The sequence below is a fragment of the Pelodiscus sinensis genome, chromosome 19 (genome assembly GCF_049634645.1).
Source record: "Pelodiscus sinensis isolate JC-2024 chromosome 19, ASM4963464v1, whole genome shotgun sequence".
Classification (NCBI taxonomy): domain Eukaryota; kingdom Metazoa; phylum Chordata; order Testudines; family Trionychidae; genus Pelodiscus; species Pelodiscus sinensis.
Genome location: NC_134729.1, coordinates 15,830,002 through 15,899,716, shown reverse-complemented (window position 1 = coordinate 15,899,716; position 69,715 = coordinate 15,830,002). Strand labels below are relative to the sequence as shown.

Genomic DNA, 69,715 nt, shown 5'->3' with positions numbered 1-69,715 from the left:
AGCTACAACGGGGCCTCGGCGCCTTGCAGCCAAACACCCCCCCCCCCCCCCCCGCCAAGGGCAGGTGCAAGGGTCCTTCGGGGCGGGGGGGGGGGGGGGGGGTTGTTCCGCAGCCGTCGCCTTCCTGGTAGCAGCCTCCCAGGCCCAGCGCTGCCCTTGGTGCGACCTTGCAGGGAGCCGCACGGCTCCTGCAGGGGCTGGAATGCGGGGGGGGGGGGGGGGGCCTGCTGGGAGATGTTGGGGGGGTGGGGGAGGAGCTTGCAGATGGAGAGGTGCGTGCAGGCGGAATGTGGGGGGGAGAGGCCTGTGCAGTTGGGGGGGGTATGTATGTGGGGGGGAGGCGTCTGCAGGCGGGGGGGGGGTATGTATGTGGGGGGGGAGGCGTCTGCAGGAGGGGGGTATGTATGTGGGGGGGGAGGCGTGTGCAGGAGGGGGGGTATGTATGTGGGGGGGAGGCCTGTGCAGGGGGGGGTATGTATGTGGGGGGGAGGCGTGTGCAGGAGGGGGGGTATGTATGTGGGGGGGAGGCGTGTGCAGGAGGGGGTTATTAAAGCAAAGCGGCATGGCCAGGCCTGCTGCAGCTGGGGGGGGGGAACCGCCCAAGTACGTGGGGGGTTAATCAGCCCAGACAGCCCTGCAGTGGCTGCGTTTCCCGGCCTGGGAGATGCATTGAAAGGGCTGGAGCGTCATACTCGTCCTGCGTCACGTAGGCCGGCCAGGGCTGGCTGGGGGGGGGGGGGGGGCACATTTGGCCTCGGAGGGTCCCGCCCAGCGGGAAGGCTCCGCTCCCCTCTGCTGGCCCTGCCAGAGAAGCGTCGGCTGCGCCCCACAGGACACAGGCCCCATGGCTGCCAGGCAGCGGCACAGACACTGGGGGGGGGGGGGGGGGGGGGGGGGGGGGGGGGGGGGACGGTTTCCCTTCTAGGCCCAGTTAATTTGGTTCACTAGCCCCCCCCCCCGCTTCCCCCCATAGGTCAGACCGGGCATCGGCGCTGGCCTCGGTGTCTGGGGGCTTGGGCCAGAGGAGGGGTGACACTGGCTCCCGTAGCCATGGACTGGTGGGGGGCTAGGGCCAGCAGGGACCAAGCCACACGCCGAGGGTGCAAAGGGCGAGGCAGCTCAGCCCAGCGCGCTGCCTCGGCCCCACGCGGCAGCTCGGGTTAGACACAGAACGCCGGGCCCGGGCGAGCCCCGCCTGGTGGCAGCGCAATGCAGCAGCCCAGCTGCCCTGGCTTCCAACCCCAGCCGGTCCTGGCCGAGAGGTCGGGACCGGAAGAGCTGGGGGGCAGCGGCCCTGCTCCTTCTAGCGTCTCCTCGGGGAAAGGCTGAGCTGGAAAAGCTCCATCCAGGGTGAGCCCGGCTGCCGCCGCAGGACGCTGTGATGGGAGAGCAGCCCCGGATTCCCCTTTGGGAGCCAGGCCCGGGGCTTTTCAGAGCCCGGGCTGGGAAGGGAACTTGCTTAATCCACAGCAAGGCCCGCGGGAGGAGGGGGGACAGAGCAGGGGAGCCGGCTGGAGCGGAGACATGGCGAGGCAGGCAGGAGGCCGGCGCGCAGTGAAGAGACGGACTCCTCCCTCGCTCTGCCAGTGCGCTCATGTTTATTGCACAGGATGGGCTGGGTGAAAAAAGGCGGGATTCTTCGCCAACAGCCAAGTCCCCACGGCGCCGGGGCGCTGCGAGCGGCTGTCGGCTCCACGCGTTCCAGGACCGGCTATACATTCAACACGAAAGGCGCAAGGACGCGAGGGATGCAGGCGTTAGCGTCCGCGGCTCACCCACCTCTGCCCGGGCACAGGGGCCGGCGACACGGTAGCACAGGGGAGGGAGTAGGGAGCAGGACTGGTAAGAGAAACCCGCCCGGCGCCCGGGCTCAGCCGTTGCCCCAGCCTGGGCAGGCTGGCCCATATGCTGCTCACCCGGCCTAGGGGGCGTCCCCCCTCCCCCTCCGCGCCTGGGGGCACCCACTTCCCAGCTCAGCAGGCTGCTCCCAACCCGCCCTTGGCAGGGCCCAGCAGGCTGCAGCCCCCTGGGAAGCGTTCGCTTAAAAAACCCCTTAGCAACGGACCGTCTGGTTAACGGCCTCAGTGCCACCTGCCCCCCCCCCCCCCCCCCAGCGCCCTCAGCACCCAAGGCAAGAGAAGCAGAAGGGGGGCTCAGACCCCCAACTGCTCACGTGCCCCGGACCCCGCTCCTCAGAGCCCCCCCGCCCCAGCTGAGCCAGCCTGCCCAGCAGGAGGAGGGGAACCACTCTGGCCCAAGGCAGGGGCGCTGGGGGCTCCGTTCGTCTCCCCGGGGCTTCAGGACTCTGTGGCTGCCCCCCCCCCCCCCGGGCAGGAGGAATCAAGGCCTGGGTGGCATGAGCCCTCCCTGCCCCAGGCAGAGCTGGCTCGGGCAGCCCAGCCCCCACCACAGCAGGAGGTGCCATTGGAACAGCCCCGGGGGGGCAGGTGGGTGCAGCAGGGCAGGGCCGTGGTCCAGCACAGGTGAAGGGCCGGTCCCTGGGTGGGGGAGATGGGCCCAAAGCAGCCCCACTGTGTGGGGGGGGAACGGGGGAGCCCCTGTGCAGCCCCTCCCCAAACCTGCAGACACACACGGGGCAGACGCACACAGCAGGCTGGAGGGTGACACACACACAGCACAAGGGGAGGGCACGACCCACGGCGGGGGCAGCGGGGAGGGCAGGGGCCGGAGCTCTGGCTCGTCCCCCCGCCTCCGCAAAGCAGCTGTGCCCTCCCCCCCCCCCCCCCCCCCCCCCCGCAGCCTGAGAGCGGCCGGGCACGCGCGTTGCAGCGATGAGGGTGGCAGGTCAACCCGGTGCCTCCCGTTCCAATGGTGCACGTGAGAACCAGGCAGCTGCCAAGCGCCGGGGGGCAGCCGCTCCCTGGAGCCAGCCTGCCCTCTCTGCCCCACCAGGAGCTCCCCAGAGCTCGCGCCCCCCTCGATTAGCCACCAGTGTGGGACTAGGCCACACAGGCAAGAGATCTAGCTGCAGATCCTGCCCGGTGCTGAGCCGGGGGGGGGGGGGGGGGGGAACGTTCTGGGGCAGGGATAGAGGGAGCCGGTTTCCCCAGGGGGCTGGCTCCAGATTCCCCTGTTCTCCACAGGCACCTGGCAGCCACAGCGACGCTACCACTAACCCAAACCCTCCGGGTGCTTTGCCCGTCTCCGGGCCAGGCTCACTAAGCCCCTCGCGCCAGCCCATTGTACAGCTGGGGAAACCGAGGCACAGAGAGGCGAGGGAACCTGCCGCAGTCACACAGCAAGTCAGGCCAGAGCCAGAGCGCCCGGTTCCACACGCTGCTCATCACACCAGGCGCAGGTGGAAGGGATGGGGGGGGGGGCAGCTAGATTTGGATTTTTCTATTTAAAACATAGAAAACGTTCAGCGCAAGATGTGTCTTGGGGCACCCAAGCCGGGCAGCAGGGGCTGGAGGCTGCACCCCAGAACAGCAAGGGGGGAGCCTGCAGGTGCGGGCTGCAGGAAATGAGGCTGGGAGCAAACCTAGGGGTTGCACTAGCCTCAGGGGAAGATCCCCCTCGCACTCACTTGGGGGGCAGGATGAGGTGACAGGAGCAGAGACGGGGGGACAGAGGAGCCATGGGGGTGGAGACGAGGTAGATGAATGTGGAGAGCAAAGGACACGGAGGATGGGGATGAGGGGAGCTGTGGGGGGAGCAGAGAGGGGGGTGGGGACAAGGGGACTCACTGGGGGAGCAGAACCACTCGGCCAAGGCGCCCACCCCCCTCCAGCCCTGCCCCCTTGGGCATCCCCGCGTGGGGCACAGAGGAGGGGCTGGCCTGGGGCGCACTCGGGGCACAGTCAGCAGAAGGCAGCGGGAAGGGAACATGGCCGGGCCCCCCGCTCCAGCCAGGCCCGCTCGCCGAGCACTGAGTGCAAGGGCCGGCCTACCCAGCTCAGGGCCAGCTAGGAGCCCGCCGGCCCCAGGGCGAGGGGCGCTAGTCCTGGCTTCTGCGGCGCTGACGGACGAGGCTCTGCCCGCAGACGGGGGCTGGCAGCAGTGACGGGTCTGGACTTTGGTCATCGAGGGTTCACTGGGCGTGTGGGAGGCTCGACCCGACCTCCCGGCCCAGGGACCAGCAGGGGATTCTCCGGCGTTGCCCTCCGGCCCTGCCCGGCCCACGCTGGACGTGCCGCCCGGCTGCTGGGCTCCGCCCGGAAGGGCTGGCGTCCGCTGGTCGGAGGCCCTGGCCGCAGGGTGAGTCAGGCCGCGGGCTCGGCTCTGGGCGTGTCGCCCTTTTATTTCCGCTCCCCTCCGGAGCGAGCCAGGGAGGAGCCTTCGCCGGCTGGACACAAGCGGGTGGGCGCGCGGACACGGCTGGAAATGGCTGTTGCGTGGCAGCCCCCTGTCCCTTCCCTGCCCGGCCGAGCGGGCACGGAGCCACGGTCACAAGTTGGAAGAGAGCCTGGATTTGGCTGGGTCCGTGTCGGGGGCACTGACCACCGAATCCTTCCGGGCGCCGCTCGAGTCCTGCTGGCTGCCACCCGTCCCCGTGTAGACGGAGCCCGCGGACATCTGGTGGGACAGGGCCACGTGGGGCGGCACCGCCCCCCGGAGCCCGGCCTGGGAGCCCGAGCCGGGGGACGCTGACGCCGGGCCCCCGGCGATGGAGGTGCTGGACTCGTGGGCCGAGGGCGGCGGGCTCTGGGTCATGGTCTGCGAGATCCCGTGGGGCAGGGAGGGCTGCGAAGCCGACAGGGGCCGGGACTCTTCGCTCAGGCTGCTCGTGGGCAGGGCCTGGGTGCTCTTGTGGACGGCCAGGCGCTGGGGCGAACCGGGAGCCGGCTGCTGAGTCAGGGACAGCTGGGAGCCCGACGGGCCCTGGGCGGCGTACGGGAACGTCCGACTGACCCGGGGGCTTTGGGTCGGGGGGCTGGACACCACCGAGACGGGCAGGGGCGGCGGCTGCTGCTGCATGTTCTGCTGCTGCTGGAACAGCACCGGGGAGACGGAGAAGGGGGTGGGGATGCCCTGGGCGTACTGCAGCCGCCGCATCATCCGGGGCGAGCCGAGGGCCACAGAGCTCACCAGGGGGCTGGCCATCTGGGGACAGAAGCTCATGGCCACGGCCTGCTGCAGGGTGGCGATGGCCGAGGTCACCTGGGGCTGGACGGGCGCGTAGAGGCCTGGGTGCTGCTGCAGCTCCGCCTGCTGCACCATCTCCCGGTCGTACTTCACGATCTCCTGGATGATCTCGTTCTCCTGGTTGTTGAAGACCCCAGAGTTCAGGTCGTGCTGGACTTTGTGCAGCAGGATCGAATTCTTCTTCCCTGGGGGGGCGTAAAGCAGGAGGTGAGTCACTCCCCAGGCAGGACAGCAAGGCCTGCCCCTGCCCCCCGCATCGCTGCCCCCGGCCACCCCGCCTCCCTCTCTAACTCCCGCAGGGGCCTGCTGCGTCCAGGGCAGCCAAACCTCTGCAGGGCTCTTCCAGCTCAGCTCCTCAGGCGGAGTCCTTGTACGTCCCTTGTGCGATCGCACGGGGCCTGTGCGTGCCCACGTGCAAGGGCAGCACGTCCCCGCTCGCCTCGCCGGCTCCCATACCTATGCGGTCCAGGCGGTCGATGGCCACGGTCTCGAAGGCCCGGCGCATCATGGGGTGCTCCTCCAGCACCTCGTTGAAGTTGTCCACGGAGAGCGAGTAGAGGCGGCAGTAGGTGTCGGCCCGGACGCTGGCCGTGCGGCGGCCCCTCGTCAACAAGCAGATTTCTGCCCCGGCGGGGAGAGAGGGACCCAGAGGTTACCATGAACCCAGGGCCCGGGCTCGTGCCGCCATCGGGGTCATGACACGCGAACGAGCCGCCTCCCAGCTCTCCCGGAGCCGTGGCCGCGGGGCAGAGAGCAGCCTGGCCCGGCCGCAGCTCTAACCACTAGGCCCCAGCCCACGCCGCCCGGGGCCACTCACCACCGAAGTAGGAGCCGTCGGACAGCTTCATCTCCTTGTTGCCCTTGGTGAGGACGCTGACCACGCCGTGCTGGATGAAGTACATCTTCTTGCCGACGGTGCCCTCCCGGATGATGTAGTCGCCCGGCTGGAAGACCTCGAACTTGAGCTTGGTGAGCATGGCCGTGACGAAGTTGGGGTCGGCGTTGGCGAAGAGCGGCATGGAGGCCACCAGCTTGCGGCAGTTGAAGTTCACAATCTCCTGGGGGGGGGGGGAACGAAGGGACAGAAAATAAAGGGGGACGGGGAACGTGCCCCAAAGGGTTTTAAGCCCACGTTTTCCTGACACGTCCCCTGGCTCCGGGGGGGAGGGGGCGGCGGGGGAACCCCCCCCGGCTCTGGGGGGAAGGGGGCGGCGGGGGAAACCCCCCCCGGCTCTGGGACGAGCCCTGTGCCCGGCGCTCACCTCCCGCAGGGGCTCGTTCAGCTCGCCCAGGATGCTGTCCTCGTCGAACATCTTGCCCTGGTACCGATGCTCGTAGTAGTCGTGGATCTTCTGGCGGAAGTCGGTGGGCAGCTTGTGGAAGGACATGTACTGCTCCACCTGCTTGTACTGCCGGGACAGAGCGACGCAGGCGTTGGGTGCAGCCCGGCCCAGGGACCAAGCGCCCAGGAGCCGGGCTGGGACGCCCCCAGGATCGGGGCCCCTCGGCCTGCCAGCCTGGTGGGTGATCTGCTTCCGGAGCCTTTCACCTGGAGACGGGAGCCGAATGGGGCAGCCGGGCTGGTCCCTCCCTCCCGGGGGCTCTGTGCTGCTGGGGGCCACAGGCCCGGTCCCCCTGCCAGCCCCACGGCTACGCCCAGAGCTGCTCTTTGCCTGGCCCCCCCAGGGGTTCCTGGGAGCCACTGGCAGGTCTCTGCTCGCCCGACACCCCCAGAGCGGTCTGCCCCCCCGGCCTGGCAAAGCCCCAGCACTGGAGCCCTCAGCCACGTTGCTGCTTTTCACCAGCTCATCCTCAGCAGAGGGAGGGATGTTGATGGGACCTTTCCACGGGTCGATCGTGCCACTCGGGCCCAGCATGGACCTTCAGGGCGGGCCCCTGAGCTCGGGAGCTGGCGGGATCGGGCACCTGCTCCGTGACGATCCCAGCGCCCCAGCCGCAGCACCCGAGGCTCCCTGCTGGGCTACCAGACGCCCCCCGCGGGAGGCACCGCTCTTCCCTACCTTCTCCTGGTACTGGCGCCGCGAGGAGTCCAGCGACTGGATGAGGGCCGTGGCGTGGCCGATGAACATGGCGTAGCAGGTGGCGCCCACGATCATGCTGAGCATGGTGAGCCAGATGTCCGTCATGCTCTCGGGGGCCTGCTTCCCATACCCGATGCACAGCATGTGGCTCATGGACATGAAAAGGGCGAAGGAGTACAGCTCGCTCCAGGAGTTGTTCTGCAACGACAACGGCCGCCGTGACCAGCAGCTCCCACCCACCACCGGCGCTACTTGGGGGCGGGCGCACACGGGGCTGCCTGGAGCCGACTTGCAGCTTCCTGGGGACTGGCCGATGAAAACCGTGAGTGTGAGAGTCTGCGTGTGAATGAGTGTGTGAGATGGAGTCTGTGTGAGCGTGAGTGTGTGTGAATGAGTGTGAGAGCGACTGTGCGCGAGTGAGTGTGCGTGAGTGAGTGTGTGCGCACGAGTGAGAGTCTGTTTATGAGTGTGAATGTGTGTGTGTGTGTGTGTGCGCGAGTGAACATGGTTGTTCAAATCCAGCTTGGATCTGCCGTGGACCGGCGGATCACACACCCCGGCAGATCTCTCTCTCTCTCTCTCTCTCTCACTCACTCACACACACACACACACACACACACACACACACACACACCTCGCCAGCTGACATGACTGACACAGCCCATGAAACAAAGGCCAGGGTGGATGGGTGTTCCCAGCCGCAGTGGGGCAAAGCGCACTCCCTCCAGCCGGCCCGGCTGGCGCCTTTGGTTGGTTTTGCTGGTTGATGAAACACCCGGATCCCCAGGCGCGTTTTACAAAAATTAAATTCTGATCCATAATTTATGACCCGCCGCCCAGAGCACTAAATGGCAAGCGCCAGCTCAGGGGAAATGACACCCCGGGCGGGAAGGGTCGGCCCCGCGGCCGGCCGAAGGCTGGACACTGGCCCTGGCCCGCTCTGGGGGAGGAGGAAGGGAAGCGAGAGGAGACGGGAGCTGGGCAGGGCGGGCGGCGCTCACAGCGAGATCCACACAAGCAGTTCGGCGCCTAATTCCACTGGCTGCCAGCAGAGCGAAGCCTCTAAGCACCTTTGGGCCCCCCAAAGCCCCATTTGCACCTCGCAGGGGGAGCAGCTTCCCTGCCGCACCACGGGCCCGACCCCCACGGCGCGACCCCTGGAGCCAGGCGCACGGGGAGCAGGGGAGGGGCAGGAGTCTCCTCCAAATGGGGGAGCCACTAAGCCTGGAGCCAAGAGCCTCAGGACTGCTCCTCGTGTTCCTGGGGTGACCCGCACACGGAGCCAGGCCCGGGAGGGGAGGGGAGGGGAGGTGCGGGCTGGTCGTGCACCTCAGTGCCTGGGAGAGCCACACGCACCCCTCCCCCCTCCACCGCCAAGCGCCGCGCCGAGGAACCCGCGTCCCCCCCGCCGCCAATCACAGCCCAGCACCAGAGAACCCGCCCCCCCGCCGCCAATCACAGCCCAGCACCAGAGAACCCGCACCCCCTCCGCCGCCAATCACAGCCCAGCACCAGAGAACCCGCACCCCCTCTGCCGCCAATCACAGCCCAGCACCAGAGAACCTGCCCCCCTGCCGCCAATCACAGCCCAGCACCAGAGAACCCGCACCCCCTCCGCCGCCAATCACAGCCCAGCACCAGAGAACCCGCACCCCCTCCGCCGCCAATCACAGCCCAGCACCAGAGAACCCGCACCCCCTCTGCCGCCAATCACAGCCCAGCACCAGAGAACCCGCCCCCCCGCCGCCAATCACAGCCCAGCACCAGAGAACCCGCACCCCCCCCGACGCCAATCACAGCCCAGCACCAGAGAACCCGCACCCCCTCCGCCGCCAATCACAGCCCAGCACCAGAGAACCCGCACCCCCTCCGCCGCCAATCACAGCCCAGCACCAGAGAACCCGCACCCCCTCCGCCGCCAATCACAGCCCAGCACCAGAGAACCCGCACCCCCCCGCTGCCAATCACAGCCCAGCACCAGAGAACCCGCACCCCCCCCGCCGCCAATCACAGCCCAGCACCAGAGAACCTGCCCCCCCGCCGCCAATCACAGCCCAGCACCAGAGAACCTGCCCCCCCGCCGCCAATCACAGCCCAGCACCAGAGAACCCGCACCCCCTCCGCCGCCAATCACAGCCCAGCACCAGAGAACCCGCACCCCCCCCGCCGCCAATCACAGCCCAGCACCAGAGAACCCGCACCCCCCCGCCGCCAATCACAGCCCAGCACCAGAGAACCCGCACCCCCCCCGCCGCCAATCACAGCCCAGCACCAGAGAACCCGCACCCCCCCCGCCGCCAATCACAGCCCAGCACCAGAGAACCCGCACCCCCCCGCCACCAATCACAGCCCAGCACCAGAGAACCCGCCCCCCCGCCGCCAATCACAGCCCAGCACCAGAGAACCCGCACCCCCTCCACCGCCAATCACAGCCCAGCACCAGAGAACCCGCACTCCCCCGCCTCCAATCACAGCCCAGCACCAGAGAACCTGCCCCCCCGCCGCCAATCACAGCCCAGCACCAGAGAACCCGCACCCCCTCCGCCGCCAATCACAGCCCAGCACCAGAGAACCCACCCCCCCCCGCCGCCAAGCGCCACGGAACCTGTGCGCCCCCCCCCCCCCCATTGCGGTTAGAGACGCCAGGTGCGAGCGGAACCAGCCAGTGTGGGGCAGTTAATGGACTAACACCTGGCTCCCTCCGGATCCCTGCGCACACGTACACGTGCGCACACACACAGCCATTCCACTGCTCTTACACACTTACCATCCACACGCACTTGGCAGTGCGAGTGCCACTGTGACTACTACTCCCCCGTGACACACTTGGCACTAGCCCGCACACGCATGCCCAGCCATACCACGCGCACATAGCCACAGCCACGTGCACACGCAGGCACAAGCCCGCGGGCTGAGATCGGCCATCAGGCAGCTGGGAGGGACCGAAGGAAGAGGTGCTGGCGGGGGGTGGGGAGGGCGAGCTCAGATAGTCGGGGAAGTACCCGAGCCGGGCTACTCCGCTTGCAGCAGGAAAGCAAGCAAGAATGCAAGGGAGGAAAAGCCACCAGGGAGTGGAGCAAGGGGGTGCCGAGAGGACCCCCCCCACATATGGGCTGCTCTGGGGATGGTGGCCTGAGCACAGTCCTGGGAGGCAGAACTCCAGACCCGGCCCTGTGCCTCAGTTTCCCTTTCTACACAACAGGGAGCGCCCCGCAGCGTGCGTGATGCTCACGGACACATTCCGCTGGGAGAGGCGTCTAAGGAGTGAAAGCTGCACCCAATTACCGGAGCCGGGAGCTGCGACCACAGCGGCGCGGAGAGACGGACCCTCGCCACGACAGCAAAGCAGCTCGGCCCCTCTCTCCAGGGCTGCTCGGTGCCCCAGGGAGTCCGGCCCCCAGCCCCCAGACTGCACGTGCATCATCCCAGACAGCGCCCCGCCCCGAGCAGCCTGGCCTCACCTTGCATCCCTCGCTGGAGCCCCCGCCGCACCCTGGCCAGCCCAGGTCCCCGGTTCTCTCCGGCCCGGGAGAGCGGCGCGCGCTGGCCCCCTCGCTCCGCACTGCCGTCCCTGGGGGCTCCGCACTGCCGTCCCTGGGGACTCCGCACTGGCGCTCGAGGAGGGGCGGGTTTGGGATGCTCTTCGTGTCCGGGGGAGCTCGTCCCTCCGTCTCCAGACGGCTCCGTCCTCTGCTCTCCCTTGGGGCAGGAGCCGCAGCCACAAGAGCCCGACTTCCTCCCACAGCAGGCTCCCCTACCGTGCTTGCGGCTGCTCCTGCCACCCGCAACAGCAAAACCGCCTGGAGCAGCCGGGAGTTCGTTAAACCACATGCCGGGGGGCGGGGAGCCTGGGCCAGCCAACAGGCCAGGCACACGACCATGCTCTGTCCTGAGCCCCCAGCCTGACCCACACCAGGCAGCCAGCACGGTGCAGAGCTCCTCGGGCCGTGGCCACCCTCCCTGCCCCGGGGCAAAATCCACAGGGGCCCTTGCAGGGAAGCTGCCGACACCCATTCCCGTGAGCGCCCGGGCGGCGCTGGAGAGAGCCGGACCTGCCGAGTCGCAGATGGAGCTCGTCCTTTGAGCCGAGCGTTTGTGTCCGGGCAGCGGGGGGAATTCTCAGTGCACCCGCAGTTGTGTGCGGAGAGACGTGCGCCTCGCAACCCTGCTGCAGCACACGCACACACACGCACGTGCACGCACAGACACCATGGACAGGACACACACACGATACTCCCCAAGACACGCACACACACGCACGTGCACGCACAGACACCATGGACAGGACACACACACGATACGCCCCAAGACACGCACACACGCACGTGCACGCACAGACACCATGGACAGGACACACACACGATACTCCCCAAGACACGCACACACACGCACGTGCACGCACAGACACCATGGACAGGACACACACACGATACGCCCCAAGACACGCACACACGCACGTGCACACACAGACACCATGGACGGGACACACACACGATACGCCCCAAGACACACACACACACGCACGTGCACGCACAGACACCATGGACAGGACACACACACGATACTCCCCAAGACACGCACACGCACGCACGTGCACGCACAGACACCATGGACAGGACACACACACGATACTCCCCAAGACACGCACACGCACGCACGTGCACGCACAGACACCATGGACAGGACACACACACGATACGCCCCAAGACACGCACACACGCACGTGCACGCACAGACACCATGGACAGGACACACACACGATACGCCCCAAGACACACACACACGCACGTGCACACACAGACACCATGGACAGGACACACACACGATACGCCCCAAGACACGCACACACGCATGTGCACACAGACACCATGGACGGGACACACACACGATACTCCCCAAGACACGCACACACACGTGCACGCACAGACACCATGGACAGGACACACACACGATACGCCCCAAGACACACACACACACGCACGTGCACGCACAGACACCATGGACAGGACACACACACGATACTCCCCAAGACACGCACACACACGCACGTGCACACACAGACACCATGGACAGGACACACACACGATACGCCCCAAGACACGCACACACACGCACGTGCACGCACATACACCATGGACAGGACACACACACACACACACGATACGCCCCAAGACACGCACACACACGCACGTGCACACACAGACACCATGGACAGGACACACACACACACGATACGCCCCAAGACACACACACACACGATACGCCCCAAGACACACACACACACATACGCACGTGCACGCACAGACACCATGGACAGGACATACACACATGATACGCCCCAAGACACGCACACACACGCACGTGCACGCACAGACACCATGGACAGGACACACACACACGATACGCCCCAAGACACGCACACACACGCACGTGCACGCACAGACACCATGGACAGGACACACACACACACGATGCGCCCCAGACACACACACACACACACACACACACACACGATACGCCCCAAGACACGCACACACACGCACGTGCACGCACAGACACCATGGACAGGACATACACACATGATACGCCCCAAGACACGCACACACACGCACGTGCACGCACAGACACCATGGACAGGACACACACACACGATGCGCCCCAAGACACACACAAACGATACGCCCCAAGACACGCACACACACGCACGTGCACGCACAGACACCATGTACAGGACACACACACACACGATGCGCCCCAGACACACACACACACGATACGCCCCAAGACACGCACAGCTCATGTTGTGAAAGGGGCTTGGGTTTCACTTTCAGGCCGATCCTCAAAGTCCTGGATCCGGCTAAGGAAACGCCGCCCCTCCTCCCTCCCCCCCCAAGAATTCCTGCAGGGGGTGGAAAAGCTTCCTGTGTCTGGGTGGGTCGTGGGGAGGAGAGCCCGCCGGGGAGGAAGGGGAGGCAGCGGAGCAAGGAGGGGAAGGGAGAGGAGAGTCAGGCTGGCGAAGGGAGGAGAGGAGCAGGAGGGGGGGCTGCTAACCAGGTCGCTGCGGAGCGCCAATGAAAAGCGTGTCCCATTATTTATTCATTGCAACTAAATGAGACATGGAGGCGAAAGCGCCGGTGGGGGCGGGGGGGAGCCGCATCTCTGCTCTGCCTGCCAGCGATTCGCTCCCCGGGGGGGCCGGGCACCTCTGAGCCATCGCTCTGCCAGCCGGTGCCTGGCTTCCAGCCCCTCGGCCCCCGGAGCCCATGGCCTCAGACGCAGCCTCCTGCCCCTCCAGCCGGGCCCTGGCTCTGCTCCCACCGCACCAGCTGGAGGTGGGGGGCTGCCTGCCCTGCAGACGGCAGCCAGGACTCCTGCGCTGCTGGCAGCTGCCCCCCGTGGGGGGGGGGAGCATCCGCAGGGAACTGCCGGGGGGGAGGGGACTTCAGCCGGGAGGACGGGGGCTCTGCGCCCCGTGGCCCCAAGAGCAAAGGCAGCTCCCCCGGGGTGGCCTCACCCGCCAGCATCCGGCTGCCTGTGCGCGGGGCCCCGGGGCTACGCCGAGGGGCCAGGACAGACCCACCCGCACGCGGGGGAGGGTCCCAGGAACCTCAGCCTGGAGCAGCCCACGCCCGGAGCCCTGGCCTGCGGGGGAGGGGTCCTTGGCAGCGCCCCCCACTCACCACCATGCCGTTGAGGGAGACCCAGCAGTTGCTGGGGAAGTCCTGCAGCATGGGCACCAGGAACTGCAGGCAGCCGTCCCAGTGGCACAGCAGCAGCATCATGCCGATGAGGTTAATGATCCGCATCACGGCGCTGGCCAGGTCGTAGGTCATGTGGAAGATCTGGGGGGGAAACGAGCGTCACTCCACAGAGCCCAGGACCAGCCCCCCCAGCCGGGCCCTCCCCAGGGGAGCTGCCCAGCCGTGCCCCGGGCTGGGCGGGAGGCAGGGTCTGACCGGAGATTTGCAGCCAGTCGCCCCCCCAGAGTGGAGATGCTGCGGGCGGGGGGGGGGGGGGGGGGGGGGCTTGAGTGAGGGCCTGATCCTGTAGGAAACGTCCCAGCGCTCAGGGTGGTTCAGCACCGGGGTAAATCGCCGGGCGGGGGGGGGGGTCTCCATCCCTGGAGAGAGTGAAGGGCTGGTCGGGCAGACGCTGCCAGGGCGGGTCCTGCGTGGGGGCCGGGGACCGGGCCCGAAGCCTCTCGAGGGCCCTGCCAGCTCCCCTGCTCTGGGAGTCCAGGATTCTCGGGGTGCTGAGCTGCCCCGCGGCAGGGGAGTGGCAGGTGCCCCGAAAACCAGCCCCCCCCCTCGAGCTGGGGGCCAAAACCAGACGCCACTTCCTGCCTCCACCCAGGGCCAGACCAAGACAGCCTTCCCCCCCACCGTGAGCAAGCCCAGCCCCATCCCAGCGCTGCAGATCCACTCCGGAGCCGGCGAGCCTCAGGCAGAACCGCAGGGCAGGGACCAGCTGGCTCGGCAGCCTCTTGGCAGCTGCTCCGCCCGGGCTTTCCACCGCCGCGCAGGGAACAGTCACAGCAGGAGACACCAGTCGCCCGGGCCCAGCGCTGGACGGACCGTCCGGAAACCGGGGCCAGCTGCGCCCCCCGGAGCAGTGGGGGGGGACGTTGTCCATCTCATACTGCAGCACATCACGGGGGGGGGGGGGGCTGAGCGCGCGCGCGCACACACACACACACACACACACACACCACTCACCCATGCACACCCACTCGCATGTGCACAAACACCCATTCACACACACATTTGCACAAACACAAACTCACAAACACACCCATTCGCACACGCGCACACACATTGCGCACGCACACTCGCCCATGCACACACACACTGGCGCGCACACCTGTTTGCAGGACTGCTGTGAGCAGGGGAACCCTGGGCCGCCCTGCGCGAGGAGACAAGCCAGCAGCTGGTCCCCGGCTGGGATGCCGTGATCTCTCAGCGTCCACGCAGGGCCCGGGGCCGGCGGGCGAGGACAAAGCTCTCAAGCGTTGGCCGCCAGCCAAGCGTTCAGCGAAAGGGCCTGCGTCTGGGCTGCAGCAAGCGGAGGCCTGGCCCCGTGGGACCAGCGCAGGCTCTGCCAGAGCCTGAATCGGTCGCTCTGAGGCGGGGCCTGTCCGAGGCGAGGCCCACATGCCAATGGCAGCCCGGCCTGACGAGCCGGCTCATCCCAGGGCTGGAAGGAGGCGCGCGAGCAGGGGGACCCCAGGAATGGAAGAGCGAGGCCTTCACCAGCCGGGGGCGGGGAGGGGGGAGAACTGCCGCGGGCTTTCATGCAGCGTAGCCCTCCCGCCTTTTCCGTGCAATGCCCGGGGCCATCCGAGTTCTCGGACGGGGGAGGGGAACCCGCCCGGCGGCAGCTGCACTTTGAGCCACCGCACTGTAGGCGGGAACGGGGCAGCTAGTGCCGCTACCTGAGACGGGTTTCCTGCCCTCAAGCCCCTGGCAGGCTCAGGAACCGGGATCCAGGAGATGGGGGGTTCAGATCCCACCGCTGACACCAGCTCCCTCGGGCCAGTCCCTTCCTCTCCCTCTGGGCCTCAGGGCCCCAGCGGCGGAACAGAGACAAGGGGCCTCCCTTTGTCCCCCGCTTCAGCTCATTGGGGGGGGACTGTCTCTCGCCAGGGACCCGCACAGCACCTGGCACAAAGGGGCTCTGCTTTCATCTGGAATACGGAGATCCAGTCTCTAGCTCTCGCGGCAGAGGGGATGGGAGGCCCTGGCTGCCCCTCGGGGTGCCCATTCCAAGCCAGCCCTGCTGAGTCCCCCGTCCACCCCCTCTGCTCCCTAAACCAGCCCCGCACAAGGCGCCGCTCTGCCGAGAGCAGCTGTGGGCGCCACCCAGCCTGTGTCCGGGAACCGGCCCCTCCCCGCCCTGGGACACGAAGCTGATTAGCCAGGATAATCCGCCGGGACGCGGAGAGGTTTAACTAATCCCCTGCGTCGCCGCGGCGCCCTGCTGGCCAAGGAAAAGAGCCGGGGGCGCCAGTGGGAAAGGGGGAGCCGCCCCCCAAAGGCGCCATTGGGGATGCTGGAGAAAGGGCTCGGAGACCGAACAGGGGCTCTTCTCGGAGCCGTGCGTGTCCTGACCGAGGCAAAGCCTGGGACAGACGGGATCCCCCAGAACGGCCCGGCCCCGGCAACAGCTGGAGGGTCATCACACACGGCCCCCACCCTGCCCAGCCAGTCTTGCTGTGTCTAGGGCTGGAGCAGCCCCCAAGCCCCGCCGCCCGGGCACGGAGCTCCCCCGCCCCGCCCCCGCCGCCCGGGCACGGAGCTCCCCCGCCCCGCCCCCGCCGCCCGGGCACGGAGCTCCCCCGCCCCGCCCCCGCCGCCCGGGCACGGAGCTCCCCCGCCCCGCCCCCGCCGCCCGGGCACGGAGCTCCCCCGCCCCGCCCCCGCCGCCCGGGCACGGAGCTACCCCGCCCCGCCCCCGCCGCCCGGGCACGGAGCTCCCCGCCCCGCCCCCGCCGCCCGGGCACGGAGCTACCCCGCCCCCGCGGCCATGCGGAGCGGTCATTGCAGGGAGCCGGGCGCCAGCTCCCCTCGCCCACCCTCGCCCCCGAGAGCAGCAGCCAGCGCGAGAGGCCAGGGAGCCGCGGCCACTCAGGTCTGGTGCCAGCTCTGGGAGCCGCCGCCGCCCTGGGGCCCGGCCCAGACACGCGCCCATTGCGCCACCAGAACCACCCGAGCATCAGGGGCTCACAGTGACACACAAAGGCAACTGGTGCGCACACACCCACGCACAGCCCAACACTACACACCCCACAGCCCAATACTACACACCCCGCAACTGGTACGTACACACACACACACACACACACACACCCCTACAGCCTAACACTACACACCCTGCAACTGGTACACACACACACACACCACAGCCTAACACTACACACCCTGCAACTGGTACACACACACACACCCCTACAGCCTAACACTACACACCCTGCAACTGGTACGTACACACACACACACACACACCCCTACAGCCTAACACTACACACCCTGCAACTGGTACAGCCCCCCCACATAGCCTAATGCTACATACCCCGCAACTGGTACACACACACACGCACACGCACGCACACACACACACACACACACACACACACACACACACACCCCCCACAGCCTAACACTACACACCCCACAACTGGTACACTCCCCCCGCGCACACATGTGCACACACAGAGCCTCCCACTACACACTCAAGGGCAACTGGTACATATGCCACTAACAGATACTACTCCCCCAAACACACACAGCCTCTCACTACACACATCAGCTACTAGGACATACACCACCAACCGACACACCTTCCCCCCACCACGTCCCATACACAGCCTATTGCTACACACACCGACAACTAACATTCCCCTGTCCTTACTGCTCACACAGCCGACTGCTACACACCGGCAACCACTATACACACACCACACCCTTCGTCAAATGATACCCCTGTGACATAGTGGGGGGTACCTTGCTGGTTTCTATGCTGGGGCTGTGGGTGACCCTCCCCCCCACTGTCTGTGGCAGGCCCAGCAGGGCAGGGGATGAGTCACTAGGCCAGGGTCTCTCAACCTGTCTGACCAGCTACCCCCCAGGGAGAGAAACAAAGGAAGGTGGAATGCATGCGCACACACACACACTACCACTATACACACCAGCAACAGTACACACACCAGCAACTGGAACACACTCCACACCGGCAGGCAGATGTCGTCCCAGCTCACCCACACAGCCTCATGCACACCACACACACACACACACCCTCAAAAGACCCACACACACACACACACACCCCTCAAAAGACCCGCACACACACACACACACCCACCCACCCACAAAAGACCCGAAGCCAGAACAAGAACGCACACTGTCGGTTGTGACATGTGCCTCCAGCAGCCTCCTGCTCTGGGCCCAGATACGGAGCCACATGGGCGGGCGCCAAAGGGCTTGGCTTGACGAGCTGCCTCCGTGATCCAAACACAGCAAAGGGTCTGCCAGCTGGGCAGCGCCGCTCCCCTCGCCCCCGTTCTCAAGCTGGGAGCAGCGAGCTGTTCACGGTGGCACCCGGGCAGGGGGCTGGCGCACGGGGAGCTAGATGCATTGGGGGAGGGGAGGTGAGGCCCCTGTTTGGTGGCCAAATGAACACAGCCAGGGGGCTGGCATCCTTCAGAGACCGGTGTCCCCAACCAGGCGACCCCTGGGACAGGGGTGCAGGAGGGGGCATGGAGGGGTGGGGGGTGTAGCACTAATCCAGGCTGGCCACAAGCGGAATGAAGCCAGGAGCGTGGGGAGGAGACTGGGACTCCTGAGTTCTATTCCCAGTTGGGACCTGGCCTCAAGCCAGCCATGTGCCTCGGTTTCCCCAGTGTTTGGGGGATGCCCCCAGCAGCCTGAGCTCTGGCTGGTGAAGCTCTGAGCCAATGAGGCAGCCGGCTAGAGCCACGCCCATTATTATTGGGATGACAAGAAAATCCAGGCCACGGCCGCTGTGCTAGGGCAGCCCGTCCTCACCGCCCAAGGGCACCTGGAGGAATGGAGCATGGCACGAGTTTGCCAGGTCTCAGCCCATTCCTCGAGGGCTGGGCTCGCGTCAGCAAACCTCACAGCCCGTCGGAGCCGCATGCGGCAGGGCAAAGCCCCTCAGGCTCAGCCCTTCTGCACCGCCTGCCCGGGAGCCGCGGGGCCGGATGCTCCTCGCTCAGCCCCCTGGGCTCGTGGCCAGTGGCAGGAGCAGCCGCCTGCGCCCTGAGAGGAAGGAAACGCAGCCCCAGTGGCCAGCCGCAGGCGGGGCAGGGCTCTCGGCCGCGTTCCTAGGCCTGGGCCCCCGGGGGGGCGACTACATTTCAGGGATGGGATTTTATAATCTGCAGCAACAGGCAAGTGAACTAGTTTACAGCACGTTTTAGCTGGAGCCCTGTGGACTCTCGGCTCAGAGGCGGATGGGGCTGCCCCACGCTGGCTCCCCCAGGTCCCGTGTCTGCAAATCGCTCTGGGCATTGTCACTGTTCAGGGAACTAGCCCCCCCCAGAGGACGCTGAGCCACAGAGCCGGGGGGGTGGACACTAGGACCCGGCGGCGCCCCGCCCAGCTGCGTATTCTGCGTGGGGGTGGGTGGCCGGTCAAGGCAGGGACCAGGGCCCTCGGCCGGGAGACCCTCTTACCTCCTCCCACTGGTGGATGTAGCGGATGAGGCGGGAGAGGCGCAGCAGCCGCAGCAGGCTGAGGATCTTGGTGAAGCGGACGATGCGCAGGGCCCGGGCCGTCTTGTACACCTCCGAATCGATGCCCTTCTCCACAATGAGGAAAATATAATCCACGGGGATGGAGGAGACAAAGTCCACCACGAACCAGGTCTTCAGGTACTTCTTCTTGATGCGCTCCGGGTCCAGGATGATGTCGGTGTTGTCCTCGATGACGATGCCGGTGCGGAAGTTCAGCACCAGGTCCATGAGGAAGAAGGTGTCAGAGACCACGTTGAAGACGATCCAGGGGGCCGTGGTCTCCTCCTTGAAGAAGGTGATGCCCACCGGGATGATGATGAGGTTGCCCACCATGAAGAGCAGCATGGTGAAGTCCCAGTAGAACCTGCAGAGGGACCGCAGAAGGAGACGTCACCGACCCGCCGGGCAACTCACCCCGGCCTGCGGGGAGGCCGCTCGAGGGCAGACGCCGCAGCTCTGCCCGTCACGTGTGACGTGTCCGAGCCCTGCATGAGTAAAGCTCCGCCCGGGGCCCCCAGCAGCACCCGTCAGACTGGTCAGCTCTGCCCCGCAGGGTGGCAGCTTGCAGCCACGAGACCGGCCACATGGCACCTGCCTGAGGCCAGACAAGCCCCCGGCTGCTTCTCTGAGTTCCTCCTGTGGCTTCCTCGTGCGTCCTGGCCCCCTCCCCACCCTGGCGTGGGCCTGTCTGGTGCAGGGCCTGACTGCACGCAGGCCAACAGGGACGTGCCGGGGGTGTCTCGGCCCCTGTACTCTGTGGGGCAGGAATTCTAACCCGAGCTCTGCATACATGCATGGGGCTGGGTCAGCATCGGGACTGGACCATAAACCTGGGGATGGGAGGGTCCGTCAGCCTGCAGCACCCTCCCCCAGTGGGGAGACCCACAGCCAGCAGGACAAGGGGCCCCGATGCCAATTCAGCAACACGAGCTCCACTGGCTCCTTCGTCCTTCCGGTCGGCTCAAGGTCATGCTGAGACGACAGCGCTGGAGCTGGGAACAGACCGCAGGAGTCCTGGCTCCCGGCCGTCTGCTTGAGACACCTTCCCCTGAGACCTCCCCCCTCCTCGCTCGGCTTGAGAACAAACAGCAGCTCCCTGCCAGTTCCACACCCCCTGTCCCGGAGACATGATGACAATGGTGGTGTGGGGAGGGGTGTGTGTGCGCACACACATGTATGTCCATGTGTGTGTGTCCGTGTGCACATGCATGTCTGTGCCTGCATGTCAATGTGCACGTGTGTGCATGTTTACATGTCAGTGCATGCATGGCGGTATGTGTGCACGGGTGTGCGTTCACATGTCCGTGTGTGCGTGTACATGTGTGCACATGTGCAGGGGAGAGGCTGGCATGTTGCATGGCAACTTATTCAGGTGCTGCTGCCTCCAGAGAGTGGATGCGTCGGAGCAGCAGCAGCCCCCTGAACCGCCAGCCACAGGCTGGTGTGAATCACGTACAACTGCAGCGTGAGCCGATGCCGCTGGCTGGAAGGGGGGGGTTGAGATTTGGGGTCCAGCCTGGCCTTCCGCCGGCGTTTCCCGGGGCCCTTCCCTGCACCTTCCGGGCCAGCAACAACCCTCCCCAAGTGCCTGCCAGGGGGAGCAGAGCCCTCCCCGGCCCCAGCCTGGCATCAGCCGCTGCCCCCGGCTGGCTGGGTGCCCCACTCTGGGGACACAGGCCTTGGCCGAACAGCCAGCTGTCTGCAGGGGGCGGGGGATGGCAGGTCCCTGGCCTGGCCTGCTTCCCGCCTGTCTAACCTCAGGGCTATCTGAGCCAGCGGCTGGGTGGCTAATTCCCAAGCCCAGCCCCCTGCTCGCTAGGGTCCCGACTCGGGGCTGTGGCTCCCAAGAGCCGCGTTCCCACCAGGGCCGGCGGGCGTTTCACTGCCCCGTGGGATTCCCGCCCTGTCTGCGCCGACCGGGGCAGGTGGCCACAGGGCGCGGGAACCAGAGGGGGGCGGATGGACACAAGGCGCTGCTGGCTGAGGAGCTGCGGTGTGTGGGGGGGCTGGTTCCTCCTCCTGGCACACGAGCAGAATTCAACTCGCATCCTTCCCCGTGCAGCCTCCTTGCCTTTCGGCAGACACAGCCGGCACCTGCCGCGTTCCCATGGCAACAGCGAGTGGCGTCACCACTGCACCCGCATGACTTCAGAGCCCAGCTGGGGGGCAGCAGGAGATGGGCCTGGTGCCGGGCCCAAGGCCCCCCTCAACTGTCTCCCGGGGGGTGCAGAGGGAACGTCTGCAGCGGAGATGAGAGAGGCAATGAGGCCCAGTGGTCACACGGGGGACCTAGGTTCTATGCCCAGGTCCGCCACTGCCTCCCTGAACGTTCCTGGGCAAGTCACTTAATCTCTCTCCGTCTCAGGACCCCCTCTGGCCAGCCACAAAAGCAGCAAGAGCTGCCAGAGTGAGTAGGGGCATCCCCTGCATTAGCGACAGCCCCGCGACCCAGGGACCCCAATTCTACCACCAGACACCTGAGGCACAGAGAGGGAACCAAACCCAGTTCTCCCAAGCTCCTGTGCAGCCCCTTGGGCACAGAAGCACCACCTGAAATCCTGGGGGGCCTTAGCGCAGCGAGTGCTGGGGTGGGGGGAGACTGACAGAGTGGAAGGCCCCAAAACCCCATTAACGCCTGCAGGTGCCATCTAGCCCCCTCCCCCAATTCTGAAAGCCACCCCCGGACACGAGGTCAGCGCTGCCAGTGCCAAGGGCCCCAGGGCGTAACGCTCCGTCCCCGGGACCCGCGTGTCTCTGGCTCACGACGTGGCACCTCCCAGGCCACGCTCAGCCCCGTTCACAACCCCCCCTCCCCCACGTTTGCTGCCACAGACCAACCCGGGCAGCAAGGGGCCTGGCTCGACACGAGGCCCGTGATGGAGGCAGAATCAGGGATTCTGCTCCTGCTTCCCCACTGTGCACAGCGACTCACGCCCCTGGCCTGGAAGCACGTGGGAAAAGAAGCGTCTGGCCGTGCACAGTCAGATCCCAGCCACAGCGCAGGGCTGTGCGTCACCGCCATGCTGTACAAACCACCAAGGGAGGAAAGGGAGCATGGGGCAAACCACACCCTGCGGGTCGGGATTTTCTCTTTCCCACCAACGGGAAACCCCCGGCACCAGGGAGGTGCCCATGGTCACGCAGTGAGTCAGTGGCGGAGCTGGCTTAGAACGCCAGGCTCCCTGCCTCCCAGCGCTGCAGCCGGACCATGATGCAAGCCGACTTCCTGCACGTGCTGCTTTGGTTTGCCCCAAAACCACTGGGGTGGGGACAGATATAACCTGCAAGGAGCTTGGGGGGGCAGCAGAGAGCCCTTCGCTCCTGGGCCTCCTGCAAACTGATCCCTATTTACATGGCATGAGCAGAGCTGTGAAGAAGGGTGAGAACAAATATAGACCCACAGGGCACAGTTCTCCTTTGACCCGAACCCCGCTGTGGCCCTACAGGACTCAGGGCCAACTCTGGGCCACGGAGGCCGACAAACCGGCCCCGTGTAATTGCTTAGCCGAGGCGAGTAAAGCCAAGAGCGTATCCCCTGGGGGAAGGTGAATGTGCGGAAGGGATCCATCCCACACTACTTACAATGGAGCTTTAAAAGCCATTCAGCTCGGGAGAGGGGGAGCGTGGATTCCTGGCAGCAGGCGGCCTGGCCTGCAAGCCCCGGTGAAGAGAAACTCTTGGAAATTCTGTGCACGGGGCCTGTGCTGGTTTCCTGCATTTGCAGAACACTGCAATGTGCTGGGACCCTGGCCTGAGACCCGGGCACTACCCCCTGCAAACCAGAGATAACAACAGCGCTGCCGAGTCCAGCATCACCCCCTCCCACCACCGCCTGAGAACCTGCCACAGGGGCGCAAGAGTTCTGCTGCGGAGGCTGCACCAACGCTTTTCAGGATCGCCCCTGGCACTTCCATGCCCCTCCCCCTCCCCCGACAAACACTTCTCGGGTGTGGGGACGGGCGCGCCGGGAGCAAGACACAAGGAGTCATTTTCCACTCTGCTCTGCCTGGTTAGGTCTCAGCTGAAGCACCGTGTCCAGTTCTGGGCTCCACGTCAGGACAGAGGAGGAGAAAGTGGAGACGGTCCAGAGAAGAGCAACAAAAACGATGAAAGGACGAGAGACCGTGGCCTATGAGGGAAGGCTGAAAAAAAAAAAGTGGGTTTGTTTTATCTGGAGAAGAGAAGACTGAGGTGGCAGAAACACTTCTCAGTACATCGAAGGGTGTTACAAGAAAGACGGAGACAAATGGTCCCCTGGGCCTCGGAGGACAGGACAAGGGGCAACGGGCTCAAATGCAGCCAGGGAGGTTTAGGATGGACGTTAGGAAAAGCTTCCTGCCTGTCGGGGGGTGAAACACTGCACTAAATCGCCCAGGGGTTGTGGAATCTCCACCACTGGACAGACACCGGCCAGGGATGGTCTAGATGGTGCTTGGCCCTCGAGGCCTCTCCCAGGCCCACAATTCTATGATTCCTTCTGGCAGAAATCTCGAGCCCGTTCGAGTTCAGCACCACGGAGAGCTCGCCATGGCCAGAGCGTCAGCGCGGGGAACACTTGTAAACTCAGCCCTGGAGCCGCTGCGACCCTCGGAAACGTTGCCAGCCTAGAACCCGCCTCATCGCCCGAGCGCAGAGCAGCAATTTCAGGGTGTCGCACGAGTAAACAAGCGCCCCCTGCTGGCTCACTCCCCTCTATTACACGAGCCCCCCCCCCGCCATTAACCAATTCAACACCCAATTAGCCAAGATGCTGCTTGAAAGTCAACAGCCAGCAGGACAGAGATTGGCAGCCACAACAAGCAGGATCCTACCCTCCACCCACCGGCTTTGGGGGGGCTCAGCAGCTTTTTGATTAGGCCCCAAGCGTCAGACCCAGTTGCCAAGGTCGGCTCTGAAATCCAAGCAGCCTGCATGTCCCACCCACGAATCCGACTGAAGTTAACAGGCACCTCCAGCCATCTCCGCGGTCGCACGATGACACCAGGCCCCGATTCAAGCGGCTTTAGGAGCCTGGCTGCAGGAAGCAGGTTTGCAAAGTCTGGCCCGAGTGTTTGAAGATGCCGTGAGACCCACCCAGTTAAACTCAATCTCCACACAGCCCGGGAGCAGCGTGTGACGTTTCATCCCAACTTCTAAGGCAGAAACCGATTTCCTTTACGGCACCTCTGGGGGGGGCTGCCTGGCAGCGCGCTCCGAAAAGATTCCCAACCCCTTCAAACGAGTCCCCAAAGCAGCTGCTGCTCCTGCTCCCGAAGACCCAACTATTGGCTCCCATCCAGCACCTGTGACCACTTTGCACTAAGCCCACAGCAAGCCCCTAAGAGCCAGTTTACGGGAGATATGGAAGAGCAGGTTAGACAGACATCTATCAGGGATGGCTTAGGCGGTCCTGGGTCCTGCCGTGGACTTGATGACCTCAAGGTCCCTTCCAGTTCTATGTTTCTATGATTCTAAAAAACCACCACCAGAAACAACAGCCCAGACATGCCGGGGAAGCGCCTGCATTGAGCAAGAACAAAAGACAGGACAATGCAGCACTTTAAAGACTAACAAGATGGTTTATTAGGTGATGAGCTTTCGTGGGCCGGACCCACTGCTCGCTCCATAGTCCTGTATTTTGTTTCAGCTACACCAGACTAACATGGCTACATTTCTATCACTATTCTGCATTGAGCAAGGCATTTGCATGCGGCCAGCAATGCAAGGTCTGGCAAAGCTACTGGACCGGCAGCTGCATGCACTGCAGCATCCAAAGCCACCTGGGCAACTTGCCATGAGTATTAAGGGCTTCTGCTAATTGGCAGAAAGTTGTTTATCTAAAACACACACCTGCCCTACCATTGGCTTTGGCACATCCCGGCCTGGTGGATCAACAGCTCTGGCGTCCCCAGCAGGACCCCACCAGAAATGAAAGCCTGCAGCCTGCCTCGGTTTCTTTCCACTCTGCAGTTGCAGGGAAATGGAGCCTTTGAGTCAGATTACAGGGCTCCAGGTCACTCCCTGGGCAATTTTTGATCCTCAGGGTGAACTCCGAGTGTCTCCAAGCCAGACAATCCCAAAGCAAATACACAGACACACACACGTTTGCTGCCGCAGCTTACTGACTCATCCACAACATATTGCTCGACTTGAACGTCCCCAGGTTGCATGCATGCTTCAGGACTTAAACCACACTCGAGCAACTAGAAATCAGGATGCACCCTGACATGGAGACAGGGTATCCCAGACTGTCTCTTTTCCTGCACCTTCCTCTCGCATCTGGCACTGGCCCCATCACAAACAGGATACTGTACTGGACAGATGTGTCTGGCCAAGGACGTTTGCTCCTATCAGCCAGATGTAAAAATCTTTGGGTTACAATACTTGGTTGCCAGGATAATACCCAATAGCCACAGATCTCCACGTATTTAACAAACCGTTTTGGTTTATTACGTCTCCTGACCCTCCGACATCTCAATTTTACACTAGCGCTTAGAGAAATCAGTTGTCCAAGACCATTGCCAAACGGAGTAGAACCCTTGAGTCCTGACTTTTAGTTACCTGCCCCTTCTTTGCTTTATCATTTATCTTCAATCAACCGGGGATAAACGCACTAACTGGAACAGGAAATAAGTGGAGAAGGTTGAAACAACTCACCACTGGGTGGGTCAACTCTGCCTTGTATGTTTCGGCATGTCATTGACGAGGCACGTCATTGATCAGATTTGCCACTAGTGATATGAAACAGCCACCCATGCTGCCTGCTAATAATTCAATATTGGAGTAAATAGGAACTTTTGCTCCTAGAGCCTCTCTCCTCCGCCTCCCCCCTCCCACTTGCACTGTGCATGAATAATTAGAGAGCTCTGCCTATGACGAGCTACATTCTGCAAATGGGTGCGATTATGAAGGCATGTCACATATGCAGATGGTAATGATTTTATCCTGAGATGAGAACATGGATTTTGCAAGGAAAACATGCCGGGAAACATTCCATTATCCTGATCAGATTTTGGGAAGAGAAATGAGAAATGTAATTTGGCATAAGCATTTACATAGAGCGTGGAAATAAAACAGAACCAAATTGGTATGCACCTTGTTAGGCTGCCCAAGGGGGAAAAAAACAACCTCTCCCCTGATTTTGCCCTCTGTGTGGTGCGTAGATAGCAGATCTGTGTATGTTTTCTTAAAAATTATTCCAGACGCACCTAAATACGCCTGCTGAGCACGGAAACAAACCTGCTAGATTCTGTATAAATACCTAGCAAACGAGTCCCTCTCTGCAAAGGGTTTATACGCTAAACAGACAAAGGGTAGGCGGGGGGAGAGGCACAAAGAGAAGAGTGACAAGCGCATCATCGCACATGTTGGTGGCAGAAGTGGGATCCAAACCCAAAGCTTTTCCCTCCTAGTTCTTTTTACCATAAGACCTCACAGGATTGGAACACAGCCAATACACACCATACAAATGTTCCCCCCAATTCTACCCTGGCTCAGTGCCCGGTCTATACCACAGTGAGCTCGGAAAGGACAGGCCAATATTCCCGGCAGACCTGCACGGGCAGCAGGAGTTTCTGTAACAGACACATGGATTTGCTGCCACAGAGCCCACTGCAGAAGCAGAGCCTTCCGTGTCCAGCCTTCCATAAAACGGGAGCGAGGAGGAGGGGCTGTTTGGCAGGGCAGCTAGGCCACACGACGGACAGTGCTTGCTTGCAGCTCACTGAAGAACAGCGCCATCCAAGCGCCCGGCCCTGTCTGTTCTCACCTCTTGCTCACACGCGACTGAAAAGAAACGCTCTGAAATGGTCCCTGTGTCGGGCTGCAAGACACAGCTGGTGGGGAACAAGCGTGTTCTCTGTGGCCCGGTTCATTCCTAATTCTCTTAACCACAGCCTGAGCACTGCCACAGTGATCTCATTACGACAAGGTCAATCCAGACGACATTACAATGGCAAGATGAAACACACAGATGTCAGTGCAAGTTACGCTCCAATACCATTCGACTGCACCGCCGCCGATACCGTTAGAACACAGCTACGGGTGAACCCGACAGATGAAATTGGGGGGAGCCAGGAGAGAGACACCCAGGGGGCAGATTCTGACCTGGAACTGAATTGACTTTGATGGATTTGATCCTTCCTCGTAAGGTGGGTACGAAGCGCTCTTTATGCCAGTGGCTCCGTCTGCATTAATGCCTCAGGACAAACGCTAATTGGCCAGGAGGGGGAAGGGAGATCTAACAGCACCGGAGAGTCACAGAGGAAGATGAATGACCCAGGTTGGTGGAATGGGACTGGTGAAGGCCGCAGATCTGAGCGGAGCCTGTCCTCGGAGTAGCTCCGGCCTTCGGTGCCTTCCCGGAGAGGGTCCCTCTCCATGGGGGCAGGGGGCTGTCAGGGGTCCAGTGGACAGGACCTGCTGGAGATTCACAGACGGGCGCTGGAGCCTTCTCCGCTAGGGAAACGCTACAGAAACACCGGCGTGAGCTTCTGCAAACCCGTGACCAGGGACAACTCACCAGGCAGCCCCCTCCTTCAAAAAAACCACAGCCCAGTCCAATGGCACTGACCTGGGAGTCAGAAGACAGGCTCCAGCCCATGCTCTGACACTGATCTACTCTGGGGCCTCGGCCCAGTCATTTGCCTCCCGTGCCCACCATTAGGCAGTACTGTCTCCTTGAGGACAAGGACAGTCTCTCCCTACATCTCTGTGCAGCCCCTTGCTCTGGTAAGACACAAAGAACAACGGAGGCGCCCAGAACCTGCACTTGGAACTCAGCTAAACCTCTACTGAACTGCCGAGGGGATAACCCAGCCCGCTGCTCCAGGGGGAGAGGCTGCCGCCACAGAGGGGCTCAAACTAGCTGCCAGACCTTCCGTCCCTGCCTGGGCGCCCGGCGTCGCCTGCTGCATTGGCAGCCGCACAACCCGGCCAGACGCGTGTCACGTCGCGCAGGGCAGCAGGGAGACAACGGCACCGGGTGACAGCTGCATCCTTGAGCCCTGGGGGCGGGTCATGGGCAGGCAGCCGCCCAGGCCTGTCCAGCTCCACCCTGGCTGCACAATATTCCATCAGGCCCGGGCCTCCTCACAGGCACTTTGCATGACGCTGGAAGCCCCGGGACCCTTCTGAGGGGCTGGGGGGGAGGCGCCAGAGGGGAGGGACTGGCAGCTGCTGGCATCCCGCGTCCTAACTCCCCGGAGGCTGCATTCGGGGGATCGGGGCCCTGCCGGGAGCCTGAGCCCCGAGGACCCAGCTAGTAACAGTCTGGCCAGGGGAAACCTCTGGCAGTGCCGGGGCGGGGGAGGGGGCAGCCGCACACACAAAGCTGCTGCATCACTGGCAAGAGCCCCCGGGAACCCCCCCTGCCTGGTCCCATGGCCAGCAGGTTCCCCGCCCCCAATGGGGGGGCACTGCTGGGGGGGGGCTCGCTCGGTCACAGGCTCCTGGCCAGGTGCCTCCAGGGCGGAGGGGAGACGCGGCCTGCGGAAGGGCTGAGGGTGCCCTTGTCCGAGGGAAGCCGGGGGGGGGGCATCCAGCTGGGATCCGGGCCCCCGCAGCCCCAGGGCCTCCCCCTCCCAGTACAGCTCAAGGTGCCCTCTCGCCAGCCCGGCCTCTCCCCTGGAGCCCAGCCCTGGGGGGGACCTGCCCCCCGCTGCCCCACAACCTGCCCTCTCCGCGGGGCTGCGCGAGCCTGGGGAGGGGCCCCGGGTCTGCAGACGCTGCCGATCGGCCCCCGGCACCTGAAGTCGCTGTAGGGGTGGATGATCCAGGCGCCCGCCGACTTGACCCGCTCCTGCTCCCGCTCCACCGCCTTCTGCGAGCCGAACATCCGCAGCGAGAACTTGTTGACCCCGGGCTGGAGCATGGCCCCGAACTGGCGCTGCATGAAGCTCGCCTGGCTGCCGCGGGGCTCGCCGGCCTCCTCCCCGCCCGCCCCCTCGGGGCCGCCGGGCGAGCCGCTCTCCGCGCCGCGGCAGGAGAACGAGACCTTGGGCTCCCCGCGCCGGCACTCGCCGTTCGGGGAGCCCTTCCCGGCCCGGCCGCTCATGCTGCCGCCCCGCAGCCGCCGCTGCCCGCGCGGGGCCCCGGGGCCCGGCTCCTCCGGCCGCTCCTCCGGGCCCGGCGCCCCGCCGCCGCCGCCGCCCGCCGCCTCCCCGCCGCTGCCCGTCCGCATGCTGCAGCCGCCGCCCGGGAGCCGCAGCCGGCGAGTGGCGAGCCCAGCCCGGCGGGGGCGGGCGGAGGGGCGGGCGCAGCGAGAGACGGGGCGGGGAAGGGGAAGGGGCAGGAGTGACAGACAGACGAGGCGGAGGAGGGGGCTGGAGGGGAAGGGAGAGACTGACAGATACGGTGGGGAAGGGGGCAGAGAGACAGACAGACACGGTGGGGAAGGGGGCAGGAGGGAAGGGACAGACAGACACGGTGGGGAAGGGGGCAGGAGGGAAGGGACAGACAGACACGGTGGGGAAGGGGGCAGAGAGACAGACAGACACGGTGGGGAAGGGGGCAGGAGGGAAGGGACAGACAGACACGGTGGGGAAGGGGGCAGGAGGGAAGGGACAGACAGACACGGTGGGGAAGGGGGCAGAGAGACAGACAGACACGGTGGGGAAGGGGGCAGAGAGACAGACAGACGAGGCGGAGGAGGGGGAAGGGACAGACAGACAAAGCAGAGGAGGGGGAAGGGACAGACAGGCGAGGAAGGGAGGGGAACAGACAGAGAGATGGAGGGGGACAAAAGGGACGAGGCGGAGAAATGGAGAGCACAGGAGACAAGGAGAGGGACGGGGGGGGGGGGGGTCCAGGCTAATAGACTTTGTCTGCTCCTGCCCCACAGGGAAGTGGGGGGGCTGGAGAGCCAGCACAGGCCCTCTAAGGCTGAGGGGGAGCCCTGATCCTCAGGGGCCAGATCCAGGCAAGCTGGGGGCCACATCCGGTCCCCAGCCCTGGACTAGAAGGGGGGGAGGGAGGCAGGAGCGATGGAGGCGGAGATAGGGGGAGAAGGGGAAGGAAGCTGGAGGGGGGGACAGAGAGGCGGGACGGGGGGAGGGAGGCAGAGGGCTGGGGAGGGCTGAAGAGCGGGATGGGGCAGAAGTCAGAAGGGCTCCCCCAGGCCCACCGGAGGGCGATGTAGCTGCCCGAAGAGGGGGCCAGGATAGAAGGGGGGGGCTGCACCGGCAAAGGGCAGTGAGGCGGAGGGGGTCAGGTGGAGAGAGAGGCAGAGACGGGGAACAAGGGAGGGACCCAGCAGGATCCAACAGAAGAAGGTAACAGGGAGGGGTGGGGATGAGAGGCAGGAATTCCACTGGGAAAAAGAATTCGGGTTTGAGCCTTTAGTCCCCCCAGGTCCCCTCCGCCCACTGAGTCTTAGTAATGCAGCCCCCCCCACCCCTCACAAACAGCTGACTTGAACCCACCACCCTGCCCTTCCCAGGCAAACGCCCTATCCCCTAGGCCACGCCAGAACCCACCCATGGCTACACACTGCATTGCCCGGGACCCCTTCACGCTGCACCTCCCACCCACTGCGCCTGAGTCACTCTCCTTAATGCCACTTTAAAACCACAGGGCCGTGGTGGCGGCGGGAGAGGCCAGGGGGCTGCACAGTCTGTACCCCTGGTGAAAATATTCGGGGGCCAGTTACTTACAGGGATGCATGAGGAGCAGCTCCCCTTCTGCTCTTGCAGCTGGATCACCCGCCTGAGTGCAGGAAATCGAGATTCACTTCCTGGCTCCGTCCCTCTCCCTGTGCGATCCCAGGCAGGCCGCTACCTGGCTGTAAAATGAACAGAGTTCTCCTCCTTCATCTGCTGAGATCGGAAGCCCTCCAGAGCAGGGACTCGCTCCTCCTCCATGTCTGTGCAGCACCCAGCACCAGGGGCTTGCTAGGCCCTACTGGAATGCAGATCAGCATTTGCAAGGCTTCACTTGCAAAGTCCCGGAGAGTTGAGATCATCTTAGATTTGCCATTGAAGAAACAAAACACCCAGTTTTGAAATCTACCAGCCCAGGACGTTGTCAAAACAACTCTGAACACCCTGTTGGGAGAGTCTCCCTAGGCCATTCCCATCAAATTGCCTTCATCCATCAACCCTACATTAATGTTACCCCCTGCAAACCAGAGTTCCTGCCTCATCGCCATCAGAGACAGAAGATTCTGCGGCCAGAATTCGGGAGACAAGTTTTCCCAACGGCGCATGAAGCAGCAAACAACGATTTCAGCCCTGATGAAAGGTTCGTCTGTGGGCTCAAAGCACTTGACAGCACTGTGGTCCCCGTGTTACAGCTGGGGAAACTGAGGCACAGCGCAGCGTCACCAGTATGACTTGCCCAGGAAGTTTGTGGCAGCCCAGAAGCCCTGGATCCTAGCTCAGTGCACTTCCCGCTGCCTCCTTCCTCTCCTAGCTGCAGGGGGCTTCGCGGGGCCAACAGATCAGCAGCCATTTCACACACACGGTCTGCACTTTCGTTGACAGATACGCGCACGTCACTAGCTGAACTTTCCTTCCCTTCGTGCAACACCCTCGATGACCTTAAACCAGCCACATGGATTGTGGGCTGAGACTTCAGTCACCCTCTTACCAGCCCGTGTCACCCCACTCCAGACATCCCTACAGCACTACACACTCTTCATATGCTGCTGCCAGCGTTACCCCTTTCACAGCTGTAGCACCCGCCCCGTGTTACTGCCCCACCCTCTTGCACACCCAGCTCCTCCCTGCGCTGCACAGAGACACACACACACGCACACGCAGCGGGTGCCTCTCTCCATCACACATGCGGGGTTCACGTGGCCCAGCAGCGTCTCCCTGTTTACAGGCGAATCCCCAGGCCTGCCAACGCACACCGGCCTGCCAGGGACAGCCGGACAAAGCCAAGCACCTCGCAGGGGAACAGTCCCCGGCTCAATGCTGCACGGGGAAGAATCTTTCCCAGCTCCACCTCATTAGCCAGCTGGCGCCTGCGTGAGCAGGGGGAGGGGTGCTGGAAGGTGAGCTGATGTGATGGAGATTGATGGGGTCAGTTGTCCCTTCTGGCAGGGTGTGTGTGTGTGTGTGTGTGTGTGTGTGTGTGTGTGTGTGTGTGTGTGTGTGTGTGTGTGTGTGTGTGTGTGTGTGTGTGTGAGACTGACGACAACAGCCAGTCAAGCTCCCCACGGGCACAGTCCTAGTGTCCGTGTCAGCTTGTGGACGAAGGTGTTTGCCAAGCAAAGCGAGTGACAAGAGATTACTCACTGCACACAGCTGCCCTGAGCAGCACCCTCCATCCTGCTGATGGGGCAGTGTGAGGGGTTTGGAATCAGCTGACACGGACCAGAAGGGGGCAGGTGAGATGCCAAGGTTAGAGGCACTAAGAGCGCTACCTTGATCAGAGCCCTCCGGGATAAAGGAGGAGGGGCAGGAGACTGAGTGACCGTGAGGAAGGATGGTCCACCGGTTAGAGCATTAGCCTGGGACTTCATTTCTCTTCTCTGTAGGTGCTGGGGCCAAGGTGCATGCTGATGGGGATCATACATGTATCATAAACCCATGTGCCCAGGTGGGGCAATAGTGCACAAGGGACAGGAGTGGGCAGAGTCATGGGTAGAATCACAGGAGCACAAGAAAATCACTACAGCAACAAACAGGCTTCTACACAACTTGAGTCCCAGCTTTGTCTCCCTTGTGTACCAGGGACAGCTGTCTGGAACTCTACACAGCACCCAGGGACATCTAGCGGCTGAAAAATGTGCTACAAACAAGCCTCTTGTGGCAGGTGAGAGCACAGAGAAGCGTATGCAGAGATGAGCGTCAGAGGGAAAAGGGAAGAATGTGCACACGTGTTCCTCTTGAGGGGTGTAGGAGGCTCCCCTGTCCCAGCCCATCCCCGGACGCTGCCAGACTGGACACAGAGTCACCGCTGAGTAGAAACATAAGAACATAAGAACGGCCGTACTGGGTCAGACCAAAGGTCCATCTGGCCCAGTATCCTGTCTGCCCACAGTGGCCAGCACCAGGTGCCCCAGAGGGTGGACCGAAGACAATGATCAAGCGATTTGTCTCCTGCCATCTCTCTCCAGCCTCTGACAGACAGAGGCCAAGGACACCATTTTATCCCCTGGCTAATAGCCTTTTATGGACCTAACCTCCATGAAATTATCTAGCTTCTCTTTAAACTCTGTTATAGTTCTAGCCTTCACAGCCTCTGGCGAGGAGTTCCACATGTTGACTACACGCTGTGTGAAGAAGAACTTTCTTTTATTAGTTTTAAACCTGCTACCCGTTAATTTCATTTGGTGTCCTCTAGTTCTTCTGTTATGGGAACAAATAAATAACTTTTCTTTATCGGCCCTCTCCACACCACTCATGATTTTATAGACCTCTATCATATCCCCCCTCAGTCTCCTCTTTTCTAAACTGAAAAGTCCCAGTCGCTTTAACCTCTCTTTATAACTCCCTGATCTCACTAACCCTAACCCGCCTCCTGCTGCCCCAACCTTAAACTGCAGCTTCCTCGGGGCAGGGCCTGGATGCACAGAGCCCCAGACCACACGGGGGCGTGTCCAGCCCGAGGTCCCTGGCACGGGGGCGCTGTACGCCCCAGAGAGCCACACGCTTGCAGGGGACAGTCTGGAGTGTGGGGCCTGCAGAATTTCTTTGGTCCCCTCCCTCCTGCTGAAACCGGAACCTCTGAGCAGCCGATTCCCCAGCAGCTCCCTGGGAAACCGCGCTCAGCGCCCAGTCCCGGAGCGGGTAAGAGGGCACCAGCTGCACAGGTCAGGGAAGCCCCAGGGAGCCACCCTGGGAAGGAGCAGCTTCAGGCCAGCCTGGGAGAAGGGTCTCCTCCCTCCGCTCCTGCCAGGGTCCTGGGAGCAGCTGGTGGAGAGAGGCAAGGGCCAGAGGACAACGCCCAGGGTGCTACGAACAGGCCACGGCACAGCCGCGGGCCCAGCATCAGCATGTAGCTAGTGGCAGGAGCAGGGAGGCTCCTAGTTCAGGAAGATCTGGGACTTAAGGGATTTACTCTCCCCCCCCACGCGGGTTCCCTCCCACTCTGGGGGGGTTATGAGCTGGGGACACAAGCTCGGAGAAATGAATTAACTTACCCAGACCCCCCCCCAGGAGCCTGCAGCACAGCTGGGAGATGAACCCAGCAGTGCCCTAACCACTACTCCATCCTCTCCCTCTGCACCAGCACTGCAGACAGATGCCTGCTATGTTGGGCCCTTTGAGGAGGGCTGCCAGGGCCACGTTCTCCTCTCTGGTTCCTTGAGCGCTAGCTGGCTGCTTCCCCACCCCCGATCTCTCTGGAGTGGCCCCCTGACACCGCCCCCCCGCCCCCACAAGTCAAGCAATATGCATGTTTTAAGTTTCTAACCCTGGAACTTTCCCTTGCAACAAACCCCGGTGCCACCTTTGTCCACATATTTACTCTGCTGACACCATCATTGGACCTAACCATGCCAGTTACAAGATCAAGAACACGCATTCCTGTTCATCCAGAAATATAATTGATGTCCGTCTGCCATGTACATTGGACACTTCGCCAAAGAATCAATGCACCCAAAACAGACATAAGACTCTCTCAGAGAGAAAGCTGTTGCCTGCCATTTCAGCCAGACTGACCATTCCCTCAATGACCTTAAAACATGCATATTGCTTCAAAGAGACTTTAATGCCAGACTTCAACCAGAAGCTTCAGAATTGTCATTCATGCTTAAATTCGACACTTTACGTATGGGTTTAAACAAAGACTCTAATTATCTCACCCATTACAAAGATAGCTTCCCCAATTCTCACCCCAATGTCATTATCTCACAGAAACTTCCCCTATTATCACCCCTACGTCACTACCTCACAGACACTAACCTTCCCCCCCTCACAGACACTACCTTCCCCCCCTCACTACCTTCCCCCCCTCACAGACACTAACCTTCCCCCCCTCACCCCCACTCTGTTCTAACATTTGATTTGTCAATTTCACATGCGTTCATTTTTTTGACTGTATCACTTTGGTATCTATGGTTGTGCCGATTTTCTTCCACATATTGATCTGAGGAAGCGGGCCTGGCCCACGAAAGCTCATCATCTAATAAACCATCTTGTTAGTCTGTAAAGTGCTACATAGTCCTGCCTTTCGTTTCAGCAAGACCAGACTGACACGGCTGCATCTCCGTCACAATTCAAGCAGAATTCCATTCCCCCTCCCCCCAGGAGTTTCCACATTACTGACTGATCCAAGCACAGCCTGTTGGCTTTATCCTGCCCCTTCCGGCGCTGCCTGGACTCGGGAGAGCCCCCCTCCCCGCCTTCTGTCTCCCCTTCGTCTGTCACAAAGGAGAATCTGGCAGAGCTGACCTCCCCCCCACCCCAAGGGCCAATAGCATTTTGCAACAGAGCTTTCATGATGCTGAGGCTCTACTGGGCCCTCCATGTCCCCGCATGCCCCCGCCTGGGATAGCACAGGTTTAACACAAAGGGCGGAGGGGAGCCACTGTGCTTGCTAGATCCATAGCAAGGGGCTGGAGCATCACAAGATTAGAGACACCAGGGGGGCCAGACCAAGAGGAATCTGCTTCGGGTCTGAGCCCAGCAGGATGTTTGGCAGCGGGGATCGGAGTTCGGGCCCAGGCTGCACCTTCCCAAGCTGGATCTGGCGGCAGCAGGATACAGGTCCCCTCCTTGGGGTCCATGGGACTGTGCACAGGATCTAGCCCCCTTGCGATCACCCCACGCTCAGCACCCAGCACCTCAGGCCCTTGCACCTCGTGTCACTGACCCCGGCACGAAACGTGGCTGTTGGCGCAACGGAGGGATCAGCTATGCTGGGCGGGGCACTCGGATGCTGCACTTCATGGGCCACGGACAGGTCCTAGTCCTGCCTCTGCCACTGACTCAGTGGGTGAGTCACACTCCGGTGCCTCAGTTTCCCCACCTGCCCCGGGGGGGGGCGCTGGCATGGCCTGTGGTGAAGCACCGCGCGTTGCGACATCTGGATGAAGGCGGCCGGGGGAGGACGAGGTGATGAAGCATTTGGAGAGTTCAGCTTTCGGTGCTTCATTATTTCCATTACTACAGGCCAGAGACCCCGGGCGAGCAGAGCCCCCCGGGCAAGCAGAGCCCCCCGGGCAAGCAGAGCCCCCCGGGCAAGACGCCTGCTGTGCTGAGCAGCTTTGGCAAGATGGACACGAGGGGAGGGGGAAGCAGATGCGGAGAAGCGACTTGCCCAGAGTCGAACCACATGGCCAGGCCAAGGCCTGCTCCACGCTGCCTTTCTGCCGGCGTGGGAAGGAGCCAAGTGGTTCATGAAACAAAGCAGCCCCACTGGCAGCCGGCTGCGTGCACAGGCACAGTCGGCCAAGCTGTGCGCAGAGGGAGTGTGCCCCACAGCCACACCCCAGCCCAGTTCGACTGTTCCCTGGCCTCTGGAGAGGCCTCTCTCCGGTAGCCAGGAAGGAAGCAGCTTGCAAGAGGAACAGTCCTTGGCCTGGAGGAACACCCTTTGCCGTATCCCAGCCTGGGCTATTTCTCTCCCCTCCTCCCCGACCGTCAATCTCTCCTCTGGGGCACAATGGCACCCGCAGCGGCTCTGCACGGCTCCAGCTCTGCTATCGCCGGAGCAGCCCTGAGTACAAGGGGGTTTCTCCACCCGAGCCTGGGTTGTCAACAGCCGCTTGTTTCCCTGGTTCGGCCTTCGCGGGATCCAGGCTCACTGCTGCCAGGTGGGACAGAGGGAGGGCGGGGGCGGCTGCAGAGCCAGAACCGGAGAAAGGACGAGGCGGAGGCTGGAGGGATGAAGGCCCCATGTACGTGCACATGATAGAAGATAAGGGCCTGGGCCTGCTGCCACACTCAAGGGGCCAGTCCTGTCCTGCGACTGGCTGGCCCAGGCTGAGCGCAGCTGCCACGGGCTCCAGTGAGGCAGAGGAGGGCGAACACTTTCCCTGGCTGCAGCGGTCCCAGGTCTGGGCAGAGCCTGGTGCGGGGCTCTCAAGCAGCGAGTGAGAAGCCCGCCCGCTTGGCAGACAGGGCAGCTCATTGCGGGCCTAGGGCCCAGATTCAGAAGGGGCAAAGGGGGGGGGGGACACGTTTCCAGTGACCCGCTTGTACCGGGTCTAGACGTGGCCCCATGGGCCTGTGGCTGGGCGCCTGAGGCCTCCCCTCCGGGCCGAGGCTCCTGGGAGGCTGGCCTGCTGGGAGTGGAGTTTGCCCAGAGCCCCTCCAGAGAAGGCTTCAAGGCAGGTTTTCCGGGGGCCATGGGCCAGGCTGGCACCGGGACGGGGCTGTCCAGAAGCACACCAGAGGGGGATCAGACATCCTGGAGCTAGCCCCCCCCCCCATATCATGGCACTAACAAGCGCACCAGGATTGTCTGAGCGTTTGCATCTCAGCACAGTGGGGGGCGGGGGAGAGAAACCAGGAAAAATTGGGGCTTCCACACAGATCTAGAGACAGACGCGTCGCTGAGCTGCGCCCCCCAGGAGAGTTGTGGCCCCACGCCGTGCCTCGGTTTCCCCACTGAGGTGGGGGGCTGAGCTGCTCCATCCCATTCCATTGCTTGGCATCTGCAGGAGAGCAGCGCCCTCTGCTGCCCAGCACGTGGAATACTCACTCCAGATTATGGGTGGGGGATTCCCCCCCACACACCTGCCTCTACTTCCCCCAAACTACGCCGGGCCAGACGTGGACGCTCCGATCTCCAAGGCAAACAGCGGTTCTGGTTCCAGCGTCCCATGCTACCCGGCTGCAGGAGTGGTCCCCCCGGCTCCCTTCAGCTGCACAATTGAGTTCCTGGCCAATGGGGTCCATTTCACTGACCCGAGCTGGCTTCAGCACCTTCCAGTGGGCCCTTAACAGGCCATTTGCCTTGGCCTCGCCAGCGCCGTGGCACAGCCTGAGAGCAGAGCCAGCCCATGGGCCGTCAGCCCCCAGGACCGGAGGAAATGGAGGCCCAGGGAAATGCATCGTAATAATCCAAAAGCTTCCCATTTGTCAGAGCCAAACGGCTCATCCCCCTTTGGTCCCACAGGCAGCCTGGCTCTCCACGTGTGGCAGGGTCAACTCACGAGCTCACGCCTCCTGCTGGTCTCCTTGGGAATTAGCTCTTGAGCCCTGGAGCGCCCCCTGTGGATCGCTGCCTCACCCTCACTTACTCCTCCTCTTCTGTGCTGGTTCAGGCCCCAAGGCCCTTCTAGCCCACAGCGCCTGCCTCGTGGTACTGTCCCACAGCAGTGCCCCTGCAATCAGGGGCCCTCACCTCCCAGGAAACCCCAGCACCCTGCCCCCACCTCATCTCAGTGACCCACTGCCAGGCACCCTCTCGCCCCGCCTCGGGCAAACTGCCCCTTGAAATGGCCACTCATCACAGGCAAGGGGTACGGGCCAGCCACCATCTCCTGCCCTGCAGCCCTAGTAGCCCCATACCCCTGAACTAGGCCCTCAGCCTAGGAGCTGGGTCAGGCCAGCTCTGCCTGCCTATCCCCAGCCCTGCTCTGCTCTGTCTCAGGTACCCTCTAGCATGCTTTACAGCCACGTCCATCCTGCTCTACCACTGGAGCAAGAGCGAGCTCCTCTCTGCCCTTGCAGCCTTTTATAGGGCCCCGCCTGGCCCTGATTGGATGACTGCTCTCCTCCCTGATTGGCCAGGATGTACATGTCTCCCCTGGCTTGTCTGTAACCCTCTCCCTGCTGGAGTGGGCAACCGCACCACTGCAGCGCCCTGGGAGCACTAGATCCGCTGCACAGACACCTTAGAACGCAGTTCGCTTTCCCCGCAGAGGACGCTCGAACCCCTGCAGCTCCCACGGACGCAGGAGGCTTCATCCTGGCCGCTTGTCCACCTGTGGCTCCCGCCACCGATGACATTAGGCCCCGTTGCCATAACATCATAGAATCCTAGGACTGGAAGGGACCTCGAGAGTCATCGAGCCCAGCCCCCCGCCCTCAAGGCAGGACCAAGCTCCGTCTACACCATCCCTGACAGATGTCTATCTAACCTGTTCTTAAATATCTCCAGAGAGGGAGATTCCACCACCTCCCTTGGCAATTTATTCCAATATTTGACCACCCTGACAGTTAGGAATTTTTTCCTAATGTCCAATCTAAACCTCCCCTGCTGCACTTTAAGCCCATTACTCCTTGTCCTGTCCTCAGAAACCAAGAGGAACAAATTTTCTCCTTCCTCCTTGTGACACCCTTTTAGATATTTGAAAACCGCTATCATGTCCCCCCTTAATCTTCTTTTTTCCAAACTAAACAAGCCCAGTTCATGAAGCCTGGCTTCATAGGTCATGTTCTCTAGACCTTTAATCATTCTTGTCGCTCTTCTCTGTACCCTTTCCAATTTCTCCACATCTTTCTTGAAATGTGGCGCCCAGAACTGGACACAGTACTCCAGCTGAGGCCTAACTAGTGCAGAGTAGAGCGGCAGAATGACTTCACGAGTTTTGCTTACAACACACCTGTTGATACAACCTAGAATCATATTTGCTTTTTTTGCAACAGCATCACACTGTTGACTCATATTCAACTTGTGGTCCACTATGACCCCTAGATCCCTTTCCGCCATGCTCCTTCCTAGACAGTCGCTTCCCATCTTGTATGTATGGAACTGATTGTTCCTTCCTAAGTGGAGCACTTTGCATTTCTCTTTATTAAACCTCATCCTGTTTACCTCTGACCATTTCTCTAACTTGCTAAGGTCATTTTGAATTATGTCCCTATCCTCCAAAGAAGTCGCAACCCCACCCAGTTTGGTATCATCTGCAAACTTAATAAGCGTACTCTCTATCCCAATATCTACATCATTGATGAAGATATTGAACAGTACGGGTCCCAAAACAGACCCTTGAGGAACTCCACTTGTTATCCCTTTCCAGCAGGATTTAGCACCATTAACGACAACTCTCTGAACAACATCGATTGGACAGACATCTCCGAGCGGCTGGGGGTAGAGGGGCTGTTTCTGATCCTACCTGTTAGCCACCAGCCGCCTCTTAGCAAAGCAGCACCCGCTCCGCAGCGGCACCCGACGTCTCGCTTACAAGCAGAGAGCGGACGAGACTCAGCCCCTTGCCGAGCCAGTGGTAAGGGGGCCCCGTGCACTGGGGTGGGGATGGTGAGTCACCCACCGCAGAGGGGCAGGATCTAGCAGAAAAGGAGGGGACGTGACGGTGGATAAGACAGAGGGTGGCAACCTTCCAGCAGTGGCGTGCCAAGGTTTAACTTTCCCCAGCCCTGCCCATCCTGCCCCCACGTCCTCCTTCACCCCCTCCTGCCCCCAAATCCCTGTGCCCCCCAGAGCACACACCAAAGGGGCAGCAGCACTGGGACTCGCAGCCCCCTGGGAGCAGTGCTGGGCCAAGGAGGAGCCGGGGGGCAGAGTCACTTTCCTTCTTGGCCACCCGTGGGGGCTGGGGCAGGCAGAGCCGGGGGCTGCCCAGGGCTGTCTCCAGACCCCACCTGGCTGCAGCAGGACACTTGGAAAGGGTCTCTCCCCGTAGGGAGCAGCCATGGCCCCGCGCCCCATGCAGGCAGCAGAGCTGCTCATACAGCGAGGGGCTAGCAGGACTCCCAGCCCTGGCTCCCTCCACTGGCCTACAAGGAGGGGGGTCCCAGCGGGCCCACCAGTGCTGGGGCCAGCAGGCCCAGTGACTGGGCCCTGACTTTGGATGGGTGGCCAAGAACGGGGTGTGAGGAGGGACGGGCAGGTAAGCCCCCCCCCCCGGCTCTCTGGCCGGAGCACGAGGTGGATCATGGCAAGCCCGGGGGAAGGGAGGGCGGCTGGGCCACAGCCCCTCGTGGGGGAACTATTGTTTGAGCCCAGCACGGGCACAAAACGGCGGCTCCGCATCCGCCAGGCTCGGCTCCTCGCAGGCTCCGCAATCCGGATTCTGTGTGTCCACACAGCAAGGCTGGAGCCGAGGGGAGTAAGGGGGTGGCAGAGCCCTGCAGGGAAGAGGCAGCGCATTTGGGGAGACGTGGGGGGGGCTCTGCAGGTCAGTGCTGGGGAGGGGCAGCTCTCAGCCCCTCCTGCAGGGAGATTTAAGAGGCAGCTAATTGCTCCCTTTGCCTGCCCTGGCAGGGTGGGGTGAGCCCTGTGCGAGCATTGGGGGGGCCAGGCAGGGCTCTAACCATTGCACATGACAGCAGCCCGCAGCCCTGCAGGGGGCAGCACGAGCCCACAGTTGTTTCTCCCCCTTCCTAGCCCGGGTGCGTTACAGCTGGCCCAGGAGCCGCTAGTGCCCCAGGGGAAGGACCGGACCCCCCAGTGGAGCATGAAGCTTTGTAACTGGGGCAGTGGGGGGTGGAGAGGGGCGCACTGGCCTCTGGCGCTATTTCTGGCTCGGCCTTCGACTCCCTCTGCAACCTGGTGCAAACCCTGAACCACCGGCTGCCTCCAGAGCAGGTTGGCGCTGTCTACACGGGGGGGTTACGTTGGCAGAGGCACCTCTTGGGGTGGCAGGGGCGAGGTGGATTTGCACATGTTCTGCACGGCCCAGCTCTAATTTAAGGTAGGAGCCTGTACCCCAAAGTCTGTGCCGCAGAGCCCCTGGCAGCCTGTACCGCGGTGGTTCCTGCTCCAATGACAGCAGCTCTATACCTGTCTGGCTACAGCTACCCAGGCCTGGGGTTTTCCCTGCACCCATACTGGAGGATGCGGATCCCACTTGTAAGCACAGGCCACGGCTCTCAAACTCGCGCTCCGTGGGGCACGTACAGGCCAGAGCACACTTGCAATCTGGCCAGGGAGACTTGGCAGTAAAGGGTAAGGGAGTGGGAGAAGGATGCCCACCCCCAAATCCCCCCCTTGAATCACCCCCCACCTCCCACTTGCTTCTGCTGAAACAGACGGTGCTGGACACTGCTGAGATTCACGCCCGGGAGGCCTAACACAGGAGCACCCATAAGTCAGTGCTGAGAACTAGACCAGCTGCCAGCCCACCCCCGGCTCCCTACAGCCAGTGTCCTCGGCCTTTTCGCCCCACCGCTGGCCTGGTTTGCACAGCGCGGCCAGGCCGGGCACAAAGCAGGGGCACAGAAGAGCCGGGTGGGCAGGTCCTGTCGCTGTAACAGGTGAACCGCTGTGCCAATGTCTCAGTCCAGCAATACAGCAGCCAGGCGCTGCGGGGGCTCATTCTTCCCACAGCTCAGCTGTGCAACACCCCATTTCCCTGCCTCCCTGCCCCAGCTCCTCGGGGCTGGGCCCACGCGGCTTTCATGAGCCCTAGGGATTCTCATCCTACTGCAGCCCAAGGCAGTACGTGGGGCTGGATTACTTGGAGCTGGGGGTCTCCCAGCTCTCCTCCCAGCACACACTTCCCTCCTCATTGCCCACTCCATCGCAGCGCCTTGAAAACATTGGTCTGGGCAGCCAGAGAACAGGCCCGTAAGATTTCCTAACGACGGCTGCAGAACTGCGTCTGTAGGCTTGGATCCTTGCGGGCTCCGTCCCAGTCCAACCTCCTCCCCTTGCTCTCTGCTTGGAGCACTTGCTCTTTATCAGTGTTTTGCAAAACAAGGAAAAAGTGACTTGCTGGGCGGGGGGGGGGGGGGGGGGAGGGGTATCTACAGCAGCAGCGGCCTGCAGCCCTGAGAGGATCCTCAGAAAGGCCAAGAGCCCCACAGGAAGAGGGTGCACTAGGTGCTGTACAGACAGAACAAAGCCAGATCCTGCCCCAGCAAGCTTCCTCACAGCCTGGCTTGGGCAGAACACGGCAAGGAAGAGCCTGAGCCGTTTACTCTTCCAAAGCCCGCTTCCCAGCTGTGCCGTTGGGGGCTGGGGCCACGTGGCTTAAGCAGCCATGTGCCTTTGTCCGCAGCTGGCCAGGCCTCAGCACTGAATTATTCCTTTGAAAGCTGCACAAAGAAAAACCAACAAGAGTAATGTCCTCTTTGAAACACCATCAGCAGCCACTGGCAACAGGCAGGATCCAGGCTGCACGCACCACTGGTCAGATGCAGCTTGTGCTGGGGGAATCCCCCTGAAGGCTTCAGGTCGTCCCTTGCAGGGGCTTCTTGTTTAAGAAGCAGTGAAACCTGAAATTAGTTCTGCTTGCTGGGTGCATTATGGACCAAGCTTCTTGGGAAGTGCAAGAGAAGGGGGCAGGCGGCTGTAATTAAAGGGGCTGCAGCTCCCTCCCCAGTGACGGGGAAGGATTCCAGCAGCGTTCCCGGTGAGCCGAGATCCCAATGGCGCCCAGCTGGTTGGCAGCGTGCCCACAGCTCGGGGTGTGTTCCTGTGGGTGGTGCACAGCCGCACAGGCCGCGGTGCTCCAATCAGCTGTAGACAAATGCACCCCACTGACCAGGACAATACACGGAACCAGCCCCAGCTCTGCTGGTAATTCCTCCGCATCCGGTGGAGACAGCGGCAAGCCGAGGCTGTTGCTGGTGTCTGCGTTGGACCTGATCCATGGAGAGGGGCCTTCAGCTTCACTAACCAGAACTGTCAGCACGCACAACACCCACAACCCAGTGTTCGGTCACCCTGTGAGGGCCACAGGCTCTGCCAGCCAGAGGAGAACATGCTATTCCGGACCCCTCCGAAGGAACCCAAACCCCTGCCTTGTGTAGGCCGGGAGATGCACTCCAAAGGGAGCCTGCTGGGTGAGCCTGGGACAGTCAGTCTGGGGCCATATGCCTCAGTTTCCCCCACCTATGAAATAGGGGATGACGAGCGCTCTGGAAGAGCCAGGCTTGACTACACAATGCAAGCCACAAGCATTTGAAGTCAAGTCCAGCCAAGTCAAGGTCTGTCCCAGTGTCTCCAAACCACAGCAATTGCTGAAGGTGCATTACAGGGATGTGAAATCCCATGTACTCAACTAGCCACTTAAATGGGGCAGCAGGCAGGCAGGGCCATCTGCGTGGCCAGGCTGGAGTGTCCCCCGCCCACGGCAGTTAACCAGGAAAGGGTGATGCTTGCCAGTTAACCATTCACAGCCGTAGGGCATTACCCTGCAGAGCCAATATCTGAATTCACCAGTGGGAACAGAAAAAGGATTCGTCTTTATTTGTGAAGTTTGTTAACAGATGGACTATTAAATGCTAAGCCACCAACAGACTGCGTGGAGCATTGTCCCCTCACAGGTGCCTATGTCAGAGAAACACTGTGATGGCTGGAGCACAGGGAAACATGCAGTTAATCTGCTCCCAAAGAGATCTGAGCCCTGCAGCCCAACAATCACCACCCGGCTCAGCCCCCACCCCCAGTGTAGCGACATTGAAAGAGACTCACAGAACAGTGTGAAATAACTTAACTCTAGTCACATTTCCTCAGTTTGCTTCAAAGCCCTCCCCCAGGTGTCTGTTGTTGTTAAAGAGGGTAAGTAAAGCAGCCCTGCCGAGAGAGACAATGGGGCAGGAAGCCTGTGAGTAGCTCGGCATTGATCAATTGTGAGAGGGAGGAAGGGGGATTCCTGTAGATAGAGGATTTCCCACATCACTGCCACCCACCCGCTCCCCAAGGGGCAGAGCCAGACACACCTCTATTGGCGCTGGGTGGGAATGCACGCTGCCCAGCCTGGGGGAGTTTGTTCAAGGCTCAGAGCTCTTACAGCCAGTCCATAATTGGCTTCCCACCCCTTGGGTCAGATCAGGTCTCCTCTGGGGTGCCACAGAATCAGGGCACAGGGCTCCTGGGAAGACACGTTCAACAGGAAGGTTCCTGGCTCCCTACATGCTAGTCACTTCCATGGAGATGTCACTTCTCTCTAGCTCCTTGCAGGGCTTCCCAGTAACGTGGACCGTGGGGCAGGCACTTGGACTCTGGGGAAACGCAGCATCTGCACCCTCCAACCCCTCCTGTCCACACCACCTTCTCCCCACATTCACTTTACACACTGCGTAAAGCCAGCAAACCACCACACAGGTTCTAATTGCTCCCTGCACCCTCAGACCTGCCTGGGACAAACACAGCCAGTGACCAAAGACTACCAGCAACAAAGGGGATAAAGTTTACAGGTAGAAAACCCCTCCCACAGCTCTTTAAAAAAGTGAACATTTCAGAGGCTACAACGTAAGTTTGTTTCTTTAAAAAGTGAAGTAACTCAATTGCAAGGATGCCTGAGGACATTCTCGGTGCTACTTTGCAAAACAAAATATCCAGGTGATCTCTTCAGCTACTCGCCACCTGGCAGGAGAGAGAGAGGGAGAAGCCAGTTAGTACCCATACGGGCAGTCATATTTCAAGGGGTGTGCTGGGCCCGGAGGCTCTGCAGTGGTCTAAATGTTCTGTCCAGAGGGAAGGCGGCCTTGTGGTGAAGGCACAGGACTGGAATTCAGGACTCGACCCCGAATTCTGCCACTCTGTGCGTGATGTCAGGCAAATCTCTTAGGATCAGTCTGGGAAGGTGCTTTCCAGTGAGGGCAAACAGACATGAGCAGTGCTTGAGCCAGCAGGCTAAACGCAGCGTGCTCACCGCAGCAAGGTCTGAGCCATCGAGTACAGCCCTGCACAATCGCCCGGGTATATACTGATGCGGCTAGCTGGAGCAGCCGCAGCCATGCTGCTATTGTTAGCCAGTGAGCTTAAGAGGGGCTAGCGTGTCTGGTCACCTGCACAGGGAGGCACAGACATGCCCTAAGTCTCAGCCTTGGCTCCCTCTCCAAGGGTGTGTCTAGACTACAGAGTTTTGTCGACAAAACTATACCTGTGTCTGCACTACCACTGAGTTCTGGCGACATAACATCGACAGAACTCAGCAGTTTTGTCGACGCTGGTAAACCTCATTTTATGAGGCATAACACCTTTTGTTGACAGAGTTCTGTCGACAGAAGGTGTTATTGCATCTAGGGTTGTGTCTAGACTACAGGGTTTTGTTGACAAAGCAGCTTGCTTTGTCGACAGAACTGAATGTAGTCTAGACGCTCTTTGTCGACAGAAGCTTTGTCGACAGTATCTAGACAGTAGTCTAGATGTACCCCAAGATGGGGAAGATCCTCCTTCCCCCCCCCGCCCCGTGTCTACTCCAATTCCTCAGGGCAGTGACTGCATTACGCTGACACTGTGCCTAGCACAGGTGTTGCTACAGTCAATCCTTAGAACCTGTTTAAGGACAGAAGGAGCCACCAGATCATCTCGTCTGACCACCTGTGTGCCACAGGCCACCAGCCCTGCCCAGGACCCACACACTAACCCCTACAAGCGGGATTAGAGACTAGACGAGGACGTGCCCCAGTGCTCAAGGCCCTGCAACAGGGTGGCGTGGCTCACCCGAGAAGCCTTTTCCTAGCATTAATGATTTTATCTGCTCCTGAGAGGCCGACCATCCCTTTGATACAATGGCTCCGGATCACCAGCGCACAGACCCTCAAGCAAGAACCTTTGGCTGTTGTTGCCCATCTGCCTCCAGCAGCTCCCAATGGGGGACTGCCAGACCCCGCAATCGGAATCTGTTACCCAGGCTTTGGGCAGCCTGTGCCCCAGGGAGCAGAATTTGACACTCGGAGTAGCAGCCAGGCCTCAGCATGGGATGGGAGAGCAAACTACACCGTGTCCTGTAAATCAAAGCCAGCTGAGGGCTCACGATGTTGCCAGGATGCCTCACCTGGCTCCCCGCTCCTAGTTAGAATTTCTCTGACGGACGTTCTTGTCCTTGTGGTTTGGGGCATTGCTTTTCCTAGGAAAAGGGGAGAGAAGGCAGTGAGATAAGAGCCAAAGAAACGGCCTGGTTGCATAGCATGCTAATGAACCAACTCCTTCCCTGCTGGTGGAGCCTGGTTCGAAAGTGCCCAGATGTAAAGACAGGCACCCGGTGGGTTAAGATTGGGAGCCATGTGAACACAAAAGGAGTCTGCTAAGTTACCGTGCCCAGACACACGACTAAAGACCACACCGATGACAAGATACGGGAAGGCATTTCTGGTAGCCTGTCAGCTTGCCAGGGCAGTGGCTCTCAACCTTTCCAGACCAGATCTTTCAGGAGACTGATTTCTCTTGCATGCCCCCAAGTTCCACCTCGCTTAACTGCTGGCTACACAAGCACGCCATGGACACACTAGGACTCACTTTTACCAGGCAATTATAAACCAATTGGAATAGGAATATTGTGTTTACTTATCAGCTAATAGTGTAAAGGGCACAAACAAGCCACTGTCTGAAATTTTAGTTTGCACTGACTTCACTAGCGCTTTCTATGTAGCCTGGTGTAAGATATACAAATAGCCAGATGAGCTGGCGTACCCCAGAAGACCTGTGTGTACCACGGAGGGTACACGTACCCCTGGCTGAGAGCCACTGGCCTAGGACACTAGCCCGTTTGTTCATGGCCACAAGTGGGCCAAGCACCCCGCTGCATCTGCGGCAGCAGGTCGTGTAAGAAGAGAGCTGGTACTCACAGTGGGGCAGACCCTCCATCATCATCTTCAGGCCCAGGGTTGCATGGTAAGAAGGAAAAAGAAAGATCAGGGTGCAGCCGTTAGCAGGTATCACCTCCTGTTCATCCCACCCAGCCGCAGGTCCTCACGCCTTGGCAGCCAGCATGGGCTGAAATCACCCGGCAGCTGCCTTTCCATCGGGCACCACAGCTGTCACTGCAGCAGCACAGGGGTGTGAAGCAGCAAGACAGCTGTACTGCTCCTAGCTGGTCACCTATCTTTTGGCCAGCCATGGGCTTGGCAGTCCCAAGGATGTCCCTTTCTGGGACCCCGGCGCACAGAGAGCTGCCCAGCTCCCCCAACCCGAAGGAATTCTCGCAAAGCAGAGCTCAAGGCCACACTGCTGGGGAGCCGTAAGCAGCAGCTCACCAAGGCACTTCCCCAGTCGAGGCTGGAGCGCAAGCAGCGGGCTGGGCCCTCAGTCACTCCAGAGAGGAATTATTCCTCTGGCACTCAGCGGGAGTGACTGGCCCATGCTGGCAGCAGAGCCCAGCGCTGACGCGTACCGGCTGAGGGAGCAGGTGACGATTACGTTCAACTGGACAGCAGGCAGTTGGGCAGGGGGAGCTGTGCCCCGCCCTACACACACTCTGCCAAACACCACGCTCTGGCTACGTCACAAGCACTGTTGCTAGGCAAAGGCATCTCTGGCGTCATCTGACTCACTCAGACCTTTCACCAGTTCACTGGACTCCGCAGCCCTCCAGCAGGAGAGGGCTCTAAGCCACCGTTTCCATGGCCCACATTTCCCCCCTGTGCCACCTGACATCAGGCCCAGGGTGCTGCAAGGGGCACTCTGATGAGGACGTGCAGCTGGTGAAAGGACTGATGCAGAGGGCAGCTAGAGCCGTCCCTACCACTTACCATGTGAGGTGCCACCCAGCAGCAGAGGAGGGAAGAAAGTGGAAAGATAATGCCAGCAGAGACCCGGGGCACAGCCATGTTCTCTGCCTGCCAAGAACCTCCCCTCCCCCCAACACATAAACCTCCAGTGCTGACTCAGTACAAACTTCCTGCAGTTCCCTTCCTCGCAGGGCCATAGGATGAAGCACCCTTGTACAGAGGGGCTGGCTGCAGTGGCCTGCAGCTAGCATCTGGGAACTCATAAGTCCCCATTTAGAAGTTCTTGGTAATCCCTGCTCAGGGCTGCCTAGATCATCCCCCTCCAAGTCACCTAGCAATTACTCTCTGCCCCGCGATTGGCTACTGCCAATGTGACATCAGCATGTGAGGAAAAGATGGGGATCCAGGTGACTGAGCAGGGACGAGTCTAGCCAGCACAGCTCCATCGAGGCTGTAGCTATCCCTGGCTGGGGCAGGAGGCTCCAAGCTGAGCAGAAATCCCCCGGGAAGCATCTCTGCAAGCAGGGGGAGCCCCCTCTGAAATCCAGGCACTTGCACTCCCCTCCCCGCCCACATGCTCCAGAATCAGACAGGGCCCCTAAGCCCCAGAGCCAGATGGCTCCAGTGCTCCTTACCATCAAGGACCTCATCCGGCTTTCTCCTCTTCTCATAGATGAAGATGATGGTGACAAGGATCAGCACCTCGGCCACAATGCCCAGGAAGGGCCAGAGAGCTGCCAGGCGGCTGCGAACCCGCAGGGTCACCACGGTGCCATCGGAGCCCAAGTCGTTGGTGGCGTTGCAGTGGTACTCGCCTGGGTCCTTCTCGATGTCCAGGTTAGCAATGTGCAGCTTTGTCTTGTTCCCGCTGGACTCGATGAAGAACTGCTCTGTGCCATTGATGATGGGCTGGAAGCAGGGGGAAGGAAGCAAATGATCAAGGCCAACCTCTCATGGCTACGCACTGACCACCTTACTGCTGGCAATTCCACCCCATTCGGACGACCCTTCCCCAGGAAGAGAGGTCCACCCACGATGCTCACCTCATTCATCCCATCTTTGAGCTTGTACCAGGTCCACTGACTAACAGGAGGATACGAGCTGCACTTGCAGGTCAGAATGCCTGTGTCCCCTTCGTTCCCATGCTCGGATTTCTTGTAGGCCGTCACATGTGGCTTAACTGCAGAGAAAGGCAGCTCAGACAAGAGGGGTTTGGCCAGCCTGTGTGGACAGCAACTGCTGCTGGCCTGCTACCCAGTGTCATAGGCAAGGTAGCCACACGCTTGTATGGCAATCTGAGAAACAGGCCTGGGCTCGCATCTCTAGCCCCTTTCGTAGAAGGCCAAGTATTCAAGGTGCTTCTCGAGCAGACGATGAGCTAGTCTCATGGCCAACCAATCAACTAATGGACATCATTAGCCCCTACCCGTATTTCCCCAGGGCTCATTCCCTTTGCTCAGGAAGGCAGAGGGTTGATACAACTTTGGTTTTGCTTCCTCAGGCAGGCAAACAGTTTTGTTTACAAGCTGTCAGATTCATACCCTACAAGCTGCCTGGTAGGAATCTATCCCATTCCGTCCCCATTTACTACTCGAAGCAGCTCATTCCATGGAGGATAAAAGCTGCCAGAGTGGAGTGACTCGAGGGACCATACCTGCCCCCCCCCCCCCCCCCCGAGAAGATACTAGAATAGTTACCTGTCACATACACCCTACTGCTCACAGGGGGGTTCATATCGAAGATGCACTCGTACACCCCGGAGCTTTCTGCATTCACCACCCCTATTCTGTAAGAAGAAAGGGATGTCACCAGGGAGACTGAGGGGTGTTACATGGGCCATCACGCTACCAGGAGCAGGCAGACCATCCCATCGTTAGCTCATAGGCTGGAAAGGAACTGCCAACTCTGGGCAGTAGGAAGCAGGGCTAATGTTCCACCTCTGGGTGAGAGAAATAGGCCACATTCCCTGCGCAGGCACCTATATGTTTAGCAGAAACCCAGAGTATGAACCTTCCCCCCTCCTGGATCTAAGAGCTGTCAATTTACAGCATTGCTCACCCAGGTCAGATTGCTTGGTTTTAAGTTCTTGCCTGTACAGAGGAACCTATAAGCCAGCTCCCCTCCCCACGCTTTATGAAAATTGGCTAACGAGTGTAAATATGCCTAACTCGAAGATGCTCTGGACAAAATACCTCACATAACCTACCCATTTCAATGTTACAATCTGCTGGATCGGTGTGTCCTCTTGTGGTACAAGTATCTCTCTTATACGTAAAGTCAGAAATACAAGTATGAGATTGTTTATGGTTTTAAATGTGCTAATGAGAGCCATCAATGGGGGGAGGGCGCTTAATGACTGGGTGATCAACAAACTTGTGAGCAGCCTTGTTTGTCTGAAGGCCAAACAGTGGTGGGTCTTAGGAAGACTCGTGACCACACGACCTGGTACTGGGATACCAGTCTGACCAGGTACATTTCCATGGAAGGGGGGATATAAATGAAAAAATTCCTGCCCAGGGGGAAGTGTATTTAAACAACAGGAAGCTATCAGTCCTTTTCTCTTCAGCTGGCTGGGGAACAAAGACAACTGGAGACCCAAGTCAGAGTAAAAGATCATCTGACTGGAAGGCTTCCCTGAAATAAACAGTGTTCTGTTTTCAGTAAGTTTTAGTGTATTGAACTGCCTATATGTTTTCCTTCCATTTTAATCCTGTCACTTACTTTGGTCTGTATTCACTTGCAACCACTTAACTGACTGTTTGTACTTAGTGTTTACTATTAAGACCAGTGTAAAGAACTTGCGTGTGCACCCTCCTCTTGTTGCTAAAGGCGGCTTACCTGAATGAACTTTCAACACATAAAACGCTTATTCAGCGCAAGATGTGTTTATTTGGGATTTGGATCCATTTTGGAGGTTGGTTTCCTGGGTGCTTTGGCCTAGAACTGCGTTCTCTCAGAGCTAAAGCATTTCAGTGTCTGCCTGGCTGTTCAGGGGAGCAGTTGCCAACAGACTGTCTGGTCTCCCCCAGACAAGGCAGGCCCAGCAGAACAGGGTGGTGGGGAGCCCCAGAGAGCTGGTGTCAATGGCATGATCAGCACACCAGGGAACAATCTCAAGGGGTGTTCTGTGACCACACCCCATCACCCTACCCACACCTTCCTATCCCTGCCTCCCTCACCCACCTATGGCTACTCCTACCGCACAGTTATATACCTGTGGCTGGCCTGTGCCAGGAGACTCCGACTCATGGGGCTTAGGGGCTCCGATTATGGTGTAGATATTTGGGCCTGTGTTGGAGCCCAGGCCTTAGGACCCTGTTAGGCTGGTCTAGCCCCTTACCCCAGAAAAGCAAGCCTGAATCAGCTGGCATAGCCTGTGGGTGTCTAATTGCAGTGTAGACACACCCAGCAATCAGACTGAAATGAATGTGGAGCTGTGAACAACAGGACAAAGCTAGTGAGCAAACCAAGGCCCTGAGGCACCAGATGGGAGGTTGCGTCTCCATCAGCAGGCTTCTCTCTTTCAGCAAAAGCCTCAGAGGTTAACGTAAAATGAACCCAGCTGAGCAACATTATCCCAAGATGCGCCACTGAAAACAGTAACTCCAGAGGCACTGTCCCACCTCACGAGACACATTAACCCTTGTGACCACTGCAAATCAGACAGCCAAAGTGGCAGCAGGATGGGTTTAAAAGAAAGTTACTGGGGGAGTGGCTACTCAGCTCCCACTCACAAACGGCCACCAAGCAAGCGTGCCCTTTGGGTTATGCAGCAGTTTTCAAATAGTAAGAAAATCAGATCAGGGCAGAATAATCCTGCCTGGACCCAGAACCTGCTGTTTGTGTCCGGGGAGGTTTGCAGTGACAGGATGTGATGGCTTAAAGCTGCCTCAACACACACTTTATTCTGCAGTGTGGCATCCCTAGTGCAGGGGGCTGTTACTACATCCACACAATGGGCGGTTTGTTAGTTCTGCTGCACTGAGAGCTTTCCCCCCCTCAAAAGCCACTCAAGCTAAGGAATTGAGGTCACACGAGGGAGGCTGGGCTAGAAATACTTTAATCCTTGTTCAGCTCCCTGTTGCTATGGGGAGAGAGGCACGTCGGCTCTCCCGTACAAAGGGACATGATGCCTCTCCGGCTGGCTGGGCCAGAGCCAAAAGGGGCTGATGGTAATGAGACTGGAAAGCTCACTGCCCCGTTACAATGGGGCTGGTGTGCCAGTTCCTGCTCAACCGCAGCCTGGGAATAGAAAGGCTTGGGCAGTGGTGGTTTAACTAATAGGGCAGCACTCTGCGGACACTGGACAGGACCCTAAAGGGGAGGACGGTGATGGAAAAGCCTCCCCAACGCCAGTGCAGGCAAACAAAACACATCCCAGAGTCTCCTGCCCCACACGCAGCCCGCAGAAGCGGGCCAGTTCACATCCTGTGCAGAGTCTGAGTGCCTACAACCACTCCATCTCCCAGAGCTTATCACAAGGAACCTGGCTATCAGCTCTCCAAAGCCAACCCTTGGAAGGAAGGAGCATAGGCCATTAGATGCCTTTCGTCCACCGGGCTCAGTGGGTTATTCCTACTGGGCAACCCAGGTCTCTCCTGACAGGCATCACATTGGGAACAGAAAGCAGGCTCCTCATCTCTCTGGCCCCTTGACACCACACAGCTCCTCTGTATGACGCTGTAGCACTAAAACCTCACCCAAACTCGCCCAGTCGTGCAGAGGACTGCCTGGCCTTCAGGGTAAGTTTTAAGACTCTGGGCTTCATCTGAGCACCCACTGGCTGCAGTCCGCTTCAGCCCAGGAAATCCAGCAGCAGTCCTTTGAACTATTTCATGAACTCTAGCATGTTTTCCATCAGATGCACGTGGCCCCAGCAGCTACTTGCTTTGAGTGGTGTGCAGGGCATAGCAGGTGAAGAGCTTGCCCCACAATCTTTCTTGGGTGAGTGAGATCTGGCCCACGGGCCATATTTTGCCCACCTCATGCTATAGTTCCTCTCTGGGGCACACTGGCAGGGGCCTTGGGTATAATGCGGTTGACGAAAGTAAATTTCCCTGCTCAGCACTTATGGTGGCATGAGAATGGTCAAGTTTTCTGCAAACAAGAGGGCCATGAGCCTCAATGAATCTTAGTCCTGATAGACCTTAATTTTGGATCCCTCTCTGCATTGCCATCTGAGTAACCTGAAGTATCGGCTGCTTCTGACAGACCTTTTCTCAGAATAGACCAGAGCAAAAACAGTATCCTTCTCCCTCCCCCATGCCCTCAGATACCTACTTGTGGGAGGTATAAGCAGATGTTTCCTTATCTGATGCCAAGATCTTGTCTCCTTTCTTCCATTCATGGCCCAGGATGGATGACTTCGGTTCGGTTATGTTACAGGAAATCACAACGTCCATGCCAGAAGTCACATTTGGGGAGGTTTCTATAATGGGATCTGCATGCACAACAAATCTAAGTTAACATGTGGCATATATATGGGGGCATTTTAGCAGCCATTTCACCTGCCTTAGGACCTTTAGAAACAAACATCTATGATCACTCACCATCTGCATCACAGCTTTTCACTTACCCTGGCTGCTTGTTAAGAAACGGATCAATGATACCAGCAAGGGAGGTGCAGGAAGAGTCAGACAACCAAGTTAAAAAGGCAACTATGTTCTCCTCACACCCCTTAGGGCAGGGGTGGGGAACCTTTTTCAGGTTGGGGGCCACACACAAGTGACACAAAAAATCCAAAACAAATCCTCACTGATATGGCCCCCAACTGAGAAGCAGAAAGACGCTCCCTACATTCCCCTTGCACCCTACAGCCTAGGGGGAACAGGCTAGTAGACTGCGCTTCAGCCCCCATGCAGGGCTGGAACACCATTGTGGGCTCCCCAATACTGGAGGAGAGCCCTAAGCCTTGGGGGCCGGATCCAAGCAAACCAGGGGTCAGAGGCGGCCCCCAGGCCTGAGGTTGCCCACCACTGCCTTAGAGCAAGGTAGAATCATTCTCCAAATCCTCCCTAGACAGTTTAGAGCCTCCTGGTCTGTCAGGAGTGGCTGTATTTAACATTCCACTCCAGCTAAGTGCCAATCAAAGAAAAACCTTCCAGGCATATTTAAGCAACTACAAGGGCACAGCTCTATAAGCAATGTTATTTCTTTTTTCTTCCATACTGATCCTGTCAGGTTTAACAGATTTAATTTCACCTGGTGATTCAGTGGAGGACCACCATCCAAAAAGGGGCTGGATAAAAACAAACACAGTGCAAGTCTCTAGCACTGGAATCCAGCCAGCACACCTGAAATCTTATACTAGTTTAACAAGAGAATCAGGTCTTGGCTCTGGAGTCCGACAAGAAGGTTGATCTAATCTGCTGTCATCCAACTAAGTCGTCACTAGAGAAAAAATTCTATTCAAAGGGAGAGGAAAGAATCTCTGGGAAAAATAGCTCCATGGACACTAAGCAGCCAGTAAAAACATGAGGTCTTCCCTACTCTCCCACTCACTTCAGCCCTCTGAAGGAACAATTTGCATAGAGCTAAAAAGCACTTAAGATAAAAAAAGCTAAGAACAGGCTCCAACAATATTATCTTCCACTGGATGTCTTTGCATTACCTAGAACATACGCAGCATATGCTATAACCATGTACCATCTTAAGTAGTGAGGTTACATTTGATTTCCATGCAGTAGCCCAAGTTTCAGCTACTGAGAGGGAAAAGATCTCTCCTAGCTCAAAAGTTGGACTTTCAACTCTAAGTGAGACACAGTTTGGTCACTTTCACAGTATGGATAATTACAGTCACATTATCAGTGTCACACAGAAACATAAGGCCATTTCAAAAATGGTTGCATTACCAGACACGAAAAAAATTGATGCCCACAGCACATACTGCTAGCAAGGAAGAAAGCATAAAGCAAGACTGGCCACAGGAGCAGGGGCTGGTTTGTCAGCGGCGATAAAGGCAGAGTCTACCAGCAGAATCAAGACTGAATTCTGCGAGTCAGAACTGGGACGAGGCATCTTAGAACAAGCAGCATATTCTAGTTCTTTGGACTATGGAAGGTACAGGATGGTCGTACGGTGTTTTGGTTGGGAAGTCACAACCCTTTTTGAGCAGGGCCACTGTGGATTGAATCACGGACGGTGAAGGGGGATCACAGGAGGGTAGGAGTCTCAGTTCTACAGCCAGGATGGGAGGGTGAGGATAATTTTCAGGAAGTCACGGGACACAAGTACGGGGGATGGGCCTAGCAAGACACTCAAGGCATTGCAGTGTCTGAGCAACTACCAAGGCCTCAGTGCGGCCACTCACGTTCGATGACAAAAACGTTAGCCTGGGAACGGATCCACTTGACTTTGGGGTTCTTCGACAAGTGGTTGCGGTCGGGGTCGTTGCTAGCCCGGCACTCATACGTGCCCGAATCGTTGACAGTGAGGTTTGCGATGTAGATGGTGCTGGTAGAGTGCAGGTTATAGGTGGCATTGATTTTGACACGGTCCTGCCGTGCGCCATCCCAGAGCTGAGTATTGGTCTCGTTCGGCTCATCTCCCTCAAACCACCATTGGATCTCAGGGATAGGATTGCCAATCGCCTCACAGTGCAACTCCACACTGTCCTCGGTCAGTTTCTTTTGAGACAGTGGTGACTTTATAAAGCCAGCTATATGAGTTGGAGAGGTATTAGTGCAAAGCGTTAGTGCAAAGAGAATTCAGCCACAGAGATTTTAGCTCTTTTAAGGTGCAACGTGTTATTGCTTCAGGTAAGCAAGCTTCCCCCTCCCCACCCTCCCACTCTATATCCAGCCATGCTGTTAGGATGTAGTGACCCAAAACAATGCTTTCCACCAACTCTGCTAGTCTGTATTTTATGGGCTACTCCAGAACCAGAGCCCCAAGGCCAGCAGAGAACAGGGAGTTCAAACACACTACTCAGAGTGGCGCACTGTTCCCACACTCTAGCACCACTGTCTCAGGCACAAGTGTGCCAGGTGGGAAGTCCCTGACAACTTAATGTAAAGCTTACATTGGAATCAAGAGTTTGACCCCCTCTATGCCTCCCCAGAGGTAGGAGGTAAGAAGGAAGAGGCAGTCCCTTCCACAGCACCACAATAGCATCCTGAGTGCCAAGAGCCCTTCTCTCAAAGCTTCCAGCCATAAGGCTCCAGGCTTTTTGAAAGTGGGAAGGATGTTACCAGCCCCATTTTGCAGTTAACTTTTTTGAGGGGAGAAGCAGGTTAAGAAAGAATATGGCTAGCCATGCTCAGTAGCAGAGCTAGGAATAGGATTCTAATTTCCTGGCTTCCAGTCCTGTGCCATATCCACTGGATAGGGTGAATTCTCTTAGGCTAAGCCTACACTGGCATTTACAGCACTACCTTTCAGGCTCAGGGGTATGAAAAGAGCCACACACTCCTCTCAAATGCAGCAAGTTACAGCGCTGTAAAGTGCCAATGTCAATCAAGCTACAGCACTGGGAGCTGCACTCCCAGCGCCATTAGCTATTCCCCTCGTGGAGGCGGTTTACATAGAGCACTGGGAGAGGCTGTGCTTTAAACTTTTTAAGTGTAGCCAAAGCCTGGGTTACATTTAATTCAATTCCAAAGCAACCTCATGTTTCTGGGAGTTTACTGAAGTTGCCACGGGTGTGCAGCTGCAAGTAGTTTAAGGGGTCTGTGCTGAAAATACAGCATGCCACAAGGCTACTATGCAGCAGGATTGTTTAATACATGGGGGGGGGAGCATTTTCCAGTAGGAAAAAACAAAATTATTTCACTCTGAGTCAGGAGCCTAGTTATGCCACTGCCAGCTTCCTCATTACAGCTAGCAAAACTGATGCATAAACCAAATTTCCAAAATTCTTCTCTCTGGGAGCATGATTATTCTGACAGGCAAGTGAGAGACGTTATTACGTTACCATTTTGGGGTAGAATGGGTAAGAAAATGTACCTGGGCTAGTAAATTATGTGGAGATTGAAAGGATACAAAAATGCAAATCTGAGCAACTTGTTTACATTTTCTTTTTACTCTTACAGCGCATGTGCTATGACAGGGTCTCTCTTATCATGGTCTAGAGTTTTCTCCCAGCTGATCGTGCACAAAAGTCACACCCCTGTGGGACATGACTATTATGAAAGTGAGAATGGCTGCAGGATCTCAGCACCAGAAGAAGAGACAAAGGGGTAGCCGTGTTAGTCTGAATCTGCAAAAGCGACGAGGAGTCCTGTGGCACCTTATAGACTAACTGAAGTGTAGGAGCATAAGCTTTCGTGGGCAAAGACCCACTTCGTCAGATGCATGCATCTGACGAAGTGGGTCTTTGCCCACGAAAGCTTATGCTCCTACACTTCAGTTAGTCTATAAGGTGCCACAGGACTCCTCGTCGCTTTTGCAGAAGAAGAGAGCAAACTCTGGATTAATCAAAGATTCGGAAAGTCAGAAATATGGCAGAAAAGGGGATCAGAGGCATGAGAGGTATGCACATTGAGTTTGATTTAAACAATGAAATCTTCCCCCACCTTCTTTAAGGGGAATTGGCAAGTGCTCCAAATGAGTGGAGAAATGCATCAAGCATAATTAAAAAGACACTCAATTTAGATAACAGGAAAGTGGACATGAATCAAGCTATTCCAGGTATTCACTGTTTTAGCATGTTCGGATCAAAACAAAAACCAAACATCTGTAGTGTGTTAATGATAAATTAAGAAATTAATACACAATTCTGTTAGCCACTCTGGGGATTCCCGCTGCCCATCACTTTTTAATCACTAAAAGGATCCTGAAACATAGCAAACAAGACTGTACAAGGAAGAGGGATGGACACAAGTTCCTTTAAAGCTAGAACCAATCAATATCACACCCTGATGTTAGCAGATATTGCTCTCAGTCTTATGCTGCAGTTGCACCTGTGAATTGGGCTCACATGTGCACAACTGACCCAGTAGTTCCCTGTCACACACACCCAGGGTGAGGAACACAGACAAATGAGTCATTTATAGTGTAGTAAAGAACACTTGGTAGAAAGATTTCCACGCTTTCTGTAAAGACACATCCCATGTCAGCCACGTGAGAGACGTGCAAGTTCTGGCCTTGCCTTCACTCACTCCAAAGTCAGTTGACCACAATTTACAAATGGCCAAATCCCAGCTCTCACCCCAGTCATGGTGACCGGGAAGCATTGTTCAGTGTTCCAATTATTGCATCATCTGCCAGCCTTCTCAGCGCTAGCTGGTCTGTTCTGCTTCAGAGATTCTTGCAGACTTGCTCTTAGTCACCCTTCTTAGTCTTTAAAGTGCTACATAGTCCTGTATTTTATTGCGGATAGTTTCAGATATTTCAGCTAAGAAAAAAAGCGCAATTATAATGTGAGATTTAATAACGGCTGCGTGAAGTAGTCAGGGAAATTCACTAGCCCAGGCATGACACTGACTTGCTTACTGCTCATGATACAGAAAACCAAGTAATTTTTACTCAGAACTGGAAAACTCAACTTTGTTAAAGACACATACATCAGGGCTACAGACTCCAGGAGTGGCTAGAGGGCAGGCGTCTGAACATACTTGTTTCTATTATGCTCAAGGTACCAAAGTCCAGAGGACTCACTTCTTTCACCCTTTTCACAATCTGGACATCTCAGCACCAATAGATCTGTAAATCAATAGCCTCACAGCAGTCGGAGCTGCCACATACAGCACCACTCCAGATTATCTGGCTTTAAAATGGGTTCCAGACAATCACTTAACTGTTTGGAGTCTGGAGCTACTGTCCCAGTTGAGAGGCAAGTATTGCTTAAGGGCTGGTCTGCACTTAAAGATTAGACTGACCCAGCTATGTTGCTCAGGTCAACCTAACTCCAGCTGTAGACCCAGCTAGGTTAACAGAAGTAGCTATCCCCTCCATGCCATGGTGCTAGTGTAGACACACCCCAAGTACTATGGGATATGCACCTCCTCCTAGCAAGGCCTTTGAGTCATTTTGCAGGAAATAACCTATTTCTAGAAAAGTCATTTCTGGACTGTGAAGAAACAATGACTGACATCAGCTAAGAATGACCGTGTTGAGTCAGGGGGTTTCAGGAATACTTTAAAACCCCCTCACTGTATGTGTGACATAGGCTTCCTGTACAGTCACTCCAGACTGCAGCTCTCAGGCCTGCCAATGGCAGTGCTACCAGCTACCTCAAATGCCAGGCCTCTCCACAGGAAACCAATTCACCCTTTACATAATTAGCGAACTCCTGAAGGGAGAAATAAGAAAACATCCAGCTGTATAGCTGAGAGCCCCTTTGTTCATGCTCTATCAAGAAAAAACCCTCAACATTTCTTGTGTCACTGAGGCCCAGAAGTCACTGATCTTAGCTTGTTTGGCTCAGACCCCTATTCACCCCTGAATACCTAAACAAGGGGCAACAGAACAGCAACAGTTAATGCAACGTTCTGGGGGCCGTCTGTGCAGTGCAAAGAAACTGCTGTGCTTCACAAGAGTGGGGAGGAAGGGGTGGAATCCAGATGAAGCTTTGAAAGAACACCACCATCTAAGTTTGGGTAGACAGCCAACCTGAAATGTGGAGTGATACTGGTAAACAACTCCCCTGGCAACATCATCTTATAGACACAAGGAGGTTGGGTTTTGTCTTGTTTTAATTTATTTTAGACAGGAGGAAACATTCCCAGAGTTGTTCTAACAAAAAAACAGGATCAGGTCATTCGTCTTCCACGCTGATTCTCACTCCTGCATTCCCGACTGACCCGCAGCAGCTTGCACAAAGGTGATAAAGGAATCCATACACCGTCCTCACCCTTTCCACCACCGTGCCAATTCAACAGCCAACCAGAGAAGAAAAATTTAGCTTAGCCAGGAATAATACTGAGACTTGAAAAGAGGAATAAAAGAAAGTTAAGTTTTTGTTATCTTAATGGATAGCTATTTGTTTTGGTTGTCCCAAATAAAAGGGGCTTTTTGAAGGCAAGGTGGGAAAGGAAAATGTTTAGCTACAAACAATGATACAGTAAGACACCACTCTTTTTGAAGAGTTAATTTGTTTATTCTCAAATTAGATACTAGATGGGTAAAAAATGTGTCTGGTAATATAGTACTATTTTATATGCCAAAACATCCAAGTTTTAATATTAAGAGTATTTTCTTGAATGTACTGTTCTCAGTGATTTGAACAGGGGTTTTAGAGTCTGTCTCTAATCTGATTTCCATATGCAATTTCTGTAATAATTTTTGCTGCCCTTACATTTTTTATGCCTGAATGTGAGTACAGTGAAGTTCTCCCCAGCCCCAAAAGCACTCTACAAAATGCACATCTAGCAAAGGCACCAGAGGATATTACTGTTTTCAAACACCAAGCTTTGCATACTTCTAGCACTAAGGAACTGATGAAAATTCCCATCTATTAAATAATTGAGTATAATTTACTAGCTTTGCAAGGTTTTATTCGCCTGGTCACAAGGGGCAAGTACGTTCCTGTGTCGTGGTTGGCAAACACTTTGGATTTTGCAAGACTGCTTCTTTTTGAATCACAAGCCTGTGATTAAACATTCTTAACTACCTAATTTTGAAGAGTCAAGGAAGTGAGCACCATTCCTGTAAGAGCCTGTCACATTTTAACTACAGCCTGGATAAAGGAGGCCATTAAAATAAAGGTTGCTGCTACACATACAAGTTGACTATAGAGTGTTCAACAAAATAAGTTACTCCAAAATTATTACTTTTAAGTCAGGGGGCCTCTGATTCTTAATTCAAAACAGGCTAGAAACTCAGTAGGTCTGAGGTGTGTCCTCATATGACACCGTTAAGTACTCGCAGTAAGGAAATAATCACCCTTATTTCTTATGGAAGTAACAAAATCCCCTTTGAGCATTAATCTTGGCAAACTGGATGAATTAGAACATAAGATAGCAATCAACAGGGCATATGGCATTCTCTAGAGCTGATAAGAGTTCCTGCTGTCACAGAACATACAGGTACAACTGGCTTCAACTCAATGTTAACTGCTTGGTTTTTATTGGCCCTGGACTAGGAGGGGTAACAAGCAAGCCAAAGAACAGGACATTCTCTGACAAGTAAGAGCTCAAAGTATTGGAGACTGTCATTTTACAGCCTGTTCAATCTCTGCTGTGCCCTACAGAAAAAAGACACATGACCTGCTAAATAACGTTTCTACATGAAAGTCACCTTCATCTAAAAACAGACACTCCCTCTGAGCTGAGGGAGGAGCTGCTGCATTATAACAGCGTCTGCCACATGTAACTGACTCTCTGCCTTCCTTTGGCTAAGCCTCACAGACAGCTGCCTCCTCTCCCAAAGCAGTATATTGACTGTTCAGTACAGAAGATCTCTCTGCTTATAGGGCTGATGCTTGTTCCACAGTTCAAGTGATGTGTGAAGTTTCAGACAATCCAGCTACTGGTGGAGGCTCTGGATACAGTCTCCATACCTCAAAGCCTAGAAGGAGGTTTTACATATATAAAGTCAGGCAGAATCAATGAGTAACTAGGTAAGAGAACTTCAGGGAGTCAGAATTGCTCAGTCTTCCCCATCAATCTGGCAAAAAAGCAGGTTCCAAACGTGCTCACAGGATACTTGTGAGGGATTAGCATGGCCCAGATTTTAGGAGACCACCAATTGTTCCCTCTTATAAGAATAACCAAAAAATTATTTCTTGGCACTGCAAATTTAATGGCGACTTCATATAACAGACAAAAAACTCATTTATCTAAATCTGTTTTAAGACCATGTTACCCATGATGAAGAGATTAGAGAGGAAAAAACACAGAACTGGAGGGACCCTTTAGGACAGTCATCAAGTCCAGTTCCCTGCATTCATGGCAGGACCAAGCACCATCTCAACCACATCAGCTTCTCCTTCCACCCTCATTTTCTTTAGGCTGTGTTTACAATGGCAATCAGCAACAAAACTTTTGTCATTCAGAAATGCTAACCCTTCCTCACCCCCACCCCAAAGACAAAGATTTGCAGGGATCAACTGTCAATGCAAACATCGCTCATGCGGAAGCTAGACTACACTGCCCCACTTTTAGCAACATGGCTGTGACAACAGGGCAATGTCGCTAAAAGCTGTAGGGTACAGTGTAGACCAGTGGTCCCCAACAGTGCCCGCAGGTGCCATGGCGCCCGCCGGGCCATTTCTGTGCGCCCGCCGAGTGATCGGGGCCAGCCCCGCCCCTGGGTGCGCAGTGCATGGGCTGTGCTGACCCCGAGCACACGGTGTATGGGCGTCCCCGCCCCGGGCACACAGCACAAGAGCAGTGCCAGCCCCAGGCGCACAACGCATGGGTGATGCCGGCTCCTGGGCGTGCAGCACCGGCCCCGGGAATGCAGCGCATGGGTGGCACCGGCACTGGGCACGCAGCCTATGGGTGGCCCTGCCCCCGGGTGCGTGTGCAGCCCCGCCCCCAGGCGCCCGGCAGCCCCAAAAGGTTGGGGACCACTGGTGTAGACCAGTGGTCACCAACCAGACCTTGGAGCCTCTGACAAGAGATTCTGACAGGTTTGGCTCTGAAGGCTATCAAGTGCTAGCACTTCAACTGCCTCTCCCTGCTGCTCCTGCCCAGAATCTCAGAGCTGCCCCCTGGGAGCCTCCTGCATGCTGTGCAGGGTGGGAGAGAGGTAGGGGGGCACTGATGTCACTCTGAAGATGGGGGACAGTGTGAGGAAGGTGGGACCTCGGAGAAGTGGCGGGAACAGGGGTATTTGGGTTTGAGGTAGATCCTGGACTGACAAATTCAAAAAGTGATCTTGTGCTTAAAAAGGTTAGAGACCTCTGGTGTAGACAAAGCCTTGCTTGGTGTATTTGATACACCCTTTATTTGTCTATATGTGGGTTTATCACAGCAAAAAAGGAGGGAAAAGATGGGGGAAAAAGGCTGGTTGGAAAAGCCAGATATTGTCATCAGTACAGTATCCAACACTTTTTTAAAAAAGTTAACACACTTGCAAAATGTTTAAAGCTTAGTTGTATTCAATAAGGTAAGGGGGAAAGAGCTATTCATACAGAATCAAAAAAGGAACTGAATAGGGAGAAGAAGAAAATAGCTTGTAACCATTTGCCAAGATGTACTACTGGAATTTGTAAGAGAAGCTAAATCCATGTCCTCAATGAAATCAAGATCATTTTTGACCATTTTTGAGAGAATCAATGTTAGACCCAAGGATTTCAAGTCACTTCTCTTACCTACGCACTCATCAGTATAAACCAGCATGTAAGGCATTTCTATATTAGCTGCTTTAACATTAAGGATTTTTCATCTCAGTCCCATTAACGGAATCAAGCCATAAGAGGAAGGCTGCTGAGATCCATTTAAAGGTTTTGTTTCAAACCAGAGTCACTCTGTAACCTTTGAAGTCCTAATAAAAGAAGCCAGGATATAACTATACTGACATACCACACAGTTCTCAGAGCAACAAGCTACTGAGCTGCCCAAACGATGGCCAGAACTACCCAACATGATTTTTTCCAGGGCTTTGCCTAGCGCCAGCACCCTAACACATGAGACACTGCAATTTCATTCCTTGGGAAAGGAGTTGAAAACACAAAGCTCAGGAAAATCCACATCATTGCAGAAACCCACCATAGCTAAGGGGGCACTGCAGAACTGAATGGTTTATTAAGGAGTCCCCCTCAATGCCTTCCTGATGTAAAGATGTTATCTTCAGCAAGCAGCTTTGACAAAGGAAGGAAGGAAAGTGGCATGTACAGAGACCCCTCTGTTTAAGCAAAAACAAAACAAAAACAGCTGCCCAGACAAAGCTTAATAGTAGGCTAACAAATTTACAGTAAGACCAATGCCTGACAAACTACATCATAGAACAACATTGGCATCAAAAGCCAGATGTAAACTGACCAAAGGACAGACGTGTGACTACAGGGGGCCAACTGGGAATGTTCCCACAAGTTGCTTAGATAGCCCTGTGGCTTGCCAGGCCATTGTTTTTCATGTGTTTCAAAGCACAAATTCATCTGCAGGAGAGAGGCTATACACTAGCCAAAACCTACTGCTTTGTTTGGAAGGGGGGGGATTGTGTCTCAAGTCCGATTTCTGAAGCCTCACATGGGAAGTGAGGCTTTTACATACAGCACAAACATTAGCCGTGACATACTGCACTTGGACGACAGACTAGCTTAATTTTGAGAAGCAGTGCACAGTATTAAAATGGAGGGTTAGTGTCAGGCTTTTCTAGAAGAATGCAAGCTCACTACAGATGCATACAGCAAGGGAAGGGAGGAATACAAGTTCCAATTTAATTTGTTGAATAGTGTGTCACAGTCCTCTGGATAGGAAAGACTTGTGGGGGACAAACAAATGCCATTTTCTGTCTTTAATCCTGCTGTATAAACAAGATGCAGTTTGCTCCTAGGCAAGAGCCATTTTATTACTATCCATGCATTTCTCTCCCTCGTGTACTTGCCTCCTCTGAGTTTTCATGAGGTACCAAATATGACTCAGAAAAACCACAAAGATCCCACCCACCGCTACACAACTCGAAATAGGGCAAGACCCAATAACTGCAGAGGACATCCCACTGCTCTGAGCAAGTATTAGGATTGAATTAGAGTCCTGGGTCTTATTTGTTTTCTCAGATTCCCTATGGCCTAAGGCACACCCATAGCCCTGTGTAAATAAATCCAGCAGGCTTCTTTGAGAACAGCACAGAAGGTGGGGAAACTGAAATGTCACAAAGCTTCAGGGAATGCCAAATCCTGGTTCATTTGCAGTCATATTTCTGTCCATGCCCAAAGACCATGCTGTTGCACATCTTCGAAATGGCCACCACACAGGAGTTTCGAGGTACTACTGGTACATTACGAACACCTAAGAAATACATAGGGCAGCACTGTTCCTCCATTAGCAGATTACCAACTGAAGCCCTATATGCACATTTTTTGAAGCCTGCAAATTAGTTAGTACTGACAGACCTTGTGAGATGATGAACTCATGCTCTGATAACTAGATTGGTAAGAGCCACCTTAGTTTTCATTCTTTATTGATTGCTTTATACACACACACACACACACATGAACATACACACAGAAATGTGAGTGTCAAACCAGCTTCACATTAAAAACAGAAAATGCTAATTAGAGACGAACCTTTTAATGGAGTTTCCATCTGCAAGCAGACTCATGGTCCCCAGGGGGAGGCTGAGAAATGGCTTATAGCATGTCTGGAGTGAGCGGAACATAACTACCCAGCCCATCTAGGATTTCCTTCACAGCTTACTGTGGGGACAGTCTGCAGATGGAGAGCTCACCCTGGAGGAATTATGCACCTCTGCCTCCCCACACTCCTTCAGCCCAGAGCCAGTCTCCTCCACATTCTTAATCCCACCATCACCCTCTTATCCTGGGAAATGGTGGCACACGCTCTCAGGGAAAGAGGATACCCACCCCAGATCTCCCTGTGCTTGGACACACCCCACCCCCTGGGGTGGAGGTAAGGAACAGTCCCACATACATCGGTGCCCCCTGGACACATGCAACACCCAGCTGCACCTCCCCCATTCCGCTCCTCCAGGTCCCTCACCCAGGGACTGCATGGGCCATGCCCCAGGAGGGCTCCCTCTGTTCCCACCGGCCCTGCCCCAGACACCCCCCCACCTCCCACCGCACCCTACCAAGGAGAGGAGTCGCTGAAGCCTGCGGCCCCCAGAGCAGCCCCAGGCCCCCCGCACCAGGGGGTCCCCGGCAGAGCCCTGGGCCCCCCCAACCCTGCTGGGCCTCAGACTCTCCCCCCTCCCGCTGCAGGGTCCCCCATGAGCCCACCCCATGGGACGCCCCACAGGAAGATCCCCCCCTGTCCCGAGAGGGGCCCCCCCCCCCACAGGCCCGGCCCCCCCCCGTCCCGAGAGGGGCCCCCCCCCCACAGGCCCGGCCCCACCTCCGTCCCGAGAGGGGGCCCCCACAGGCCCGGCCCCCCCCCACAGGCCCGGCCCCCCCTCCGTCCCGAGAGAGGGCCCCCACAGGCCCGGCCCCCCCTCCGTCCCGAGAGAGAGCCCCCACAGGCCCGCCCCCCCCCCACAGGCCCGGCCCCCCCTCCGTCCCGAGAGAGGGCCCCCACAGGCCCGGCCCCCCCCCCACAGGCCCGGCCCCCCCTCCGTCCCGAGAGAGGGCCCCCACAGGCCCGGCCCCCCCCCCACAGGCCCGGCCCCCCCTCCGTCCCGAGAGAGGGCCCCCACAGGCCCGGCCCCCCCCCCACAGGCCCGGCCCCCCCCCCGTCCCGAGAGAGGGCCCCCACAGGCCCGGCCCCCCCCCCCACAGGCCCGGCCCCCCCCCCGTCCCGAGAGGCCCCCCCCGTCCCGAGAGGGCCCCCCCCCACAGGCCCGGCCCCCCCCCGTCCCGAGAGGCCCCCCCCGTCCCGAGAGGGCCCCCCCCCACAGGCCCGGCCCCCCCCCGTCCCGAGAGGGCCCCCCCCACAGGCCCGGCCCCCCCCCCGTCCCGAGAGGGCCCCCCCACAGGCCCGGCCCCCCCCCGCCCCGAGAGGGCCCCCCCCACAGGCCCGGCCCCCCCCCCCGCCCCGAGAGGGCCCCCCCCACAGGCCCGGCCCCCCCCCCGCCCCGAGAGGGCCCCCCCCACAGGCCCGGCCCCCCCCCCGCCCCGAGAGGGCCCCCCCACAGGCCCGGCCCCCCCCCCCGCCCCGAGAGGGCCCCCCCACAGGCCCGGCCCCCCCCCCCGCCCCGAGAGGGCCCCCCCCACAGGCCCGGCCCCCCCCCCCGCCCCGAGAGGGCCCCCCCCACAGGCCCGGCCCCCCCCCCCGCCCCGAGAGGGCCCCCCCCACAGGCCCGGCCCCCCCCCCCGCCCCGAGAGGGCCCAGCCCGCTGCAGCGCCCCGGGTCCCGGCCCTACCTGCGGCGGAGGCGCCCGTCACGGCGCCCAGCAGCGCGCCCAGCAGCACCAGCGCCCCGGCCCCGCGCGCCCCCATGGTCGCCGCTCGCTGCCGCTAACCCGCCAAGAGCCGGCGCGCGCCGCCGCCGAGCCAAGTCACCTCGCGCCCGGCCCCGCCCCGCCCTTGCGCGCCCCACGGCGGCCAATCAGAGCGCCGCGGACTGGGCGGGGCCCACAAAGCGCCCCGCCCCTCCTGGCGACCGGAGCTCGCCGGGCCAGATCGAGGCAGCGCCCCGCCCACTGACCTTCGACGGCGGGGAAGGACGGAATCCGGGAGGGGACATGTGACCCGCAGGGTCGTGTCCTCGGGGCGCAGGTCGGGGCCGAGCTGAGCGAGGAAAGTCACGTGCGCGTGTGCGCACGAGAGAGGGGGACTATGCAAATGAGGAGGCAGGGCGTGGGGGGAGGGTATAGGAGGGGTACCAAGGGGGGAAGGGGAGAGGGAGAGGGTTGAGGCTGGTGGGGGGAAGGGCAGTGGGGGGAGGGCTACCAAGGGGGGGCAGGAAGGGAGGAGTACCAAGGGGGGGAAGGGTGGGGGGGAAGGGTATAGGAGGGAGGGGGTTGAGGCAGGTGGGGGGAAGGGCAGTGGGGGGAGGGCTACCAAGGGGGGGCAGGAAGGGAGGAGTACCAAGGGGGGGAAGGGTGGGGGGGGAAGGGTATAGGAGGGAGGGGGTTGAGGCAGGTGGGGGGAAGGGCAGAGGGAACAAGGATTTTGGGGGGGGCAGGGAAAGAGCAGACACCCATGTCTGGGCCTGTCTGCCCCTGCCCCAAATCACTTAGAGGCAGCTCAAGTCACAGCAAGGCCCCTAACGAGGCTGACTCAGGACTCCACGCAGCACGGCCTCCATCCCCTGCTGCGGATGAGCCAGACAGAACATGTGGGGGGAGAGCAGAGACTGGCCTTCCTGGTCAGTTTCTGCTGTAGGACACCCAGCCCCTCTGGGACTAGTGGAGCCATTCCTCCGAACCCCTGGGAGAAGTTCCCTGCCAAAGGGGCAGCTCTGTGCTTCCCCTTTCAGGCAGCAGCTAGCAAGGGGGCGTGAAGCTGAGGGCAGGGGTGGCGTGGAAATACATTTGGTGCCTTGGCAATGGGGAGCCTATAGCTTGACCTCCTCAGGCACTCAGTGTAGCAGATCACTGGTTCCCTTCGCACTGGCAGTCTCATGCCACTTTGCCGACATTGAATGAAGAAGGCATCCCAAATCTTCTGTGATGCTTTTGAGGCACAATGTCCCTGTGTTATAGAAAGGGGAACTGAGGCACAGAGTAGTCAGTACATTGCCTGAGGTCGCACAGCAAATCATCAGCAGAGCTGGGTGCAGATTAAGAAAACTGCAGGAGTCCTGCTGTCCCTCCTCCAGCTCACTATACACAATACTTCCTACACTTCACTGCTGCAATAAACAGTGCTGGCCTTACCATGAGGCAACACCCGAAGCAGCAGCCTCAGGTGTCAGACTGGGGGTGGGGAGGGACACCACTAGTTCACACTTTTTGAACAAGGCATTTTAAGTTGTTAGTTCTCCTTTATTGGGGTAGGTAGCAGAGCAGTTCCATGAGAGGAGTAGAACAGGAAGGAGGCAGAATTGAGACCTTTCAAAGTTTTGGCCCAAGCAAGGGGGCCTGGGGGCGTCATTTGAGCTCCCTGCCTCAGGTGCCAAAATGTTGTGGGCTGGCCCTGGCAATAAAGTACACAGTACAGCCCTTAGCTCCAGACTTGCTTATTGGATGGATTCTTGGGCAGTGATCCATTCATCAGGCATATACAGCAAGGGGGCTTAAAATCCAGGAGCTGTTCTCAACTCTGATCATTTCATTTTTGTACCTTCCCTTGTCTGTTTTAATAATAGGAATGAAGAATCCCTTCAAGAGAGGCTCTGCTTTGGTTTGGAAACACTCTACCCCCAGGGTCTGAAAGTGACACCAGCAATACATGAAGGAGCAAGATTGCCATCTTTCTCCAGGAACGCCCTGACAAAGGCACTCCTGCATTGCTTTTCCATCTGGGATGTTAGAGAGTGTTTATTTTAGTAATCACACACCTCAGAAAGGCAGTAAACTTGAGGAAAGCAAAAGCACCATCAGCTTTCTGTGTAACAAGGCCTGTTGAAGCCGGGTACTCGCCCTTTGTTCCAACCCAGAAAACCAGCTTTGAATTAAAAGACACATAGAAGGAATAAAGATGCTAATTATCTTACCCATTACAAAGATAGCTTCCCCAATTATCACCT

The 69,715-nt window shown here is 58.6% G+C and overlaps 3 protein-coding genes across 3 annotated transcripts; all 3 read right to left on the bottom strand.

Annotated features, from left to right (window-relative positions):
* Positions 1-3,076: 3,076 nt before the first annotated feature.
* On the bottom strand, positions 3,077-29,577 carry HCN2 (hyperpolarization activated cyclic nucleotide gated potassium and sodium channel 2). The gene is made up of 8 exons (XM_075902592.1): positions 29,124-29,577; positions 19,339-19,762; positions 13,829-13,990; positions 7,128-7,346; positions 6,369-6,515; positions 5,924-6,164; positions 5,563-5,727; positions 3,077-5,291 (listed from the first exon to the last, which is right to left on the bottom strand). Exons 1-8 carry the CDS (start codon positions 29,555-29,557, stop codon positions 4,408-4,410), a joined length of 2,676 nt encoding a protein of 891 aa, XP_075758707.1. The 5' UTR covers positions 29,558-29,577; the 3' UTR covers positions 3,077-4,407.
* A 14,773-nt stretch (positions 29,578-44,350) lies between these two features.
* Positions 44,351-67,606, bottom strand: BSG (basigin (Ok blood group)). The gene is made up of 8 exons (XM_075902590.1): positions 67,446-67,606; positions 53,862-54,021; positions 50,279-50,367; positions 49,625-49,761; positions 49,217-49,490; positions 47,700-47,724; positions 46,910-46,981; positions 44,351-45,492 (listed from the first exon to the last, which is right to left on the bottom strand). The coding sequence occupies exons 1-7, from the start codon at positions 67,519-67,521 to the stop codon at positions 46,924-46,926; spliced, it is 819 nt and encodes a 272-aa protein (XP_075758705.1). The 5' UTR covers positions 67,522-67,606; the 3' UTR covers positions 44,351-45,492; positions 46,910-46,923.
* LOC142818983 (basigin-like) lies at positions 54,028-66,328 on the bottom strand. The gene is made up of 2 exons (XM_075902591.1): positions 65,695-66,328; positions 54,028-56,238 (listed from the first exon to the last, which is right to left on the bottom strand). Exons 1-2 carry the CDS (start codon positions 65,711-65,713, stop codon positions 55,874-55,876), a joined length of 384 nt encoding a protein of 127 aa, XP_075758706.1. The 5' UTR covers positions 65,714-66,328; the 3' UTR covers positions 54,028-55,873.
* Positions 67,607-69,715: the final 2,109 nt, after the last annotated feature.

Bases quoted from the DNA above. Each gene is read 5' to 3' on its own strand.
- HCN2 (XM_075902592.1), bottom strand. From the start codon at position 29,557: ATGCGGACGGGCAGCGGCGGGGAGGCGGCGGGCGGCGGCGGCGGCGGG. The intron at 6,516-7,127 runs GTAGGGAAGAGC...CTGTCCCGGCAG, and splicing joins GGCGCCAGTACCAGGAGAAG to TACAAGCAGGTGGAGCAGTA. The intron at 5,292-5,562 runs GTATGGGAGCCG...ACGCCCCCCCAG, and splicing joins CGACCGCCTGGACCGCATAG to GGAAGAAGAATTCGATCCTG.
- BSG (XM_075902590.1), bottom strand. From the start codon at position 67,521: ATGGGGGCGCGCGGGGCCGGGGCGCTGGTGCTGCTGGGCGCGCTGCTG. The intron at 54,022-67,445 runs GTAGGGCCGGGA...TTGTGCATGCAG, and splicing joins GACGGGCGCCTCCGCCGCAG to ATCCCATTATAGAAACCTCC. The intron at 49,762-50,278 runs GTAACTATTCTA...CTTTCTCTGCAG, and splicing joins CAGTAGGGTGTATGTGACAG to TTAAGCCACATGTGACGGCC.